The following is a 72089-nucleotide window of genomic DNA, read 5'->3' as shown; positions in this document are numbered from 1 at the left end:
TTTTATCATATAGTTCAAATTTTTCTCTAATGTCTTACATGATTCCTTCTTTGACAAATTGTATTCTTAGAAATATATTGCTTAATTTCTAACCATTTTTGACCCTCTAATTATTGGTCCATTTTTAATTCTTGCTTAATTCCATTGTGATTAAAAAGCTTACTTAGTAAGAAATTTTAGTCCTGTGGAATTTGTTAGAATTTACCTTATGCTAAGTCTCTTGTCAATTTTATAATTATTCCATGTGAATTTCAGATTAAAGGATATTTTGAACTTCATGGGTGCAGTATTCTATATTTATCAGGATTTCAATTACATTAATAATATTTTCAAATTTATCAATTTGTTTCATTTGTTTTTAAATAATTTATTTTTTAACTGCAGTAAAATATACATAACACAAAAATCACTTTAATCATGTTAAGTGAACACTTCTGGGACATTAAGTACATTGACAATGCTACGTGACTTTCACCACTCTCTGTTTATTTACTAATTTTTATTATCCCAGGCCAAAGATAATATTCACTTAGCAATTACTCATTTCCCATTCTCCCTTTCCTTAGTCCATCACTCTACTCCATATCCCTAAGAATTTGCTTATTCTACATATTTCATAAAAGACATCATAAGATATTTGTTCTTCCTTGTCTGTATTTTTTCACTCAATATTATGTCCTCAAGTTTCATTATTCTGTGGCATGTATCAGCACTTCACTTATTTTGATGGGTAAATAATAGTCCCTCCATTGGGTATATCACTGTGAGGACCCAGAACCACCCCCTCCTCCATTTTCATTGCACACAGCTGCCTACATGATGAGAACAGATGTTAAAGGTCAGAAAAATCCCTCAGGGGGAAAAATGTATCATAGACATTAAAATTCCCCTCCCCTGATCACTGTTAATATCAAAATCTTGTGAGACCCTGTTGAAACTCCATTGTCACAACCTATGGACCTAAGCTTATATAAGCCACCCCCTTTGAGATTCCTCTCTCATTCTGTGCAGTTCACATTCCATGGCCAGCTGCAACTGTGAAACCATCTCCTGTCTATAAGTCCCAATTAAACACATGTCCACTTCCATGCCTGGCATGATTTTAGGTCTTAGGCCTAAGCTGTGTTGGAAAAATTGGTATGCTAGCCAGGAGGCCAAAAAACCACTGCCTTAGTGGGCATGGGTCCTGGGAAGGGAGAATCTGTGGGGGCAATTCTAGATTAGCCTGTATCATCTACATGGGGAGGGTTGAATGAATGGTGACTGCCACAAAAGTATGGGAATACTCTAGAAACTCCAGCAGGGCTGCTAACTATTTTGCAATGGAGAGCAGGACAATTAAATTTGAGTAAGAAGAAAAGGGACTGCCAAAGAGCAGCAGCCATAGCATGGCCCCTTTTAGGAGCTTTGCATATAGCTACTGAGGCAGAACAAGTGGTGAAAGCTACCATTTAGAAAATAAAGTAAAACTAGAAAGAGATTGCATCTTGCCCAGGCAGAAATGAAGGACTCTAACTGATCACCTGCTCTGAGTGGACAATCATTTAAAGACTCTGGCATGCAGATATGCCTGATTCAAAGGTTGTTAAGTTGCCTCTGACTCAAATCCAGGGGATTCTAGCTACTCCAGAATGGGATCCCAAAGTATGGGACCTCATAGACTCCTCCTCAGAAGAGGAAGGGGAGAAAGAATGGGAGATGGAGGAAGATGAGCCCTGACAGGTGCACCCCCTAATACAACAGAAATGAAAAGTATCACAAGAGCAACACCCTGGGGCTCAGCAATTTCAACCTCCTGGACAGAGATTACACATTACTACAAGAGACTATACTGCTGCAGAATTGGACAATTTGAGGCAATGTTATAGAAAAAACTAAGGAGTCCTGACCCAGTTGGCTTCTGAGGTTTTGAGACACTGGAGCAGAGGGAGTAGTGCTTTCTGGGGTAGAGATGAGTAAATTGGCATCTATTACCACCCACCCTCTGCTATGACAACACTTGTATGTTACCTCAGCCAATGCAAGAACCATCTCCTTTTGGTATGGCTAAATGACATGTGTAAAGCTTAGTGAAGGGAATATACCACACCATATTCCCCACTGGTAAACTATGGAGGAGCTACCAGATATTTTAAGGGGATAGGGAATGAAACATGTCATTTATGCCATAGCTTTCATAGGTCCTGACACTGCAACTTTTACCACAGGAATGAAAAACACGGTATTGCATACTGCCCCCAACCATAACTATGGGCCTCTCATGTCTATATTAAATCTGCTAGTAGGACAGCCCATTTCCTTTGCTGCTCAGGCCATAGCTAGCCTCAGAGAGGTGGAGAGGCTGCAGAGAAGGGAGCAGGAGTAAGGGCAATGGGAAAGGCTCCCTGTTAGTATCCCAGAAGCAGATGTGGGCAGATCACATTACTTCAGATGCAGAAATAGAAACTACAGATAAGCAACCTAATGCAGTGTTAGTAAAACCATGGAGCAGGCTGCCTAAGGACCAAAGGTTTACTAAAGTGAATTCCCAAGTCTCTGAGAGAGAAAGGAAGTCAGAGCCTTTTGCCTCCCCAGGGGACATGTGGCAAACCCCTTTCCCTCTTCAGTAGGGGGGGACAAGATCCCTGGGTGTGAACAATAGCTAGGGACCACTGGGATTGGAGGCCATATCTAGAATTAACTATTTATTTGTCCCTGTTCTGATTTACTAATGCTGCCATTTTGCAAAACACCAGAAATGGATTGGCTTTTATAAAGAAGGCTCATTTGGTTATAAAGTTGCAGACTTAAGGTACTAAAGTGTCCAAGGTAGGGCATCAACAATAGGGTAACTTCACTGGAGAAAAGCCACTGGCATCTGGAAAATCTCTGTTAGCTGGGAAGGCACATGGCTGGTGTCTGCTTGCTCCCAGTCACAATATCACAGAAACTTAAATTATTTCCATAATAATAGGAAAGTACAAGATCTTATCAAAGTCAGTTACAGTGTAGTCTTGTCCTAAAGCAAAATTCCCCTCTGGCTGTGGACCTGTGAAGCTTAGAACAAGTTATCTGCTGCCAATGTACAAAGGAGGGACAGTCATAGGATAAACATTCCCATTGCCATAAGGAGAAACTGAAAGGAAAACAGGGTTCAGAGGACCAAAACAATTCCTAAAACCCCAAGGCACACTCCATTAGATTTCAAAGTCTGAGAGTCGTTTATCAAATGATGTTTTTCCCTTGGAGCCTGAGAGAGCAGGAGTCCAATGCTTTCCAAAGGCTTATGTGGCAATCTTTTTCTCTCCAAATGCTGTGGTGAGTGGTCCAACATATCCATGCATTGGGGAGATCATCTTCTCCACCCTACCCTCCTCAAACATCAGGGTGGCACCTGGACTCTCTTTCATTTCCAGGGCACACACTCAACCCCTTTAGAACAGTGGGATGGTGGCCAGGCTCTCTAATCCCTAGGAAATGTGCTCCATCCTCTCTGAGGCCTGGGGTTGCAGCACTCTTCCTGAGCATCCAGCCGGTAGGCATGCCCTCTGCCTCTGGGGCAGACTCATCCTTTCCACATGCTTGGGCCACTCTGCTCTCCCTGGCTGAGACCTCATGACTCCAGACTTCAACCTCCATGGCTCTGTCTTTGAAGAAGTATTTTCCTTCAATTTGTCCCTTCGCTTCCCCTCCAGTCCATAGAGGCAGTGGTTCTGTTTATACAGATCTTGCAAAAATTTTGTAGGCTTTGCATGCAGTTCACAAAGGTCAAAGCCATCAGACAATAGGACTTTCCACAAGTCCTTTCTGGATAGCTCCATTTCCAATCCTGACTTGTACTGAAATGGTGGTTGTATTCCATGTTTGGTTAAGTCCTCAAGTGGGGCTGTGGCTTCTGGGGTCTCACTTTTTGGAAGCCTGGAATGTTTCAAACTATCAGTTTCTGGTTCCTTTGTACACATGAGTTCATTTCTCAGCTTATTTCTACCATATTGCATTTTACTATAAGTTGCAAAGAGAAGCCAGGCTACATCCCCCACAGGTAGTCTTGAGATCTCCTCAGCTAAGTATTCCAGCTCATCACTTTCAAATTCTGCCTTCCATCCAAGACCAGGACACAGTTTTGCCAAATTCTCTGCCACTTTGAAACAAGGATCACCTTTGTTCCAGTTGGCAATGACAATCATCATTTCTGTTTAAGGCCTCACCAGAAGTGTCTTCAGAGTCCATATTTCTACCAACAGTCTCTTCAAAGTAATCTCATCCTTTTCTATCAAGCTCCTCACAATTCTTCCAGAATCTTTCCCTTCTCCATTGTGAGGTTGATATTTACAAACTCAGCAGCACCCCACTTCTCTGGTCCCAAAATCTGTTCTGGTTTGCTAATGCAGCCATTTTGCAAAACACCATAAATGGATTGTCTTTTATAAAGGGGTTTATTTGTTTATAAAGTTGCAATCTTAAGGCCCTAAAGTGTCCAAGGTAAGGCATTAACAATAGGGTACCTTTACTGGAGAAAGGCCATTGGTATCTGGAAAACCTCTGTTAGCTTGGAAGGCACATGACTGGTGTCTGCTTGCTCCCAGGCTTTATTTCAAAATGGTGTCCTCCAAAATGTCAGCATCAGCTTTCAACAGCCATCTGCAAAATGTCTCTCTAAGCTGCAGCAACCCTGAGTTCCTTCTGTTTGAGCTCTTTTATGGCTCAGGTAAACAAATCAATACCCATGCTGAATGGGCAGGGCCACACCTCCATGGAAATAATGTAATCAGAGTTACCACCCACAATTTTCTGGGTCACATCTGCATAGAAACAACCTAATCCAAAGATTCCAACCTATTCAACACTAATACAACTGCCCCCAAAAGATTCCATTAAAGAACATGGCATTTGGGGGGGACATAATACATCCAAAACAGCACAGTCCCTGTGCCGGTTTGAATGTATTGTGTCCCCCAAATGCCATTATCTTTGTGGTCTTGTGGAACAGACATTTTGGTGCTGGTTAGATTTGCTTGGAATGTGCCCCACCCAGCTGTGGGTGGTGACTTTGGTGGGATACTCCCATGGAGGCGTGACCCCACCCATTCAGGGTGGGCCTTGATCAGTGGAGCCATATAAAACATGCTGACTCAAAGAGACTGAACGGAGTGCAGCTGGGAGTGATGTTTTGAAGAGAAGCAAGCTTGCTAGAGAGGAACATCCCAGGAGAAAGCCATTTTGAAACCAGAACTTTGGAGCAGACGCCAGCCACGTGCCTTCCCAGATAACAGAGGTTTTCCGGACGCCATTGGCCATCCTCCAGTGAAGGTACTAGATTACTGATGTATTACCTTGGACACTTTATGGCCTTAAGACTGTAGCTGTATAGCCAAATAAACCCCCTTTTTATAAAAGCCAATCCATCTCTGGTGTTTTGCATTCCGCAGCATTAGCAAACTAGAACAGTCCCCTACTAACCAACAGCAAGTCTTAAGGCTAGTAGACACAGGAGCTGAATGAACTCTGATTTATGGAAATGTAGCCTGATTTAATAGACCCATGCTGCCCATAGATGGCTATGGGGGAAAAAAAATCAGATCCAAATGGCATAATTTGATCTAGCAAATTGGGAGATCCCCTCCCCCCACCCCAAGTATATACAGTATGTTTCTCTTATACTGGAATACTTTTTGGGAAATGATATTCTACAGGATGCTATGTTGCAGACTCTACAGGAGAATTCTGCCTCTGATTTAGAATGAGTAAAGCAGTCTTAAAGTTGCAGGCAAAATGGTCCCCTGTGAAAGTGCCCTCATCCCAGAGAGTTGTAGCTACAGAACAACATAAACCTCTGAGTAGGCACCAAGAAAAGCCACTATCAAAGAGTTGGAGCAGGTGGAGATAATATTACCCACCCATAGCCCTTCTAATAGTACTGTATGGCCAGTATGAAAGGCTGATGTAACATGTCCCATGAAAAAAGGTTATTGGGAGTTAAAGAAGGTAATACTGCTATTGTATGCTGCAGTCACAAACATTGCTGGTTCATTACAAGAAATTAGTACCCAATTGCATCAATATCATTTTGTATTTGATCTTGCTAATTCTTTCTTTAGTAACTCCCTAGAGAAATCAAGCCAGTTAGCATTTGTCTTCACTTGGGGAGGCCAACAATGGGCTTTCACTGTGATTCCAGAAGGCTATGTGCATGGCCCAGTCATCTGCCATGGTCTGGTGTCAAAGGATTTGGCTAAATGAAAAAGTCCAAGTGTGACTCTATTTCATGATATTGATGATGTCATGTTAACCAGTAATTCCTTTTCTGAATTAAAAGATGCCTCAGGCTCATTGCTGTCTCACCTTGGGAGTCAGAGATGGGCAGTCAATTATGACAAATTGCAAGGCCTTGGTTCCTCTATCAAATTCTTCAGTGTTGTATGGTCAGGTAAGATAAAAACTATATCTTCTGCTGTGATGTTTTCCATGCTACAACCGCCAAAAAAAGCTAATGGTTTTCTTGGGGTCGTTGGGGTATTGGAGACTATTTTTCTTCCTTACTTAGCCCAAATGTTAAAACCTTTGTATGTTTTAAGTAGGAAAGGCCATTCTTGGGAATGGGATGCCTCCCAACAGGCTGCATTTGAAAAGGTTAAAAGGGCAATGGCACAGGCACAAGTACTGCAGAGTGTAGGTCTAGACCTGCCCTGTCAATTGGACATAGTCAGCACTGATATTGGCTTTTGGGTGGGGTCTGTAGCAGAGGCAACATTCTAAACAAATGCCTATTGGCTTTTGGTCACAATTATGGAAAGCAGTGGAAATGAGAAACAGCCCCCTGGAAAAGCAATTATGTGCTGCATATAATGCCTTACTGAAAGTGGAGGAACTGACCCAGTCACCTTGAAAACAGTCATCCCTAATCAGGGGTGGATAAACAACATGGCTTCTAAGCCACACTCTGGCAGTGCCCAACTAAGCACACTGACCAAATTGAAAGCCTGCCTGCTGCAGCATAGCATGTTCAATACCAGCCCTCTAAGTGCAGAAATGCTCAAGATTCTTGGACCAGTGTTCTATAAAGAATGCTCAACAGCTCAAGACACAGCACCTGAAATAGCTGTTGAAATGCCTACTATTGATAGCATAGGCAACTTCCCTGAATAAGCTTGATATGCTGATGGATCTGCTAGTGGGCAGCTTCCCTCATGGACAGCTATGGCAGTGCAGCCCAGTACTGACACTATCTGATGGGAGGATGATGCTATCCAAAGCAGTCAATGAGTGGAGTTAAGAGCAATGTGGATGGTAACAGTGCATGAACCAGGAGACAAACTGTTGTACCAACAACTGGCTGTTTACAAAGGCCTCACTACCTGGATGGCAACCTGGAAGCAGGAACAATGGTCAATCAGAGGTCACCCCTTCTGGGGAGAAGAATTGTGGAAAGACATCTGGGATGCCTGCCAGCAATGAAAGGTAACCATATATCATGTCCCTACCCACACTCCCAACATGTTACCTGGGAATGTGGAAGCAGATGCATTCACACAGGTTCAGAGCAGCAAAGCTGAAACTAGGGAAGCAGAATAGCTTTACTGGAAAAGCAGACACCAAGGATATCAAGCCCTGTGGTGTCAGTCTCAACAGTTACAATTGCCAATCATGTGCCAGCATCTAGTGGGCATCTCTAGAGAGTGCCCTCTGTGCTCCTTGCATCAACCATGTAGGCTACCACATCAGGTGGGACACTTTGGCTAGTCACAAATCCCAGTGACCCAGTGGTAAGTGGACTGCATCACTCCCCTTCTACTCTTGAAAGGGGTAAGATATGCTTTTACTGCAGTGGACATGGATACAGGACTCTTGTTAGGTTTCTTGGTGAGGAAGGCAAAGCACAGGGCCACCATGCACTGTTTGGAAATAATGAGAGCCCCGTATGGTGTACCTATACAGGTAGACAGTGATTGGTGGACTCCTTTCACTGGACATATGACCCAAGCATGGGCTATGGACTATGATGTAATGTGGACTTTCAATCTACTTTATAATCCCACAGGTGCAGGCATCATTGAAAAATGAATGGTTTGCTAAAGGAATAACTAAAAGATAATAAAAGGTCCTTGCAGCAGTGGACTAAAAGTTCTATCAGGCCTTAGCTGGCTTGAATGCAATGCTGCAGGCTACTTCACCTGCCCCTGTTGAAATGCTAATGGCGGGAACAATACAACAATTGAGAATACAGGCTAAAGGGCCAATCTGCCTTACACAGCCTAAGTGAGGAAATAGCAATACCTTGTTTCCTGTGCCTCAGACCATACAAAACAGGGAAAACAAGGTCCTTTGGACTTGGTACTGGCCTATGCAGCCATGGTGGTTAGGAATTCTAAGCCCCTGGAGAATATGAGTTACCCAAAATCTCACTTGTCCTCAATTTATTCAAAAAAAAAAATGCCTGTCAAAATCTTTATCAACAAATCAGGGCCTTCTATTCCCTTATGCATGACTATGTGGACCCCTATTATGCCCAGATTAACAGTTGATATAATGGTAGAGGTCTCTCAAGATTTGCAAGGGGAGAATATCTGGTATTTAAAATCTCCCCATAATGTTCCTCTGCCTGGTACCTTGTTGTCAACCAATGGAACTCTAGCATGTTTATTGTTACATCAGCAGGAATTACCCCATTTTGTTCCCCATAAACATCTCTCTTTTTGCCCACAATGCCCTAGCAAACAGCTTTCTGCAGTGGGCTTCAGCAATAACTCATGCCCACAGTTGAACCCAATGTTGGGTTTACATGGACTTGCCATCTTCAGGTGCCACCTGCCTTCCTTGGACTGTGACCCCTGTGAATTGGACTGTATGGAACAACCTGCTGCCCTGGAAGAAGTCAATGTATCAGAAAATCTGGAAAAAAACTTCTCATTTAAGAATAAAATCCACCTACTGTCCTATAATGAAACCAGGGTTACATCTCCTCCCTTATATAGGAACAGGTCAACAAGCCCTGATCTGTATTGGGGTATGCTGTATATGATGATTTAGGGTGGTGACAGCAGAAGCTGTAGTAGTAGGCCATGTAGCCCCTGTCTGTATGGAATAGCTTAATGGAATTTGTGACATCGGGTGGCTAACTCCAGAATTGTGTAATTTTACTAAACTACAAAACAGTTTTTCCACAGGTAAAATGTCTCCAACCAACATGGACCATATCTTTCCCTTAAGGGAGGGCTGTGGACCTGTGGGTAATATGGTTGGCCCTAGTTGCACTATATTTGGACAGGACATAGTACATGGTGACAGCCCTATATCCCTGCTACCTTATATGACCCTTTATCCTGTACTCCTAGCAGTTGAGAGATGGTTAAAGCTAGATATAGAATAAAATGCACTCCCTGGTGGTATTATCCTTTAGCCATTCTGGCCCCAGGTGGAGCTGTAATAGTTACTGAAAAACATGTGGCAACTTTTGCCAATCACACTGCCCAAGCCCTTAATGATTCCAAAATGGTTATATCCTTGCTAAATGGAGAAACCACACATCTCAGGAAAGTAGTTTTACAAAATTGATTGACCTTATATATCCCCAGTGCAGCACAGGGCATCACCTGTGCCTTAATTAATTTGCAGTGCTGCAAATATATTCCTCATCATTTGCACAATGTTTCACAAGCTTTAAGTCATAAGCAAGAGCACATACACAATATTGATCAACTGTCAGTAGACTCCTTGTCTACTGACAAAGAGTTTAACTCCCTTTCTTGGCCATGGCAGGATCTCTTTGTGGGGTTGTTATCTCTGTGTGGGGAACTTCTATTGTTCTGCTCTCTCCTATACTGTTGTGGAATATGGATGCAATGTCCATCCTATGGTCAATGTAGTCTGCTGTATGGGGGTGGATTTTGAGGACCCAGGGACCTGTTCCCTCCTCCATTTTCACTGCATGCAGCCACCTACTTGATGGGGACAGACATTAAATATCAAAAAAAAACCTTGGAGGGGTGGAAAGAATGCGTAATCAGAGCATTAACTCTCCCCTCCCCGATCGCTCTTAATACTGAAATCTCATGAGAACCTGCTGAAACTCTGTTGTCACACCCTATGAACTTAAGTCTTTATAAGCCACCCCCTTTGGCACTCTTTCTTTCTGTGCAAGTCACTTTCCACAGCCAATGACAAGCATGAAATTATCTCCTGCCTGTAAGTCCTAATTAAACCCAAGTCCACTCCCATGCTTGGTGTGTTCTTCAGTCTTAGGGCTAAGCTGGGTTGGAACAACCACATTTTCTTTATCCATTTATCTGTTGGTTATTTTGAATATTGCTGTGATGAACACTGGTGTACAAACATCTGTCTGAGTCTCTGCTTGCAGTTTGCTTGGGTATGTATCTAGGAGTTGAATTTCCAGGTTATATGATAATTCTATAATTAGCTCTCTGAGGAACCACCAAACTGCTTTCCACAGTAGCTGCGTCATTCTAAGTTGCAACCGGTAATGCATGAGGGTTCCTATTTCTATACATCCTCAGCAACACTTGTTATTTTCAGTTTTAAATACTAGCCACCCTAAATGAGTGTGAAATAGTATCTGATTGCAAAGACTAATAAATTTTACTCCAATTTAGGAAGAACGATCAAGGTAAAAGAAAACAGAGAAGGCCAATTTACTAATAACAGAAATGAAATGGGAGCAAAACCATAGATTGTACATGTAGTAAAATAATAATATGATTCTATAAAAAAAAGATTGTTACATTTCAAAAGCCAAAAGATGGAAAGAACCCAAGTGTCCATCAACAGATGAATGGATAAACAAAATCTGGTATATACATACAATGGAATATTATTTAGCAGTGAGAAAGAATGAAGTTCTGATACAGGTGACAATACACATGCTTCCTGAAGACATCATGTTGACTGAAATAGCCCAAATGCAGAAGGACAAATATTGTATGATCTCATTGATATGATATAATCAAAAAAATCAAATTCGTAGAGTCAGAAAATCAGACACAATTTACCAGAGCCTGGGGTATGGGTCAGGAACAGATAGTTAAGGCTTAATTGGTACAGTACTTCTGTTTAGGGTGACAGTAAAATTGTAATGGATGGTGATGATGGTAGCACATTGCTGAGAATGTAATTAACAACACTGAATTATATATTTAAATGTGGTTTAAAGAGAATGTGCTAGTAAAATAAAAAAATTTTAAATTATAAGACTGTACAATACAGTGAACCCATATGTAAACTATGGACTATAATTAATGGTACAATTATAATTATATTGTTTCATCAATTGTAACAAAGTTACCATACTAATGCAAAATATTAATAATGCATGGGGGTATATGGGAACTCTGAATTTTCTACATAACTTCTGTAAACCTAAAACTACTCTAATGAAAATAATTATTTAGAAAACTCTAGAAGGTAGAAGAATCAGACATGTGATTTTAAGAATGATGAATAGTTTAAAGAAAAGCAGACGATAAGGCAATTTCACATGGAGACAAGGCACTAATGAGTAGGAAGATTTGGAAAAAATAGGTCATATTGAAATCAAAATGAAATAATTGAGTTAAAAATGAAATGATATAGGTTAAAGAGCTGTCTGACACATTTGAGAAGATAATGAGTTGACAGTAAAATACTTTTCAACAAATTATTCAAAACAGTGTAAGAAGAGAAAAGAATATAAATATGAAAGAGTTCACATGACACTGTAGGTACAAGAAGTGCTAACATATGTTTGACTGGATATCCAAAAGTAAATACCTAGAAAAAGGTCAATAATTATATAAGAGTAAAGGGCCCCTAATTCAAAATTATTAGAGGGCACCAATTTGCAGTTTTAGAAAATCAAGTAAATATTAAAGAAGTTAAAGAAAAAGAAATCCATGAGTAGACTTATGTGGAATAATGTAAAACTTACCTGGTGTTTGCTACAGTTCTTGGGGAAGGAACCTTGATTTTTTGGAATTTCCCCTGATAGTAGTGTCTTTTGTTTTTCATGGTGGGCCCAAGACCACACCTGATTCATATGCTAAGCAGAGCATAGGGAGGGGCCAGCCAATCTTCAATCTTAGGGTGGGGGGGTGGCCACACCAGGAAGACCAGTCAGGTGATTAGGGGATTGGAGCTTTGAGCCAAGTCATGTTAGCCCATCTCCTTGACCCCTGGCAGAGGAGGGGAAATGCTGATTGCATTCATCCAAATTGACATTGATTCTATCAATCATGCCTATGGAATGAGACCCCATATAAACTCAGTACACTTTAAATCCTGATGAGCTTTCATGATTGGTAAGATTTATCTCTATGCTGGGAGAGTGAGGCATTCTGACTCCATGCAGAGAGGACATGGAAGCTTGCATTTGACACCCTTCTAGATATTGCCTTATGCTTTTCTTCTTTTGACTTTTTCTTTTTGTATTCTTTTATAACAATAAAGCAATAATTTTCAGTATAGCACTTTCAGTGAAATCTGTGAGTTGTTCTAGAAAATTACCAAACTACCTACCTACAAAATAATTGTTAATTAAGAAGATAAAGGATTAGACTTATGGTTGGGAAGCCTATCAATCACCCATTAATCAAGATATCAAAGAAAATATCAACAATAACAATGACAAAAAGAAATAGTATGATACCTGATAGGAGTCAATGAAAAAGCAGCATTGTTTCTATTACATACCTGCCAAAAGTTAATAAATTGAATCTAATCAACCCCCCAAATTGTAGCAAGTTGGTTAGAAGTATGGTAGCCCAGGCCCCTGAGCTTGTGAATGGTGCCTGAAGAACAAACTTAAAGAGGGATGCCTTTACCCCTTGGAATCTGCCTAACTCAGGGTACTTAGAGTCAGAGTGGATTGGATTGAATTATTGGTACATTTGCAGTTGGTGACAGAAGCTGTTGTGGAAGCTGTAGAATTTTTCCAAATCTTTATAACATATCATAGTGAAAATGCTGAAGAAAAAAGGAAGACCTTCAGGGAAGACAGAAAGTCAAGAAAGGTTAGTTACAAAAGGAGAAGAATTTTCAACAGAAATTTTGCCATACAAAAATAATTCAATTATGTCCTCAAAATATTGAGAGAATAACTTCTGTCAATTTAGAGTTGAACATGAAGAAAAATAATTATTTCTGAATCAGGGTTTAAAGACATTTTAGTAAAAAATATAACTAAGTGAATTAGTTCTTCAAAAACACAATAAAATTAGGTAAAATATAAGCCACAAATTGAAAGACAATATATGCAGGCAGAAATGCTAGCTTGTGCTTTGAGTAAAAAAAAACTTCCTGTTAAACCACAAAGAATTGATAAATAACGTACTTAAAATGGGCTATTTTCACAATGCAAGAAATATATATAGATAAGTTTCAGCTTCATTACTAGTTCAGAAAATGCAATTAACATCGCCAGGAAGAAAGTCATTTCAGAGAACTGAAATATGCATCCACTCTCATAATCAGCCAGAAGAGATGAAAAATATAAAAACATGTTCTTGATTTTAATTGGAGAGAGAATAAATTTGGAAGAATTACCATACCAGAAAACAGTAAAGAATAGTGGGCCAGGGAAGTGAGTTTGGCATTTGGGAATTTTCCTTTGGGAACCCCTCAGAAGCAATGCCTGAGAAACAGGGGAAGTGATCAGTGTTTCTGGCTGCTCCATAGGTCCAGTGATGCAGGGACTGGAGTACAGGGCCAAGCAGAGTTACCTTGGTGAACATCTCTAGCTCTGAGTTGAGAACCTATAGTAGGCAGACTCACAGGTTCAGCTTCAAATCATTCCAACATGAGTACAGGTCAACATGATCCTACGAGCTCCAGAAGCATGGAATAAATAAAACTTAAATATCTCCAGAGGAAGTATGATCATTTTAGGCCACAGCATATATAAAAGAAATCTAAATAAAATGGAAATGTTTGTGTGTGTGTGTGTGTTGTCCATTGTGTGCATGCACACACTTCTGTCCACTGCAAGGGCTTGGAAATAGTGATCCCAGTATCAATGAGCACGTGAGCACATGTAACATCCAATTTATGCCTCTGAATTACCATTCTTCACTGTCAATAACCAAGACTCCTTGCAGAAATGGTCAACTTCAGGATTATTGAATGGAAGTACAAGATGAGCCTGAAACACTTTGTGATGCCAGGAAGTAAAGGAGTCCTCAAAAAACGATGGGAACATGTCAGAAAGACACAGAAAGAAACTTGAAGGAATCTGCAGTGGCCAGATTTAAAGCAATATGAGCACCAAATTAAATAGCAGTAGTAATGAAGAAAATTGGAAACCATAAGTTTAAGGAGATATAATGCAAAATAAATAGCAGTAGTAAAGAGGAAAATTGGAAACCATGAGTTTAAGGAGATATAATGTATTTTCATAAAAAAGTTGAAAGCCCAATGATGGTTGAGATATTTACATAGTATTCAAACTACCTACTCAAAAAATAATTGTTAATTAAGAAGATAAAGGATTTGACTTATGGTTGGGAAGCCTATCAATCACCTATTAATCAAGATATCAAAGAAAATATCAATAACAATGACAATAAGAAATAGTATGATACCTCACAGGAGTCAATGGAAAAGCAGCATCACTTCTATGACATACCTGCCAAAAGTTAATAAATAGTATCTAATCAGGTAGGCATATCAGACCAGCACAAAGTGAGAGATCTTATTTATAATCACTGGAAAGTAATTCCAAACATTCATGAAAATTAAGGGAGGAATGAGAAACTATTCCAAAAGACTGTTTCAAATTAGGGAAACTAAAGATTCATGCCAATTAAATGAAACATGCAATTCTGAACTGTATCCTTTTTCTTATAAAGGGCAATTTTGAAACAACTGGTAAAAATCGATAAGATTTGAGAATTAGGAGTATGTAATGTATTAATTATGTCCTTACTGATGGTTGCATTGTGGTTATGTAGTGAATCTTCTGTTGTAGACATTACACACTACTTACATTGGGAAAGAGTCTGGACATTATATGGTTCAGGAAAAAATGTATCTTGCTCTGTATGTGTCAGTTTTCTTCAAGGTAAGATTGTTTCAAAATAAAAATAAACAGGAACCATTTAAGTATTGCTTCTCAGTTATTTGAGTGGGTGATAATCAAATTAATGGAGTCCTAATGTATTTCCTAAAGGAAGCAAGAGAAAGATTCCTCTTTAGCATAATTTCTTTTATCAATGTGTTTAATCATATATTGTAGGGGTAGTGAACTATCTGAAATTCTTATTGGCGTCTCAAGTAGAGTTTAAATCATTTCTATTTCTCTTTTGGGATAATGCCCCTTCAGTTTTGTATTTAAAGAACTTCACCATGTCATTTTTTTTTAATAATTGGACCTCCCACACACCAATCTCCAGAGGAGATTTCTTTTACCTTTTTTTTGAATAATCCTCTAGAGTCTCTTATGAGAACAATGATAAAACTGTAGTTTTTGTTAGTGTACAACTGGAAGCACAGAAACTCTTTGTTACAAATCACCTGAGAGCTATTCTAAAGTTTTCTCTTAAAGGATCACATTTCCTTTTAGAATTTTTTTATGGATGAGGATATTTTCTAAATTTACTATTTAAGGATGAAATGAATAAAAATCTTTTGTGGTGTGAAAAAGCTTCTAATTGAATTTTCTGCAATATCTGATTTGTGTGATTTTATTTATTTAGAATGAAATTGGGAAACATTAACAGCAGTATATAATTTCCAGATTGCCTCTCTGCTTTGAATCTTTCTCCAAAAACACACTGAAATTAAATTTTGCATTCAACTAATTAAATATTTTGTGATATTATAAAAGTAATAATAATATTAACCATTTATTTGATTCTTGTTTCAAGAAAATGCTCTTAAGAGAGAAAAGATAACAATATACACTGCATTTGGTAAGTTACTTGTAGTTTATAAATATCTGCATCATAATAAAGGCAATTCTGCAAGTACAAGTCAGGTGATTACCACTGACATCTGGGTTGTCATATATTTTCTATCTTTATAGAGATGCAGTTCTCAACACTCCCTGATTATACAGGAATGAGTATAAAGCATATCATGACAACTTTTTTTATTATATACAACTTTACTCTTTCAAGAAATTTTGAAGTCTAAAAATAGTACGCATCTATTAAGATACCAGCATCTAAACTTGCCACCCAGACATATGAAATTAGCAAAAATTCTTTACTCCTAGAGAGTTTCTTTCCCATTGGGAGTAGAGTAAAATTGGGGGATGAAGAGATGACACTACAGATACCCATATTTCATAAATAAATGCTTTATAAGTCAAGTCATAGAACAAAAATCACAATAAATCTCTGACTTCTGATATTGAGATTTACCTAACCAAAACTTCAAACAAATAGAACATCTATGTGTTTTCCAAAGCTATGGAGAAATACAAGGAAATATTAGCTATAAAATATTGTCAAAAAAGAAAAAAAACACTTGAAAATAGGAGCACCTTAGATGTTGTTCAATAGTTATGATTCAAAATAGAAACAAATTTTATAGGAAAATTGATGTTTTTTTGTACATTAAATAAAGGGTGTAAAAAGAGAAATTCAGAGAAAATTAATAAAAGTTTTCTTTGTAGGAGTGAAAGAAATTTTTATTATTTGTATAGGACACATAAATCGTTAACCCAATGGAACCAATAAAAATGAATAAGGTAAGTATTTTAGATATCCTACATTTAAAAATCTTACGGGAACAGAAAATTAATTTTAACATTAAATCCATGAATGTCTGGATAGCATTGCCACATTTTTCAAATGAAGACAAAAGCTCTCTCTCCCACCACAGTCCTAAATATAAGGAAATAGACTAATTGGACATAATGCACCCAATCATGCAAATTTTGCAAAAATAAGTAAATAAAATAATGGGCCTGGTCACCTGCAAAGAAAAAGTCCTAGTTATAGGTTTAAGAACAATGAATTTGAGTGTCAAAATAAGATAATTACGACCATAAGTTCTATTCAATAGCACTTCTGTATGAGTTGACTAACAAAGGGATTTCATTAGATTCTTACTCCCAGTTTTCAAATTCACCCTGGTAATTAGATTAAGACAATTACTTAATGTGGTCTGCCCAACCAGTTAGAAATAATACTTAAGAGTTTAAAAATATGAATCCAAATTCGATCCAAAGAACATATCAGAAAATAATTGTTTCATTTTGTTTTTCCTAGAGCTACATTTCTGCTCCACATTCATTGAGACTTGGGACAATATTAGCTGTATTTTGAAGAGTTTTCCAAATTATGAATTTAAATCCAACTGACTATGAGAAGACTGATGTACCAGGGCAAAGAAAAGCAATAGAGGTAGTAAGAAAAAAAACAATGAAACACTCATTGAAGTAAAGTAATTAATGGTATATAAAGAAGATATCGTTTATCATTAGAGAAAAGGTGTAACTAAATATTTCTATGTGTTCTATAGATTTTTATGAGGTAAAGATTTTTGGCATGGCAAAATTGTTTAGTTGCTATAACAATTTTTTTCAATAGTTTATTAAAATTCACAGAAAGCATATTTCAAATATACTTATTTTCTCTCCATTTAGAATGCTTAAATGGAATTCACATCATTTAGAAATGATTGGCTGTAACTTAAATTATGTTTCCAGTTGAAATGGGGAAAAGAAACTAAGAACTTCATAGTTTTACAAAGGTAACTTTGGCTTAAATGGAACAGTGAATTAGCAGATGTCTATGTTGATCGAGTCTGTAATTTTAAGTATCAAACTCCTTGTGAAACTGAATAAACTATTTACACTTGTTTAAATTTCTGAATATGTTCTTTTTTATGTTTGTAGTTTTAAATATCCTATTTCTGATTTTGGAGTCATTTTCCTTTGTTGATTCAATAGGACTCAAAACCGAAATGCAGAACCAGTCAAGAGAGATAGAATTCATTCTCCTGGGACTGACAGATGACCCACAGCTGCAAATTGTAATTTTTATTTTTCTCTTTGTCAACTACATGTTGAGCATGATGGGAAATGTATCCATTCTCCTCCTTACCCTTCTGGACCCCCGCCTCAAGACTCCAATGTACTTCTTTCTCCAAAATTTCTCCTTCTTGGAAATCTCATTGACAACAGTCTGTATTCCCAGGTTCCTTATAACCATAGTGACTAAAAACAAAATCATTTCCTACAATGCTTGTGCATCTCAATTATTCTTTTTCCTCCTGTTAGGAGTTACAGAATTTTACCTTCTGGCTGCCATGTCCTATGACCGCTATGTGGCCATCTGCAAACCCCTGCATTACCCAGTGATCATGAGCAGTAAAGTGTGCCACCAACTTGTACTCAGTTCATGGACAGCTGGCTTTCTGATTACCTTCTCACCACTGGTCATGGGACTGCAACTGGAATTCTGTGCTTCCAAAGTAATTGATCATTTCATATGTGACACATCACCTGTCCTGCAGATTTCTTGCACAGACACACATTTGCTAGAATTGATTTCATTTGCTTTAGCAGTTGTAACACTTGTGGTCACATTGCTGTTGGTGATTCTTTCCTACACATATATTATCAAGACCATTGTTAAAATCTCTTCTGCTCAGAAAAGAACAAAGGCCTTTTCCACCTGCACTTCCCACATGATTGTAGTCTCCTTGACTTATGGCAGCTGTATCTTCATTTACATAAAGCCATCAGCAAAGGAAAGAGTGACTTTATCCAAATGTGTAGCTGTTATCTATACTTCTGTTGCCCCTTCTTTAAACCCCTTCATTTATGCTCTAAGGAACCAGCAAGTGAAACAAGCCTTCAAGGATACAGTCCAAAAGATTTTTATTTTTTTCAAAAACTGAGGAAAAAATTAAATTTTAAAACCTTGAGTAAACACTGAAAATCTCATTTCACAAATTTACTTAAGCTATCCTTCAATTAGTTAACTTTCTCATACCACTGAACAAATATTATAATTCACTCTTTTCTTCTCTTTTTGATTAAAACCCCTTTCTGTGTAATAGTAGGACCACTCCATTAAAGTTTCATTGAAAATTTAAAATATGTTTTGTCCCCTCAACACAGTACCCCTCATTCTTTAGGGGCCAGGATGAGTGTGGGAAGGTATTTTAATTAAATGCTAATATATTTTGTGGAAATTTATATGGCTAAATGCAATCACTTAATTATTTGCTTCCACATTTATTTGTTATTCAGAAAAATTTGGCCTGAATGAGTTTATATATTTAATACAACTCCCCCAAGTAAATATTGTTTGGAGATGGCATAATTGCATACCTAAAAAAATCCAAAAGAATTCAAGACTACATTATTGGAGTGAATAAGTGTGTCTTGGAAGGTTTCCGTGGATTAAAGTCAATATATAAAACTCAGGTTGTATTTATTACTATACCCTTGAAAATAAAATTATGATGATGTTAAAATATGTAATTTACAGCAGCATAAAATGGAACCATTGAGAATTGTTCTATTAATTCATGTACTAGACATTTGTAGAGAAAACATTGCAATATTTTTGAAAAGAATTAGAGAAGACAAATCAATGAGGGGATATATTTACTGATTGGAAATCTCCTTAATACAAAGATGTGAACTCTCTTCCAAACAGATCTATGAATTCAGTGAAATTCAAATCAAAATTACTTTTGTTGTTCTTCATGCTTTTGAAGTAATTGATGGTCTAATTATTTAATTAAAATGAAAATGTAATTAAAAAACAACAATCAAAATAAAACAATTGAAAAAACAAAAATAGCCATTGTAAGGCACTTTTAACCAAAAAAAACACAAACCAACAAACAAACAAACAAACAAAAAAAGCTGTAGTCCTACAAGCATATAATAAAGCTATACTATTTTAAATAATGTTGCAAATGTTTAAAAGGATAAACTTTTAGTAAGGAAAAGGAATATTAGGTCCATAAACAGACACAACTATGTGGTCAACATGTTTATAACAAATGTGACACTTTAGGTGGAGGGAAAATATGATCTTTTCAAAACTACTTAGTTATTTAGATATGTATAAGGACAAAATGTTTTGCTAATCCTAACCTCCCATTATACAAAAAATAATGTTAATATAGATTAAAATGCCAAATGCAAAAGGTAAGGTAGTGAAGGTCTCAGAGAAAGCTTCAAACAAGGTCTTTGTTGCTAGCAGAACTCCTTTATGCCAAGAAAAATGTTACCAGAGCTCCCTTCCAGGTTCTCTGTCTTGTCACAAGAAGGAATTCAAGGATGAGACAAATAAGTATAAGCAAAGTTTATTGAGGAAAGTGAAAGTACAAACTCTAAGGGAAGAGTGCAGGCTGTGCTCTTGAGAGAGTCACATCACACATGGTTTGGCACAAGGGCTTTCTAACAAATCAAATGAAGGGAGGTGGGGTTTGAGATATTGGTACATTGTGATTGGTGAGTAATCCAATTAATTAATATAAATATGTTATTGTGATTGGCTGTCTAAACATTCTTGTGATTGGTTAATAAACATGTAAATTAAGGTCTGTAAGTAAGCTAGGCTGAATACACATTCAAATTAAGGGTTATGAACAGGTTATTGTGATTGGTTCATGCTGCATGGTTAAACAGTGTATCCTACCTTGTTCAACCTCTTCTGGTTTCAGATGGCTGACTGTTCACACCAGATGCCCACCCCCCTGCACCAAGTACAGAGGTGCATCAGAGCTTGCAAGATGTTTTTCCTTGTCTAACCTACCTCATTTGTGATCTTGGAAGTGGACATAATTTCTTAAACTACACAGTCAGCACCTATTGAGTTTTTTTTAGAAAACATTTTATATTAAAATGTATTTAAATCAAGAACTTATCTTCAGCAATGGACACCAAACAGAAATTGAAAGTACCCCATAGAGCTAGGGAATATATTTTCAAAATATATATCTGAAAAATATCTATGATTGAAATTCAAAATATACAGAGAACTCATGGTTAAAAAGATAAGTGGAGATTTGTCCATTTGAAATTTGGGCAAAAACTTTGACATGTCATGTAAGAGATTATAAATATGACAAATAAGGATTCAAATGCTTTCCAATTTCCCAAGTCATCAGAGAATTGCAAATTAAGCCACATGTGAAACAACTACACAGTCACCATAATTGTTAAAAATGATACAAAGAGAAGGCAAGGCAAGATGGCAGAGTAGTGAGGTGTGGATTTTAGTTACTCCTCTGGGGCAGTTGGTAGAAAGCGAGGAACTGCATGAACCTGCACAGAGGAATTTGAGTTTGGAGATACTACATACAACACTCACAAACATGTGGAGCAGCTGAGATCAGTGAAATCTATAAGTTCTCATGAGCAGGGGTCCCATGCCCCTCCATGCAAAGCACAATCCACAGGGAAGAGGGGCTGCCTATGCTGGGAAACAGGAGAGATAACCCTAGTTGCAGCACTGATTAACAAACTCAGACTGCTGAACAAAAACCCAACCATAGATAATCTGAGAACAGATGCCAGAGAATCTGGGAGCAGTCAGCCTGGCAGAGAGGAGATAGAGCTAGCAAAAGCAGAAAAAAACAAGCAATAAATAAATAAATAAATAAAACAGGGACTTTTGGATTTCAGGTGAACATAATACAAAAAGGGCAGGGCTCAAATAGAATCAGGCACGTATCCAAATCCAGGGGGCCAGGCACATATGCAAATCCAAGGGGCCAGGGCCCCTCTCTGAAAAGCCAATTTCTCTGCTTTCATGATTGTTCCTTAATCATCCTGAACTCCTTGTCTTTTAGCATTTCAATAGCCCATTAAAACAGCAAGGACTGTAAATAATCCATACTGGGGCCTTCATTTTCTTTTTTCAAATCTTTTCCCTTCTTTTTAAAATAATTATTCTAAGAAGCCCATTACAGAAAGCCTCAAGGACTTGCAATTTGGGGCAAGCCAAGAGCAGAGCTAAGGTATCTCTGAGAGACAAAGCAATAAGTCTAGTGATAGAGAAAATTTGCTAAAAAGCATAATTTCCCAAGAAAAGGGTGGTGTGGCCCAGCTCTAGTGGCAGCCCTCCTTAGGGGAACTCAGAACTCTGGGGCTGGAGTTCAGAAATCAGCTTCAGTTAGCCACACCTCCAACAGGATCAGAGTCACCAGGAGAGCTAAAAACACTCCAACTCCTTACACTGGTGGGGGAGCTGTTGGCTGGCAAGCAACACCTGCTGGACACCATAGGAAAAGCACTGAGTCTAGAGGCCTCACAGGAGGGTCTCATTCTCAAGGAAACTCCATATACTCCTCCTGATACCTGGGCCTCTCTGGATTGGGAAAACCTGACTGGGGTTGACCATATCTGAGAAGATCCTCACACAAAAAGGCTACATAGAGGCAGGGCAAGAAGCAGAAAAACAAGAGGTGAAAAACTCTGATAAACTAAATAGAACCTAAGTTAGAGGCCTAGAGTAAGCTGAACTAAACACTAAAGGTTAAAGAACAAAGTCAACCAACAAGAAAACCCCAGGTAAAAGAGAGAAAATGAGCTCCAGAATGAACTAGACAAGAAAGTCAGATGCCTAGACAGCTCAAGATAACAAGCCATACTAGGAAACATGAAAATATGGACCAGCCAAAGGAACAAATTAATAGTTCAACCAAGATATAGGAGTTGGGACAACTAATGCTGAATCAATTTAATGCACAGAAAGAAGAACTAATTAAAGATGTTCAAACAAATCTCATAAATCAATTCAAAAATCAAGTCAATGATCTGAGGGAAGATATAGCAAAAGGGATGAAGGATATAAGGATGACCATAAAGAAGAATTCACAAACTTGAAAATGCAAATAGTAGAACTTATGGGAATGAAGGGCATAATGAGGAGATGAAAAAGACAATCAAGGGATACAACAGTAGCTTTGAACAGGCAGAAGAAAGGATCAGTGAATTGGAGACCAGACCAGACATTTGAGTTCATACACACAGAAGAACAGATGGTGAAAAGAATGGAAAAATATGAGCAGGGTCTTAGGGAGCTGAGTGACAACATGAAGTGCACTAATATGTGTTATGGGTGTCCCAGAGGAAGAAGAGGGGATAAGAGGCATAAAGAATAATAGAAGAAATAATCACTGAAAATATCTTAACTCTTATGAAAGACAGAAATTAGAGATTCAAGAAGTAGAACACAACCCAAACAGAATAGACCCCAATAGATCTACTCCAAGACATTTACTGATCAGATTGTCCAGTGTCAAAGACAGAGAGTTTTGAAAGCCATGAAAGAAAAGCAATCAATTGCAGACAAGGGAAGCTTGATAAGGCTATGTACAGATTTCTCAGCAGAAACCATGGAGGCAAGAAGACAGTGGTATGATATGTTTAAGATACTGAAAGAGATGAACTGCCAACTAAAAATTCTATACCTGGCAAAACTGTCTTTCAAAAATAAGGAAGAGATTAAAATATTTCCTGACAAACAGAAACTGACAGAACTTGTGAATAAGAGACTGGTGCTATAAGAAATACTAAAGGGAGTGCTACAGGCTGATAGAAAAATACAGGAGAAAGAAAGGTTTGGAGAAGAGTGTAGAAATGAAGATTATCTGGAAGGGTAAAAAGAGAGACAGGAACAAACTAAGACGTGACATATAAAATCCAAAAAGCAAAATGGTAGAAGAAATTACTGCCCTTACAGTAATAACACTAAGCATTAATGGATCAAAGTCTCCAATATAAAGGCACAGACTGGCAGAATGGATTTAAAAACAGGACCCATCTATATGCTGTCTACAAGAAACTCACATTAGACAGAAGGACAAAAATAGGCTGAAAGTGAAACACTGGAAAAAGATACGTCATGCAAACAGCAGTCAGAAAAAAGCTGGAGTAACTATATTAATATCAGACAAAATAGACTTCAAAAGTAAAACAATTAAAAGAGACAAGAAGGACACTACATATTAAGAAAAGGGTTGATTCATCAAGAAAACATAACAATCATAAATATTTATGCACAAAGCCAGAGTGACCCAAAATCCATTAGGCAAACACTGAGACAACTGAAAGGAGAAGTAGATAACTCCACAATAATAGATGGAGACTTCAATACACTGCTCTCATCAATGGATAGAACATCTATACAGAGGATCAATAAGGAAATGGAGATGTTGATTTGAAAGATAAGTGAACTAGACTTGAGAGACATCTATAGAACACTACAAACCACAACAGCAAGATACACATTTTTCTTAAGGGTTCATGGAACATTCTCTAGGATACGCCACATGTTGAGTCACAAAGCAAGTCTCAACAAATTCAAAAATATTGATATTATAGAAAACACTTTCTTGGATAGTAATGGAATGAAGTTGGAAATAAATAACTGGTGGAATATTCTAAAATTCACAAGGATCTGGAGACTAAACAACACACTCTTAGAAAACCAGTGGGTAAAGGAAGGAATTACAGGAGAAATTAGTAAATATTTCAAGGCAAATGACAATGAAAACACAACATATCAAAACTTATGGGATACAGCAAAGGCAGTGCTGAGAGGGAAATTCATTGCCCTAAATGTCTATATTAAAAGAGAAAAGAGAGCAAAAATTGAGAAATTAGCTGTCCACCAGGAGGACTAGAGAACAGCAAACTAACCCCAAAGAAAACAGAAGGAAAGAAACAATAAAGATTAAAGCAGAAATAAATGAACTGAGAAAAGGAAAACAATACAGAGAATATGCAAAACCAGAAGGTGTTTCTTTGAGAAAATCAACAGAATTTATTGACCCTTAGCTAGGCTAATAAGAGAGAGAAGGAGAGAGAGAGCAGATGCAAATAAATTCAATCAGAAAGGGAAAGGAAACATAACTACAGACCCTGCAGAAATAAAGGAGATAATGAGAAGATACTATGAGCAATTATATGCTAATAAAATAGATGACTTACATAAAATAGACAAATTCCTAGAAAAGCATACACAATGAGCATTGACCCAAGAAGAAATAGACAACCTCAACAAACCAATCACAAGTAAAGAGAACCAATCCATCATCAAAAAGCTCCCAAAGAAGAGAAGCCCAGGACCAGATGGCTTCACATGTGAATTCTACCAAGCATTCAAGAAAGAATTAATATCAAACCTGCTCAAACTCTTCAAAAAAATTGAAGAGGAGTTAAAGCTATCCAACTCATTCTATGAAGCCAACATCACCTTAATACCAAAATCAAAGACTCTACAAAAAAAGAAAATTATACACTGATCTCTTTAATGAATATAGATGCAATAATCCTCAACAAAATACTCACAAATTGAATCCAGCAGCACATTAAAAAAATTATACACCATGACCAAGTGGGCTTTATTCCAGGTATGCAAGCTGGTTCAACACAAGAAAATCAATTAATGTAATACACCACATCAATAAATCAAAGCAGAAGAACCATATGATCATCTTGATCAATGTAGAAAAGGCATTTGACAAAATTCAACATCCTTTCTTGATGAACATTTTAAACAATATGAATAGAAGGGAATTTTCTCAATATGAGGAAGACAATATATGAAAAACCCACAGCTAACCTCATACTCAATGGGGAGAGACTGAAAGTTTTACCTCTAAGATCAGGAAGAAGACATGGATGCCCACTGTCACCATTGTTGTTCAATATTGTGCTGGAAGTTCCAGCTAGAACAATTAGGCAAGAATAAGGAATAAAAGGCATCCAAATTGGAAAGGAAGAAGTAGAACTTTCACTGTTTGTAGATGACATGGTTCTATATGTTGAAAATCCTGAAAAACCTACAGCAAAGCTATTAGAGCTAATCAATGAATACAGAAAAGTGGCAGGGCACAAGATCAACATGCAAAAATCTGTAGTGTTCTTTTACACAAGTAGTGTGCAAAAAGAGGAAGAAATTTTAAAAATCCATTTATAATAGCAACCAAAAGAATCAAATATTTAGGAATAAACTTAACAAAGGCCACAAAAGACCTATACAAAGAAAACTGCAAGGAACTGCTAAAAGAAATCAAACAGGACCTGAAAAAAAAAAAATGGAAAAATATACCGTGTTCATGGATTGGAAGCCTAAATATAATTAAGATGTTGTAATGATTAAATTCATATGTTAACCTGGCCAGGTGATCATACCTAGGTGTGTGGTCCAGCCACCACTGGCCTAACCATAGCTGCAAGGATGTTTGTGGCTGGTTAATAAACCAACAGGCTGGTTTTTTAAATAATCAGTCTATTGGCTGCAGCTATGACTGATGAGAGAACACAGTCAGCTGAATTTAATTGAATCAGTTGAAGACTTTTAAGCAAGACAGATAGAGCACCTTCATTTCTTTGGTTGACCAGTGAGGCATTTCCTGAGGATTTCATCAAAGTTGCCAGCTCGTTTCCTGAGGAGGTCATCAAACAGATTCATCAAAGTTGCCAGTTTGTTGCCTGAGGAGTTCATTGAACATCTTCATTGGAGTTGCCAGTTTGCTGCCTGCTTTATGGTATTTGGACTCATGCATACCCCTAGTTGCATGAGATGCTGTTATAAATCTTATATTTATAGATATCTCTTATTGATTCTGTTTTTCTAGAGAAACCTAACTAATACAACCTGCTACCAGGAGTGGTTCTTGAGAAACAGAACCTTAAAATGGGCTTTTACAATTTGTTTTCTACTCTGATTGGATCCAGAGGCACTAATGACTCCATTTCCAATAATCAAGATGACACTGACAGTCCATGGCATGAGTTGTCAGAGGGGATACACAAAATAGCACCATTTGACCCTCCTAATCATACTCTTGAATGAAGCAAGGCTCTGGGTGACAGTGTTTTTAACACCTTCACAGAGTTTTGCAGAGTTAAGAAATATAATGTTGGCTGGTTGCTCTTAGATACACTGGATAAAGTTATACGAGAAAGGATGATCAAAGTCTTCAAATTTGAAACTTAGGTGCTGTATGACAGATGTAAAAGTTTCTATGTGTACCCTGAAAGAAAATCTTATTTCCTCTGGCCTCAGACTTGAAATTTCTGAAAACCAGACCCAAAGTCTCATTTTGTGAGTAACAGATTTGCAACATAAAACTAAAATCTCAACCTTGCAGGTTGTCTGCTGTTAAAGGAATTGATTGGAAAGAATGAGATCCTGAAACTTGGGATGGGGACATATGGATTGATAATAATGGCAGTGAGGACTGATTCTGCTGAGTCTTTGTTAGATATACCTGTAGTGGTCTGCCCTGAGGAAACAGCTTCCCCACCTCCAGTCTGCTCTAAGGAGCCTGCCATCAAACCTCTACCTAAAGAGATTAACCCTTCAGTGCCTGCTAATCCTGTAATCATCTCCACTGAGGAAGCAGCCCTCACTCCTCTGTCTGGAGAGATTAATCTTGTTTTATGAGATGAAAATGCAACAGAATATCCTGAGGTAAATGGCTTGAGGGATACTTCTAATTCTTTTCATGACCCATTCCCACCACCAGTCTTTGCTTCAAGACCTATAACTAGACTAAAGTCCCTACAGATCCCAAAGGGTAAGGTAGAAGACGTGACCCATGAGGAAGCACACTATACTCCAAAAGAACTGTATGAGTTTTACAACTTATATAGACAGAAACCAGGGAAATATGTATGGGAATGGATATTAAGGGTGTGGGAAAATGGTGGAAGGAATATAAGGTTGGATCAGGCTGAATTTACTAATATGGGCCCACTAAGCAGAGATTCTGCATTCAGTGTTGTAGCTCAAGGGGTAGAAACAGGATTGGCACCACTCACTATCACTCTTAGTGATCCATTAAGTAAATTTTTGCTTCCTGTCCCTGCAAGCTTAAGCTCTGCTGGTCTACAAGTCTTTGTTCCGAAAGAAGGAGGGCTTCCACCAGGAAACACAATAATCTCACTGAACTGTAAGTTAAGACTGCCACCTGGCCATTGGGCTTCTTATGCCTCTGAATCAACAGGCAAGGAAGGGGATTACTGTACTGGCTTGGATGATTGATCCTGATTATTAAGGGGAAATAGCACTGCAGCTACACAATGGAGGTAAAGAAGAGTTTTCCTGGAATACAGGAGATCCCCTAGAGACTTTCTTGGTATTACCATGCCCTGTGATTAAAGTCAATGGAAAACTGCAACACTCCAATCCAGGCAGGACTACCAATGGCCAAGAAACTTCAGGAATGAAGATTTGGGTCACCACACCAGGCAAAGAACCATGGCCAACTGAAGTGTTGTCTGGAACCTGGAATGGGTAGTGGAAGAAGATAGTGATAAATATGAACTACAGCCATATGACCAGTTACAGAAATGAAGACTATGATGGCATGAATATTTCCTCCTAGTTTTGTTATGAGTATGTTTGTATTTTGTCTGTAAAGCAAATATCCTTGCTTTCTTCTCTGCCTTAACCCCTTATCATATGACATAAGCTGTACTGTTCATTTTGTGTTATTTAAGCTAAAGGAAATCAATATTAAGAATTAATGTCACCAAAGGACTTGCACCCTATTTTTGGAGAGATTCAGTGTGTTTTCAGTTGTACACTGGACAACACAGTATTGTTAGGTGAAATATATGTCTGTTGTTGTTCTCTACTTAGAGATAAAAGATGGTTGTTGGTGATGTAAGTAACTGCCAAGTTGACAAGGGGTGGAGAGTGATGGTTAGGTTCATGTGTCAACTTGGCCAGGTGATGATACCCAGGTGTCTGGTCAAGCAAGCACTGGCCTAACTATTGCTGCAAGAATGACTATGGCTGGTTAATAAATCAACATGCTGGCTTATTAAATCATCAGTAAATTGGCTGCAGCTATAACTGATGATGTCAACAAAGGGCATGTCTTCCAAAATGAGAGAATGCAGTCAGCTGGATTGAATTCAATCAGTGGAAGACTTTTAAGTGAGACAGATAGAGGACCTTCACTTCTTCTTTGGCTAACTAGCAAAGCATTTCCTGAAGAGTTCATTGAAGTTGCCCATTCATTTCCTGAGGAGTTCATCGAACATCTTCATTGGAGTTGTCAGTTTACTGCCTGCCCTACAGAATTTGGACTCATCCATATATACAGTTGCATGAGACACTGCGAAAAACCTTGTATTTATAGATATCACTTGTTGATTCTGTTTCCCTAGAGTACCCTAACTAATATAGATGTCAAGTCTAACTAAAATGATTTATAGATTCAATGCAATACCAATTAAAATCCCAACAACTTACTTTGCAGAAATAGAAAAACCAATAACCAAATTAATTTGGAAGGGCAAGGTGTCCTGAATAGTCAAAAATATCTTGAGAAAGAGAAACAAAGTGGGAGGTCTCACGCTACCTGGCTTTGAAGCATATTACAAAGCTACAGTGCTCAAAACAGCATGGTACTGGCCTAAAGACAGAGATACCCACCAATAGAATCAAATTGAGTGTTCAGAAATAGACACTTGCATCTACAGACAATTGATCTTTGATAAGGCAGTCAAGTCGAAGTAACTGGGACAGAGCAGCCTCTTCAATAAACGATGTTTGGAGAACTGGATATCCATTTCCAAAACAATGATAGAGGACCCCTATCTCACAGCTTATACAAACATTAACTCAAAATGGATCAAAGACCTAAACATTAGTGCTAAGACCATGAAACTCTTAGAAGAAAATGTACGGCAATACATTAAAGATCTTGTGATAGGAGGTAGTTTCCTAGACCTTACACCCAAAGTGTGAGCAACCAAAGAACAAATAGACAAATGGAATCTTCTCAAAATCAAACACTTTTGTACATTAAAGGACTTTGTTAGAAAAGTAAAAAGTCAGCCTACACAATGGGTGACAATATTTCAAAACCACATAACAGATAAGGGTTTAATATCTCAAATATATAAAGGATCCTACAATTCAACAACAGAAAGACAAACAACCCAATTAAAAAATGGGCAAAAGCCAAGGGCAGACAGTTTTCTGAAGAGGAAATACAAATGGCTCAAAAGCATAAGAACAAATGCTTGACTTCACTGGCTGTTAGGGAAATGCAAATCAAAAGCACAATGAGATATCATCTCACACCTACCATAATGGCCATTATCCAAAAACAGAAAATTACAAGCACTGGAGTGGGTGTGGGGAAAGAGGCACACTTATTCATTGTTGATGGGAATGTAGAATGATGCAACCAATCTGGAAGGTAGTGTGGAGGTTCCTCAGGAAGCTAAGTATAGATTTGCCATATGACCTAGCTATTCCATTGCTAGGTATATACTCAAAGGAACAGAAAGTTAAGGCAAAAATGGACATTTATAAACTGATGTTTATTTTGGCATTATTCATGATTGCCAAGAGATGGAAACAGCCCAAATGTCCATCAATTGATGAGTGGATAAACAAACTGTGGTATATGCACATGATGAAATAGTATGCAGTTGTAAGACAAAACAAAGTCATGGGACTTATAATAATGTGGATGAACTTTGAGGACCTTATGTTGAGTGAAGTTAGCCAGAAACAAAAGGACAAATACCATACGGTCTCACTAATCTGACCTAACATTAATGAGCAAACTTTGAGAGATAAAAGCTGATAACACAGGCTATAAGGAGATAGAAATAGGGTAGAGATCAGGCATTTGATGCTGAATTACTACAAAATGTTCAGCAGGATTGATTGTATAGATGCAGAAATAGATAGCATAATACTGTGTGATGGTAGCACAATATTGTAAGTACTCTGAACAAAGATATCTGTGAGTAAAGCTGAAAGAGTTGGGATAGGGAAATGCATGACACCAGAGGCAAAGATAGATGATAAAGACTGGGACTGTATAACCTGGCAAAAGCTGGAGTGGCCAATGACTGTTACTAAGTGTACAAATATAAAAATGTTTTTACATGTGGGAAAACAAATGAATGTCAACCATGCAGAGTATTGAAAAAAGGATGATATTTGGGGAAAAAAACATAATCAAAGCAAGATGGACTCTATGGTCAATAGTAACATTGTAATATGCTTCCATTAACAAAGGCAATATACCAAAGCTAAATGTGTATTAGAGGGGATTATAGGGCAGGGATATGGGATTCTTGGTAGTGGTATTGTTTTCTGTCCTTACTATTGTATTGTATGACATTTTATTTTTCTTTTTACTATCTTTTTATTATTCACCAAAAAAATCCCTTTTCATTCTTAAAAAAAATGGTACAAAAATATATCTAATACCATGTAGTTATAACTACTTGTGGACCATCAAGGAATGTCATACATTGTTGGTTAATATGGCAATTGGTATACCAACTATGAAAAATTGGTAGTGTCTATTAAATCTGATTATACACATATACTTTCTCACCTTGTTTCCATTTCTATGTTTTTACCTAATAGAAAAATACAATATCTTAACACAAAAGAAATATTTATAGTTTCATTTCTTTCTATAACAAAAAAAAAATTGGAAACTATCCAAATTCCCCACATCAGTCAAACAAATAATTTGGGATATATTAAAAAACTGGAACATTTTACAAGAATAAGAATGAAAAAGGTACAATATATGCAATTATACGGAGGAACCTCATACATAAAAATGGATGTAGAAAAGCTGTATTAAGAAATGCAGGCAGATTACGCTAATTGAAATAGTAAATGCAGTGTTAAAATCAGGCTAATGTGATAGGGTCTAATGTTTGGAAAAAGGCAGGAGAAAGGTTTCTAGGATATTAATAGTCTGTTTCTGGATCTTGATATTGCCAGTGTTTGTCCTTATGACTTTATGAAGCTTCTCTCAGTGTTTTAGTCATTAAGAGTTCATAGATCTCTATTAAATAATCTTATATGTAAATTGATGTATTTGGTTCATTTAAAATAACTACTAATACATTTGGGGCATACACACCTTCTTACTCTTTTTCTACTTCAACCATCGGTTATATACTATTTTCTTTCTCCTCTCTTGTCTTCTTTTTGAATAATTCCTGTTGTTTATTGTTCAATTTTATATTTTAATGCTTGCCAAAAATATCACACAACATATCTTAAGCCAATTGTTTTTTAATGTAAATTATTACTATTACCAATTCTTTGATAATGCTATAATTTTAGCACAATTTCATTACTCTCCATTTCTGCATTTCCACCTGAGAATCTTTTCATTCTGGCTGTAAAATTCTGTTTAGCCTATGTGTTTTATTATGTTTGCTGATAATAGATGCTCTCAGTTTTTATTCTGCATAATGTCATCTTTTACCTTCATTTTTGATGCTTTTGAGGTTCTAGGTAGGTAACTGAATAGTCCCATATTAATTGATTCATAGTTAAAAACCTTCCCACAAAAAAGCTAGATATAAATGATTTCACTTGTGAATTCTACCAAATTTTTTTATTAAAATTAATACCAATTATATGCACATTATTGCAAAAAATTGAAAAGAAAGGAATACTTCTCAATTCATTCTATGAGGCCAGCATTAACACTGATGCCAAAACTAGACGAAGGCATTAAAAAGAAAATAAAAGTACAGACCAATATCCTTCATGAATATATATACACAAATTCTAAACAGTATTTATCAAATTGCATCTAAGAATACATAGAAAAGATAATACATCATGACAAAGGGTTTCTTTGGTGAATACCTTGTTGGATTAACACCAGAAAACAAATCTATTTAATTCACTGCATTAAAATACATGAAAAATTGATCATTTAAATTACAGACACAGAGAAATCATTTGATATAATTCAATACCCGTCACTGAGGAAAATTCAGAGAAAACTAGGAATAGAAGGAAAATGCTCAACTTGATGAAGGAGGGACATCTAGCAATAAACTATAGCTCATATCACTGTTCAGTGCTGAAATAAAACGTATCCATAATTGAAAATGAAATTGTCTTTATTCACAGACATTATCATCAATATAGAAAATCCAGTGGTATCTACGAAAATGTCATTGGAACCAATAATGAGTTCATCAAGTTTTTGGGATAAGGAGATCAATGCAAAAATTAATTTTATTTCTATATTCTATCGATGAAAAGTAGAAATCAATTTTTAAATGCCATTTTCAATAAAGTAAGAAAAGAAAACTTGAAATGTCTGGGGAAAAAAATCACAAAAGATATGGAAGAGCTGGATACTGAAAACCACAAATTTCTGTGAGACATTAAGAAGATCTAAATAAATGAAGTAATATCATAAATTCATGGATCAGAAGACTTAATATTTTTCAGATGTCAGTTCTCCTGAAATATCTAGAGATTAATTGCAATCTCCATCAGACTACCTGAAGGCTTTTTTTTTTTAGAAAAATTGACAATCTGGTTCTTAAATTCACACAGAAAATCAAAGGACCTAGAATAGGCAAAACACCATTGGAAAAGAACAAGTTTCAAAGCCTAAAAACACCTCAATTTAATACTTAAAGAAAGTTAATCAACACAGAGCAGTATTGTCCCAAGTAGACAGATGAATGGAAGAGAATAAATACCAGATATAGATCACATTTATGTAGCTAACTGATGTTTTTTCGACAAAGATTCAAAGGCATATCAGGGAAGTAAGGATAATTTTTACAAGGAGTTGCTCTGATGTGTTTCTTTTAAGAGAAATGTGTTTGGGCTATCTTTCAACTCTGAATTCCTATAGTACACTCGAAGCTTCCTTAAGAATATACAGCAGAAAGGCATTTCAATTCAAATTCAAACACTAGTAACATGCTTTTGCACTTGCTTTTAATGACTTTCTGTTTTAGGTCATGATAAAGTAATACTTTAAAGGGAACTGTATTTAATAACATTTTAGAGAAAGTTCCCAAGATATTATATGTAACAATCCCTTTTACTAAATTCAGGTATACTTTTTCATAACAATACAATTCAGATATTTCAAATATTTGATTTACCCTGCACAGGCTGGTAAGTCACAAATCAGATGCACCACTAGAGATTTTTCCATATTCCAAAATGAAGCATGCAGTTATAAACAACCAAACCCATTACAATAGATTATTCAAACAATATCTCAGAATTAAATCCCTCAATTTAAGAGAATCTCTTTGCATTATTCATGCCTACTGTGCCAGTTTAAATGTATTGTGTCCCCCCAAACACCATTATCTTTGATGTAATCTTGCGTGGGCAGACCTATCAGTGTTAATTAGATTGTAATTCTTCGAGTGTTTCCATGGAGATGCACCCCAACCAACTGTGGGTTGATGAGATATTTCCATGGACATGTGGCACCACCCATTCAGGGTGGGCCTTGATCAGTGGAGCCATATAAATGAGCTGACAAACGGAATAAACTCAGTGCAGCTGTGAGTGACATTTTGAAGAGGAGCTAGAGCCAAGAGGGACACTCAGAAGAATGCGCAGGAGCTGAGAGAGTAGCTGCAGATGAGAGACAGTTTGAAGATGACCATTGAAAGCAGACTTTTGCTAAGAGAGGACAAATACCCCAAGAGCAACTAAGAGTGACATTTTTGAGGAACTGCAGCCTAGAGAGGAATGTCCTGGGAAAAAGCCATTCTGAACCCAGAACTTTGGAGCAGACACCAGCCACATGCCTTTCCAGCTAACAGAGGTTTTCCAAACACCATTGGCCATCCTCCAGTGAAGGTACCCGATTGCTGATGTGTTACCTTGGACACTTTATGGCCTTAAGACTGTAACTGTGTAACCAAATAAACTCCCTTTTATAAAAGCCAATCCATCTCTGGTGTTTTGTATTCCTGCAGCATTAGCAAACTAGAACACCTACTATAGACCTCCTAATTATATTTTTTAGTGAAAGTAAGAGAAATTTCTCCTTGGAGAAAAGAATTCCAGCAGATTTCCCATATTGACTTATGACTGGGAAGCTACTGATACTCTTGCTACATGTTTCCTACGTTAAAAAAAAAATTAAACAATGTCATTTGGGATACAGTTCCTTCAAGTTGTTTTTTTTCCTAAATGATTTAGAGAAATTGATTTTTTTTGTAAATAATTAACACAATCAGAATACCTGTGTCTAGGGAAATTTTTTTTCTATTATTTTGTTTAGCAATTTTAGTAAATTCCCTTGTGTATTTGTTGAGCAAAAAGATAAAACTGTACCTTAATTAGAATCATGGGATATATTTAATTTCTATAAAGGTATGTTTTTCTAAGTTTTGATCTTTGCTATAAAACTTCTAGTTAAAGATTAAGAAAAAATTAAGAAAATTTAACCTAGCTGGAAAGAATGATAGCGATACAATAGGCTTCTTTTTACTCAGATTTTGTTTTATGTAGCGAAGGGGAATGAAGTGAAAGAGGGAAATTATTTGAAAACTAAATAATTGTCACAATTCATTTTTTACTTAAATACTTCTGAGGATAGCATTGGTATATAACTTATTTTTAATAATTGAATAATGTCCTGAAATTATTATAATCACTCCTAATTTAGTTTGCCCATATATTCTATGATGCAGCATAATAGAAAAATGAATCCTAAAATATCCTGTGAAAGGTAAGTCAGTTTGTAATTTTAACTTACCTATTTCTGAATAAGAAGTTATAGGAGAAATTGGAAGCCAAAGTCAGGGAATTATGTTTTCCCTTAAATTGTCCCAATTGATCTATTCCTTTTGATGGTGAAAAAAATATTCTTATCCAGTTTTAGAAAAGAATGCATAAAATGTAAGTATAAAATCATGAGTATTTATTTTTTAATATACAAATGACTCTAGTTCATTTTCTTTTCCATCTCAAAGACTCAGACTTGTGGTAGATGAATAATAGAGGGAAATTTAGAGAGCTGCTATCTTTAGATTTTAAGGAAATCTAATTTTAGAGCTTCAGGCATTGTGGTTAACAGAACATTATTAGCTTATTTCTAAAAGTTCACTATCAAATCAGGAGTAGAGTAAAAGTAGGAGTCCTACAGAGGACAAGGGCAGATGTACATAATAATAAATGCTTGTGAATACTTAATAAGTCCTGTGATAACTTAGCTATATACATTGATCCATGGCTTCATTTGAGGAATATATTTAAAAATCATAGCTGCTTATCCTGTTTTAAACAAACATGTTAATACCCAGTTTGAGATTAAAGACAATTAATGTGTTTACCAAACTAAGAAGATTGTGATTAGTAAAAAATTAGGATGAAACTATAAAAAGACAATTTCTTTTCTAGTTATATTTAGTTCATCACATCATGAAAATTCACATGCAGTGTATAAAAAATGTAGATTTACATTTCATTACAATATGAGAAAAATGACTACATGAAAAAACTCCAGGGATAATAAAAACATAAATATTTTGTCCTGAAATGCAAGAAGCAATATGTTATTCATGAAATACATATATATCTAAAGACTGGGGGATAATAATCCAATACATTGAGCAATTCTAGAGATCCAGTACCTTTTTTAAGAATATTTGGGAAAAAAGACTAAAATCAAGTTGTCTAGAAAATCAGAGAGCTTACTTGAACAATTTTAATGGATAAGGGAAAATAACTTAATGTGGCATTTTTTTTTCCATTATGGCTTATATGAAAGAAAGAGGAAAAAAGAAAATAAAAGTAAGACTTTTGAATATTGCCTGACAATCCTGAAAATTGGATAAGACCAATAAGCTTTGTTTATATACAAAGAAAATGATTAAAGAAAAACAAATTATAAGTACTAACTATGGAAAATTGCTACAGCATTATTTAGTGACAAGAACTGCAACTAGTTCTTTATAACATGTATTTCAAACTAAAACTTTTGTTCCCTTAAGGTAATTTGCACAACCATAAAAAAATCATATAAGACCATTATTAATGTAATAAGCTAAAAAAGAAGATAAACCATAGAGATCAATGTTTTGATTTCTATTTGTGTTTTGTGTGTTTCATTTCCTAAGTCATACAGATTTGAGCCATTATTAATAATATACTGTGAAGTTTTCAAAGTACTGTATATAAAAGCCATTGGAAAAGCAACAAGTGCATGGAGTTAGGATGAAAAAGCAAACAGATGTAGTTAGGAAAACTGAATCAAAGTGACTCATACAAAAGTAAGAAAAGGAAATGTGAAATGAAAATTGGAGAAAAGTAAATAGAATCAACAAATTATTTTATAAACCACTAAATTCAGAAATCAGAACACAGGATATATTTAAATACTCCATTGGGTATTTCTTTGCAAGATGGGTGGTAGATCAATTACTGAGCAAAATTTCAAATGACTGATACACTCCCTGCTCAGTGTTAAATAGAATTTATTGAAGTCTAGACAAGGGAACAATCTGTCAACATTCTTATAAAGACAGATGATGAATTGGGGGACACGTTCATTTTGATAAACTCTAAATTGATTCGTGAAAATATTTGCACATAGGTGAATTTGAAAATATAGGTCTTTCCATGGTTGAGAAAGTAAATAAAATAGTTCATTTTGTAATACTTGTTTTTATTTTCTTTAGATTTGATAGGACAAAAAGGAAATGAAGAACCAATCAATGGAGATAGAGTTTATTCTGCTTGGACTGACAGAAGACCCTCCGCTGCAAATTGTAATTTTCCTCTTTTTCCTTCTCAACTATGTGTTAAGCCTGATGGGGAACTTCATCATCATCCTGCTCACGCTGCTGGATCCACGCCTCAAGACTCCAATGTATTTCTTCCTCAGAAATTTCTCCTTCTTAGAAATTTCATTCACAACAGTTGGCATTCCACGGTTCTTGATAACCATTCTGACTGGAGACAAAACAATTTCCTATAATAGTTGTGCAACTCAATTATTCTTTTTTCTTTTATTAGGAGTTACAGAATTTTACCTTCTGGCTGCCATGTCTTACGACCGCTATGTGGCCATCTGCAAACCGCTGCATTACCCAATCATCATGAACAGTAAAGTCTGCTACCAACTTGTACTCAGCTCTTGGGTAACGGGATTCCTAATCATCTTTCCCCCTTTGGTTTTGGGACTGAAATTGAATTTCTGTGCCTCCAGAACTATTGACCACTTCCTATGTGACTCTTCTCCTATCCTCCAGATCTCTTGCACAGACACTCGTGTCATTGAATTGATGGCTTTTGTCTTAGCCGTGATAACACTTGTGGTCACGTTGTTGTTAGTGGTCCTCTCCTACACGTACATCATCAAAACCATTCTAAAATTCCCTTCCACTCAACAACAAGCAAAGGCCTTCTCCACCTGTTCCTCACACATGGTTGTCGTCTCTATTACTTATGGGAGTTGTATTTTTATGTACATGAAACCATCAGCAAAGGAAAGGGTGACTTTAACAAAAGGTGTAGCTGTGCTCAATACCTCCGTTGCTCCTTTACTGAATCCCTTCATTTATACCCTAAGGAACCAGCAGGTGAAAGAAGCCCTTAGTGGCATGCTTCAAAGATTTTGCTGTTTTCACAAGAGTGAGTAAAAATTTTGGCCTAAATAACATGTTATTGAATGAGATAACTGAATCTAGGCTCCTTTTGCATTAGGCAGACAGACATCACTTCTCAAATCTCACTCCTCCATGTTCGCCTTTCTGAGTAGGTCTTCCTATTCATTAGTAGTGAACTGGCTTCTCCAACACAGAATTCTAAATTACACCTTTGCATAGAAATATACCTTCTCATAAATGATTCACCTTTATATACTGAATGCCTTTTAAGAATGAAATCTGTTAGATACCCTCAATTATTTAGGTCATTGGATATTTTAAATAATTATTACATAATTATTTAAACACATAGCTTTAATTGCCAAGTGTCTTTTGCTACTTGTGTCTGCAGTTAAAAAGTGTACATTACTAAAATGGTGTCAGAGGCACAGAAACTGATAATTATTATATTATATAATTAATATTTATGATAGAAAGGGGGAAGAAAATATGGTTAATTTTAAAGATCAAAGAGCCTCCCAAGAGGGCCATCACTTATGCTGAACCTAGAATAAGAAAAAGGAAAAAAAAACTTCGAGGGAATTGTAATCAGGGGTATAAAATATGCAAAGGAATAAGAAATCTATCTCAATGAATATGGTATTTGCAAACACTGTCAATTTTGCTTTCTGTAGTAACTCCAGGCTTTTAATAGAACTCCAGGCTTTTATTGTAATTGCTTTAATTGCTTTATATTCTCTTAAGTCTACAAATGATGTTACCCATGACATAAATTCAAGGTATAATTTATTTATATCTGGTTTGTGGGATGTTTCCATATATATGAAACAATTTGCAAACTGCAAATTTCCTAATCCTGCACTTTGCCATTTTATTTACGTTTATCAGTGTATACCTTGCATACAATAGCATGCCATCATTTTAAAACAATGCATTTTGAACAAATATATACAACCATTTAACAATTTAAGGAAAATTCTCACCTTTCCAAATAGTTTCTTTTTCCTTTTCCCACCCATTTCTACCTTTGCCATTAGACCCAGGCACTCTCCGATGTTGTTTCAGTCACTATAGATTACTTTTTCCTTCTCTGGAATTTCTTATAAAGTGAATCACATAGCATGAATTATATGTATGGCTTCTCTTGCTCAACTCAATGTTTTTGAGGTCCACCAATGTTATTGCACACATCTATACCTCATTCTTTTCCAGTGATATGATTTAGAAAAATTTCCGGTGTCTTTTTTTTTTTTTAACAAAGCCAGTTTTCCTTGTTTATCCCAATGCTTTAGTTGCCTTTTCCTCCGAGAAATCTCTCCAGGACACTCAGTAATTCACTCTGTACAGAGTAAAAACTGAGTACATTCTGCATTCTGAATGAAAATCCCTGAATTCTTCTATCTTCCTATAATGCACTTTTGAAATAAATTATCTGTCTAAGTGGTATTAGTTGGAAGTGGTTATTTCTCTTACGTACTGGTGACTCTATTCCTCCCTCAAGGCAGGGAGGGATTTTCCTAGGCAGAGTTTTAAGCAATTTAGGGATTGTCCCTAGTGGAAAAGGATATATGTGCAGGAACAACTTTCACATCTCAAGGCCACAACTGGGACCCAACCTGACTGATTCTATACTCAGTTTTATGCAACAAACTCCAAGACTCAACTTCTTTTCTATTATGTACTAGTAACTCATATATTTTAGATTTTCACCCATAAAAAAATTGCCATAGTACAGTCTTTCATCTCCATCCTCCATCTCCATCTATCTTTGGTAACCTCGTCATGAATAAGTCTATTTGGTCTTGTATCACTCAGGGTTCAGTCAGGAAACCAAACTGCTCAAAGTGCTCTGGGAATTATGGGTATAGTATAGGAATTAGAGCTTTTAAGATTGCTGGAAGAGCTGTGGGAGCAAAATCAGTAAAGTGGCTGCAAAATATTTGAGCCCCATAAAGAAGTATGGGGAAACTAATATCAAACCTCCCAGGTTGAAGTCTTGAAGAAAATGTTTCAGAAAAGATTAGAGGAAAAGGCAGAGACTGACAGTAATTTCTGAGAAAGTTCCTGCCAATAGTCTTAGCAGTGAAGTGGACAGTGCTAAAAGACTTGCTGAGTCTGTGAATCTCATCTCTGCTCAACAGTTTGGTTAAAACATCCCTGTAGAGTAATAGCTACTGTTTCTCTTCCAGTTTCCACATTTTACACAAAGTCCCCTCATTGGCAAACTGAAAATTGGAACCATATAGTGAAGGGCTCTCTGCACTTAGAGTACAGCTAAGAACATCATGATACTACTGAGTTGACGACAGGCAATTTACTGAAGATTCATTGAAAATAACCAAAGGCAGGGTCTCAGAAGTTGCAAATATGGCACCACTGGCCCTGTCAAAAGAATGATGTCAGTATTATGAACAGGATTAGAAGAAATGATTTTTGCTCCTTCTTGTTTGACTTACTCCCATTGTACATGACACTCTTTGAAGTTCCTGGATGACATAAATGCTTAATTCTAGAAATTCATTCATGCACTGGAAAGCCCAGTTCTACAGGAAATAGAAACTAAGTTTCTGATTGAGGGAAGAATTGGGTGAACATATATTAAAGTTAGGGCAATTAGTTATTTCACTAGAAAGAAATTTAGTTTTGCCATAAATCAAGAACAGGTCCAGATAGTAAAGGCTCAACATTTATGCCCTAGGGAGAAGAAGACCTCTATTAGGAAGTGCTCTTGGATAAATTATTTTGAATCAACAAATCCCAAACCCCTGAAAAGAATGAAAAATATTCATTCATTCATTCATTACCTCAGCAAACAATTACAAGGCTCTTAGAACTTGCAGTTTTAAAAGTGAGAAGGGCCTATATGCTCTTTGATATTAATATTTCAAGTCCAATGATCAGAGAAAGAGAGAGATATCCTTCTATTCCTTACTACAGAAGATATACATCTGAATTTGAAACTGTAACAGAAAACCTGAAGAGTTTTAGAGTCAGCAACATTTTCCTTTATAAACTTTCCTTTATTTCAGAATACTTACAACATTATAGCTGCTAAAACCCATTAACCATGAGGAATTGAAGTTTCAAATAGTAAAACTCTAGAGGTCCTTTTCAGTTTAGTTGGTCATTCTGCTAAGCCTAAGTGAACTCGACATTCTAGGACAGAGATTTGTGTTTGCCCTATGTCTTCACAAACTCTAGGCAGACTTCCTAATTATCTACAGAGTTATCATAAAACACATTTAAAGAGTGTGACCATTGTTCATAGTTAAAACGGTTCATTTAGGGTTGCCATTTCCATGATCCAAACAATGATCCTGTTTTTAAGGGCATAATAGGCTTCAACATGAAGCTATCAAAAGAAAAGGAAAGAGAATGATGGGAGTAGATCACTGGAAAAAATATTCTTTAAGAGTCTGAGAGGATTCTGAGAATCATTCAATGAAAATAAGGATCATTACTTTAGTAATAAACAAAAGTAGCTATGGATTTGAAAACCAAGTGAGAGTTCTCTGTTGCACTAACAACCTACAGACAATGCATAGGATATCAGAATCTAAATATAATCACCAAGAACATGAGCCAGATGCATTTAATGCAGTTTACGAAAAGGTAGAAGTATTAACCTTATTGTCATGAACAAAGGAGTAGGGTAGGGAAGAGATGTAGTTCTACCATCTCCCTGATGCCAAGTTAATGGAAGGAATACTTGTGTAAAGAAAATGTATTGTTCGTGGCTGGATGCTTGCTGAAGTATTGAATTTGCAGACCCATGCTAGTGCTGACAAAGTGGAGGAGACTGTGCATTATTTCCTTGGGTCAGAAAAATGTAATGCAATTATCCTAGGTGGAAAAGGAACTGGGAACAGACAAAGACTTGACTTGAGAAACAAACCTTGTGTCATGATTTCTATATTGACACTATGTTGACTTATTTTATAAGTAAATTTGAAAAAAAAAAACACTTGGGGTCAAATAGACAAAAGTCATATTTATTATATGTAGTATTTATTCACCAAGATAATTCATTTTGTGTTAATACACTTTTTCAAACTTTATTGAGGTAGGGTATACTATGAATTGCATTTATATACAGGGTATAATGTAATAAACTTTGATAAGTATATAAAATTGTTCACATTTCCTAATGATTATATAAAACTAAAACCATAATCACAATCAAGGTAATCAACGTGCCTATCACCACCAAGATTTTCCTTTTGAAACTTTGCAACCTCCTCTTAACACCCCTCTGCCTCCCTTCTTCAGCAACCACTTATTTGATTTTTAAAAGATTGGTTAGCAATTTCTAGAATATTATATGAAGGGAATAATAGAGTATTACTTTTCCTGTACTTCTTTTACTCAGCCCAATTATTTTAATATTCACCAATGTTATTACCTTATATATAGTTCATTTTCTTTCATTGCTAACTAGTAGTCACTCTTATCAACATATCACAGCTTGTTTATTCATTCACCTGGTGATGGGCAGTAAGGTCCTGCCAGCTTTTGGCTATTACCTATAAAGCTGTTATGGACATTTGACTTTAAGCCAAATGTCACATGGTGGTCATATGCTATTCTTTTTCTTGGTAAAATAACTAGAAGTGCAGTGGCTGAATTATATGGTATGTATATTTTTAACTTTTAAAAAATTGCCAAACTATTTTCCAAAGTGGTTGTAGAATTTTACAATCTCACCTGTAGTTTATGTGAGTTTCAGTTCTCTGCATCTGTGCCAAAACTTGGTATGGTAATATTTTTATTTTTAACTTTATACATGGTATATAGTGTATCCCATAATAATTAATGATTTGATCACCTTTTTTAATGTTTATTTGCTGTTTTTATATTTTTTCTTGTAAACTATATAATTTTTACCATTTTTTATGTTGGCTGTTTGCTTTTCATTAATTATTTTTAACATTTCTTATGTTTTATAGAAAAATCTTTTTTCAAGGTGTGTGATTTGTGAATATTTTCCCCAGTCTGATGCTTGTTCTTTCACTCATTTATCAATGTCTTTTAAAGAGCAGATGTTCAGAATTTTCATAGTGTTCAACTTATTTTTCTTTTGTGGAACATGGTTTACTTAATCCAAGGTAACAAAGATTTTCTCTTATGTTTTCTACATAATTTTTATGATTTTAGATTTCAAACTTGCATCAGTGATCCATTTTGAGTTAAATTTTGTATGGGGTATGGGTCACAGATGAAAGTTTTGCCTATGAATAGTCAATTTTTTCAGCACTCTTTGTTGAAAATACAGTCACCTGGAATAAAGAATTATTAGGCCCCAAATCTTAATAGCATTGAGGTTGAGAAACTGTGAACTAAATAGCCCATCTTTTACCCCAATGAAAGCATTTACAAGCTCACATAAGAATCGGACCTGTAGAGCCCTTAGGGTCTTGCTACATACTTGCTGTTAATGCTTTCCTTTCCATAATCATGATATTGTACAATGATCTTTCCATCTCAAAACTGAATATTAGCTATAAAAAAACTTTACACTTGGAAACTGCAGTAAGATTTAACAGTGAATTTTAAAACACATCTTTAATTTTCAGGGTATAAATTTGACCCTGTAGTTGAAACAGAATCATAATTACTTGCTATCAAGGCCATGCAAAAACTAAACAGTAATGAATTGAACACAAATTAGAACTTAATATTGCATTGTGGGAAATAATATTTTTCTGACTTTTCTATAATACTTTAAATCACATTTTGAATAAATACAGGTTGTAGCGACATCTTTGATGGCAACGCATAATTTAAATCAATTTTATTTACAATAGAGTCTTAGAAATGTGATAATAACAGTAACAATGAAGATGAAAATGGTGAAAAAAATGAAGATATTCTGGTTTTCCTTGCAATGAAACTGCTAAACCACTGACTGTGCACGGTCTGAGGAAAGTAACCTAGGATCAGGCCTAGGTTTCCTCAGGGGAAAAATGAATACATGAAATGGCATCGTCATATTGAAAATCAAATGATGCTATAACTTTACAGTTTAAAGGCATAAATCAGGCCTTCATAAAATGAAGAAGAGATTTTTATAAGCAATGAAGGATAAATACAGATAAAAAAATAAGGCTGTTTCAGATTTATGTGTTTACTTCCTTTAGGCAAATCCAACTTGTTAAAGATAGGGATTGAACCTCTCACAACCTATGGAGTGAGCAAGATATTTAATAAATGCATATCAGTGTAATTAACAAATGACAGGAAGCACACTACATTTATAGGGCACATTTTCAGCTAAGTCTTGGTCACTGTGTACTAAAGTGACTAGGGGAGATGATATATAAAATTTGGATTAAAGAATTGAAGCAAGTGAGTTTACTGCAGCAAGGTAGAATTCTTCAACAAGAATAGAATATAAGGTTGGAACTGAGCTAAAAGCTTCTTTGAAAGAATCTCATGCATGAGATAACTGATGAGCTACATAAACAGAATCAGAACAAATGTGAATTTCTTTTGTTTTTATTTTACAGTTGTAATTTGTATCATATATTTAAAATCATTTATTTGAAAAATACACCATCTTTTGTAGGACATCTCTGAAGACTTCTTTGACCTGCTGGTTCCTCAGAGTGTAAATGAATGGATTTAGTAAAGGGGCCACTGAGGTATAGAGCAAAGCTACACCTTTGGACACAGTCACTCTTTCTTTTGCAGATGGTTTGATATACATGAAGATACAGCTACCATAAGTCAAGGAGACAACAATCATATGGGAAGTACAGGTGGAAAAAGCTTTGGTTCTTTGCTGTGCAGAGAGGAATTTCAGAATAGTCTTAATGATGTAAGTGTAAGAGAGAATCACCAACACCATAGTGACCACAAGTGTCACCACAGCTAAGATAAAAGACATCAATTCTAGGACCTGTGTATCTGTGCAGGATATCTGCAGGATAGGAGAAGTTTCACACATAAAGTGGTCAATGACTCTGGAAGCACAGAAATCCAATTTCAGTCCCATGACCAATGGGGGAAAGATGATTAGGAATCCAGTTACCCAAGAGCTGAGTACAAGTTGGTAGCACACTTTGCTGTTCATGATGATTGGGTAATGCAGTGGTTTGCAGATGGCCACATAGCGGTCATAGGACATGGCAGCCAGAAGGTAAAATTCTGTAACTCCCAGTAAAAGGATAAAAAATAATTGAGCTGCACAATTATTATAAGAAATGGTTTTGTCTCTAGTCGCAATGGTCATCAGGAATCTGGGAATGCACACTGTTGTGAATATGATTTCCAAAAAGGAGAAATTTCTGAGAAAGAAATACATTGGGGTCTTGAGACGGGGATCCAACAGGGTGAGAAGGATAATAGTTAAATTCCCCATCAGGCTCAATGTGTAGCTGAGAAAGACAAACAAGAAAATCACAATTTGCAGTTGTGGGTCATCTGTCAGACCTACCAGAATGAACTGTATTTCCATTGACTGGTTCTTCATTTCTCTTTTGTGACCCTTATCAAATCTATATTGAAAAAAGAGAACAAGATGATAAATATCTACACACACACAAACACACACACACACACATTTACCTAAAACAGAGAGTGACATATATTCTCAAACATACCCATTTTTAAATGGTTTATCCAGTTTGAAATAGCAGGTGACATAAATACATGCCACTGGTCAACTCAAAATCCCTCCCAAATCCTTAGTTCTTTTTATAATGGTCCTCAAAATTTTTTTCCCTATGCCTATATATTTTTTTGCCAGTGTGCATTTTAGCCAATAATTTCCAAATGGACATTACTCTTCATGTAGATTCTAAATAGAAGCACACAATTATTTAAAACATTTTTTCAATTTATGTTTACAGAAAATTGATTTGAATAAAATTTTTTTACCTATAAACCATTAAGGTTTCATTTTTGATACTTTGTTCAAAATTAATCTCCATAGAATTTCCTCATTTATCATACTTCTTGACATCTTTTCCCGTATTATTTTCATTGCAACTCAGTCCTTTGTTCATAAAAAGTTGTTAATTTATTTTAATTCACACAGGATAAAAACATTTTAGCCTTTCATAGCAATTAATTAAATTATTTCTGCATATATCTAACATAAATGTTAGCTTATTTTTATTTATTTATTCATTAAGTACCTTTAAAACTTAGTATAATATTTTCAAGAAATAATAGAGGATATTCCAAATCAAAATAATTAGAAAAGAAATTTAACTGTGGTTAAATTCAAACCAAATCTAAGAAAAAATAAGTAATTCTATTTTATCTGTTCTCCTTTTTCTATCAGATTCAGGTTATTTTTAATGCCAGGTTTCATTATTTTTATTATAGCTATGCAAATGGCACTAAGTTGTTTTGTCCTCTTAGAATGCTGGTTAGAGTGATTTTTCAAAACCAAGGTTTAGGGTGGTATTATAATTCTTGTACTGGTCAATGACTGAGACACTGTTGGATTTCAATTGTTAAATATCCTAATTTCAATAGATTTTTGAATATTCTCATCACTGAGCGTATACCATTTACTATTCCTATTTTTCTTGATTATCAATATGCAAATAGTTGTTTTCCAGAATATAGGACAATTAATAAAAAGCAAAACATGACAGAAACAAAAAAAGCTAAAATATTTTAATATAACATATTTTATCTTTTCAATTAAACTTTTCGAAATTTATTCCCATAAGTGTCTATGTAATTTTGGTACCTTTCACTTCCTCAATATTCTTTAAAAAACTACTGAATATCCAAGAAATAACACTAATCTTATCCTTTCTCTATAAAAGAATTCTCTGTACCCTATATAGTGGACATGTCAGTCATATTTCTTATATGCATTATCTGTGGACTTTTAAACGGAATGGCTGGTTAAGTAAATTTTCCGAAAAATCAAACATTCTGTTTATCTTTATTCTTTTGCATTTCCCCTTGTTAATATTGCTACCCTTTACTTGTATTATTTTTTATCATTTGGGAAAAAAACACTAATTTTAATGCATATATTAGTGACCAGTTTTAATGTTTTTAATAATTACTAAACACTTGCAGCCATCAGAAGCAAGTTGTCCTAAGCTTCTGTTGTACAAATATATAAATATATATTTCAACACTTGTTATCTCAAGACTTCCATTTTGTTCTCTTCCTGATCTGAAAAGGAGTTTTCTAGGAGTTAGTCAACCAATTTCTGTTACAATGTGGGTTTAACAGTCTGTCCTAGAGCGATGTTATCTCAATTCCAGAGAAAAGTTGCTTATTATTTTGCCCCATCAGTTAACCCAGTGCAGCAGCTAGTTCATAAAGAAGGTCAAAGAAAGTGAAACATAAATGCAGTAATATATAAATAAAATACATTGTAATACTTACTGTATGCATCACTTTAAAATTGCTCTCCATTAAAAAGATTTATAAAAATTTAAAGTCAGTAGTTGAATTAAACTCCCTGGATTTGATTTCCTGGTCATCTACTTTGAAATCTGATTTTAAAGTAAAGTTAAAATTATAGTTGACTTACCTTCTTGGCATCTATTGTATTTATTCTTCCCCTTTTTGTGCATAGAAGAGATGTGTACTAACATAATTGATGGTGTCATTCACTTTGAAGACCAAATTTTATTATTACAATAGGGGTATTTATTAGCAATGATTTTTATGGGAAGAGGCAATGTATTCATATGGTTCTTCTGTATAGATTTTCCACTTCCCTCACATCCTTATTCACTCTAAAGTTGGGACTCAGGTCCATAATTTTAAAGGACAGCTATCTTCCATGCCAGATAGTTTCCATTTTATGAAATTTTATTCTTAGTTATCTCCATGAAATGTGTTGTAACTGTGACTGCTCTCATTCAAAACCTAAATATAGATATATACATCTAAAATAAGACAAAATGTTGGAAACAAACAAAAAAATCATCTGATAAAGGGTAAGCAGCTCTTCCTAGTAAAGAAATATGACAATTCCAATTGTACACTTTCCAAATGCTACAATTTTATCATTTTTCACTTAGTGCACACTCAAGGGAGTCTATTGAAATAAAACAAATAAAATGTTTGCTCAGGGACCACTGCTAAAAAAGCACTAATTATTTGCAATAAAATACACCACTGTTAACCACTTTTTTAAAAAGCTGTAGTGAAAGTATCCCAGAGGAGTAACATAAATGACTTAGAGAAGTCAGTGAATTGTGTAACAGTAACATTAGGAGTTTCCATCGGGGGCAACATGAATATCCCATCTGATTTGCACCAACAAGAAACATTGCATTGCTTCAAATGAGCAATAGAATCTATTTTAGACTTTATTGTAAATCATTTTAAAGTGAGACTTTGAATGGTTTATTGGTGGAAATTTTTATTCTTCAGATGTACTGAGTCTTACGTGTTAAATAAATTTTTATGTTAATGTCCTCAATTGTCAACAACATCAATCCATTTGTTTGGTGGATAGATACACAAATTTGTGAAATATACATACAGTGGAATAGTTCTTGACAGTAAAATGGAATAAACTACTGATAAATGAAAAACACAAATGAGTCTTAAAAACATTTTGTCCAGTTTAAGAAGACAGATACAAAAGACTAATTGATTCCATTTATATATTTCTGGAAAAAAAAATAAAAACTGAACTACAGGAACTGAAATTTTATAAACTGTTCCAAGAGTTGAAGGTGAAGAGAAGGGACTGACTACAAAGTGTGATGAGGGAACTTTTTAGAGCAATGGAAACATTTTATATCTTGATTGCTTGCCAAAACTCATAATTTATATATCCTGAAATTATATACTTAAATTATACCTCAATAATCTGTCTATTAATATTTTTGGATGTAATTTTCCCCTTTAGAGTATGTGGCTGATAAGATTATTTATATCTGTGCTGCCCATGCAGTAGCCACTAGCCATAAGTGGTTGTATAAATTCAAATTAAAAATATTTAAAATTAAATAATCAGTTCCCCATTTGCACCAGCCTCAATTTAAGTGTTCAGCAAATACTTGTGGGCAGTGGCTGCTTTATTGGACAAGACAGCTATTTCCATCCCTACAGTAAGTTCCACTGAGAGTACCAATTTGATAATTGATTTTAGCTTTTGTCTTTTCTAATATATACATTTAATACTATAAACTTCCTCTAACCACAGCTTTATCAAGCATCCCATAATTTTGATAAGCTTCATTTTTGTTTTCATCTAGTTCAAATTTTTCTGTAACATCCCATGTGATTTCCTTATTTGATCAATTGTCTACTTAGAAATATATTACTGAATTTCTAACCATTTAGTAACTTTCTACTTATTTGGTTGTTATTACTTCTTGCTTAATTCCATTGTAATTAAAGAACATACTCAGAATTTCATCCCGTGGAATTTAGTGGAATTTATCTTATGCTCTGTTTATAATCAATTTTGTAAATATTCCATGTGAACTTGAGAATAATGGGCATTTTGAACTTGGTGGATTTTGTCTTCTATATTTTTAAGGATTTCAATTTTATTAATTGTATTTTCAAATTTATCAATTTGTTTCTCTGCTTGTTTTTTTCAAATGATTTATATTTAGTTTTAGTAAATTATATATAACATGAAAATAATTTTAAATATTTTACATGGATATTTCTTTGCTATTAATACAGTGACAATACTGTGTAACTTTCACCATTACCTGTTTCCTGATTATTTTCATCATCTCTGAACAAAACTTATATTCATTTACCATTTTATCATTCCCTTTCTCCCAGCCTTTGTAGCCATCATTATACTCTTTGTCTCTAAGAATTTGCTTATTCTAAATACTTCATATAAGAAAAATCATGAAATATTTGCCTTTTTGTGTCTGGCTTATTTCATTCAACATGATATTCCTAAGATTCATCCATGTTGTAGCATGTGCCTACACTTCACTTATTTTGATGACTGAGTAATATCCATTGTATGGGTATACTACATTTTCTTTATCCGTTCATATTTTGATGGACCCTTGGATCTAAATGTTGACTCTGTGCTTCCAACATTGTTGATCATTTCTTCCGTGAGACTACTCCCTCCTGCAGATCTTCTGCTGAGAAACAAGGCCCATTGAGACACTGGGATTCATCTCAGCTTCAATGACACTCTTGTTCACTTTGGTAATGGTGATAATATCATACACCTACACTGCATTGATGATCCTAAAAATCCTTCAACTAATCAGAGGAGAAAGGAATTTTCCACATGTTCTTCCCACATGATTGGTATCTCCCTCTCTTTTGGCAGCTGCATCTTCCTGTATGTTAAATGCTTAGACAATTTTTTTTCCAAGGGAATTGTGGTGCTCTGTACCTCAGTTGTTTCACTTTTGAACCCTTTCATCTACAGCCCTGAAGAACAAATAGGTGAAGAAAGTATCATGCATGTGATACAAAGAATTGTTTCTTTTTGAAAGAAGGGCAAATCTGGTGAGTTATGGGAGAGAAATTAAACATGGAGTCTGAACTAATATCCACTCATCCGTTAATAAGTTCCAGTACATAGTTTTCTCCTTTTTGCTATTTCTTTGCTATTGGTCTATATCTATCTCCACTGTTTTTGCATGAAAATCCTGCTTTAAAGTAAGTACTGTTCTTACTTTTCCCATTAGAGAATTTTAGTTTTTTAAAATTTCTCTTCCCCTGAATAGCTGATTAAAATGGAGTTAAAAATGTCAGTATATGTTTTAAAGAATTCCAGTTAATCAAGATATAATGAATTGTTTAATTTTCACCATGTTTAATGCATCATATAGTCTAATGTTTATTACATTATTCTATGCTTAATAAATAATAATTTGTGATCTTCTACAACTTAATTAGAATGAATATTCTTATATGATACTATTTTATAACTATCAACTAAATGTGTATATAGCATGAAAAATAACAATAAGTAGGTCCAAAGAAATCATTTCCTTCCCTAGAAATCATTATGCAAGGGAAGAAAAAAGGAATTTAAATTAGAGAAACCTGACAAACACTACCTTAGGTCAAAATCAACAGTGGTAAGTCCTACTGATGCTACATACCCTTGATATGATGTGATAAAAACGGCCGTTTAGCTATATGCTCTGACACCCAAAACACGTAACTCCAGTCTAATCATGAAGAAAATGTCAGTGAAATCCCACTTTGGCATTGTTCTACAACACAGCTAACTGTTACTACTCAAAACTGTCAAGTCATCAAGAAAACAAACTCGAAGAATCATGTCATAGACAAGTGCATCCTGAGGAGACAGAACAATTAAATGTGAAGAAGTAGCCTTAATGTAATTTGGCAGGGTGGTAGGGTGATATTAAGTAAACCCTAAGGAAATCTGAATGAAGTGTGCACTTTAGTTATTGATACTGTATCAATAATGGTTCACTATTTCTAACAAATGCATCATAGTAATGTAAGATTCAATAACAGAAGAATATGGATATGAGGAATACGGAAATACTCTGCCCTATCTTTATAAATTGTCTGTAAATATAAAACTGTCATGAAGTGGAAAATTTATTTAGAAATTATTAATCCAAGGTTAGCCATTAGAATCACTGTTCATCTTTAAAATGACTACCTCTTAAAGAACTCTAACTTAGTTTTAAGTATATTTTGTAGAAAATAGTTATCATTTGTTTTCTCCATGAAGATGGTTACATTTAGGAGTATTTCCACTTTTCACAGAGAGGAAATTTGTAACTTCTTTGTTGATGTTCACAAATCAGAGAGTAAACTGCACTCTTTAAACTGTGTATCCATAATAGAAATTATACTTTCAGTTAAATTGATGTTCTCTCTGAACCAACTGCAGTCTTCTTGGTATATGACTACCAGCATCATTATTTTATTCCCTTGAAAAACCACTTACTGAGATACATGGTCATGCATGTATGTTTCCTACAAGTAAAACCCAAATATTTGAGGAAACAGGTTCTACTCTTAAGGAAAGATTTTTTTATCTTTGAGTTACCATTAAAACAGGGAACTCTGAAAGCAATTTCTCTGTAATGTTTATAAAATGAAGTATAATAGAAAATAATTTATTACAAGGTCATATGGTAGTTCATAAAGTTTTTGTTTCAAATATTTCAAACCTGTTCAAAGAAAACCGCAAAACATTCTGGACTTGGAATAGAATTCTATATCATACTCATTAATATGAAGACTTAATGTCTCAAACATACCAGTTTTTCCTAAATTTATCTATAGAGTCACCAAATCCCAACCAAAATCTTGTAGTGCCTATTTTTGGAAATTTGCATGAGATTCAAAATTAAATACATCAGAAATACATCAGCCAAGAAGAATCAATCCTAACTGAAGAAGAACAAAACACTACTAGATTTCATGACTTATTTCAAAGCACTATAATTAAGAAACTGCGAAACTGGCACAAAAGTAGACATATGGACAAATGGGACAAAGGGAATAAAACAAATTATAGATAGATATAGATAGAAAGATAGATACTGCACATACATATCCATACATAAATTTTCAACTGATTTTTGACAAAGTGATACCACATTTCAGTGAGAAAATGATGATCTTTGTCAGAAAATATTAAAGGATGCTGGTTGTTTGGATATACACAGAGAAAGGAAATAGGTCTTGACCTGTACACAATACAATTTTTTCCAGATGGATTGTTGACTAAATATGAAGAGTAAAACATTAAAAGTCATGGAATAAAACACAGCATGACATATTCATGATCTTTGGGTTAATAAATATTTTAAAAATATAATATAAAGGAACTAATCAAAAAGAAAAATAATTTATAAGTTGGACTTTATTGAACTAACAGACATGAGTAATAGTGAAAAGGAAAACTCATATGAGGAGATATAAATCTGCACACAAAGAGATCACATATAACAAAGAGATCCCATATAAAGAAGTTTCATTTTGTTTTGTTTTTTTGAAGGGTTAAAGCCCATCCCACACTGATCTCACCTGAACCTCTTTGTCCTTTATGGGTTTGCTCCCCTGCTTACCTAACCTTCTGCCCATTCACTGCTCTGTCACATTTGGGACTCTGAGAATCTTCTTTTAGTTTGGCATGAAATCGATTTAGAGGTTTCACTTCTTCAGGGGTTTCCTGCTCTAGGGACACTCCTTTTGCTTGCTCTTAAATCTTCATATTTTCAAACCAGGATTCTTCACCAGAGGTCTTCCAGGGTATTCCATTTCCTTCCCCTAGTAACTTTGGATATCAGCAAGGCTACCATTGATGACCACCTCTGAGAGGAGTCTCCTGAGTCAGTAACAAAATCAGCAGATGTGGGCCAGAAAGCTGTAATTAGTAAAAGAGATTCTTGTTCCCTCATCCCCAAGGCATGAGAAGCAGCAGCCACCAGAGAGAGTTTTTAATGTCCCTTTCTTTATTGCCTGTATTCCTTAACTTTCTCCTTTCCTCAGGGAGGTAACTGTGGCACAGAGAGAGAGCCCAAGGCAAGAAAGTCAGTGTTAACCTGGGAGCCATTCAGCTGAGGAGGAGTATATGGGATTCTTTTCATGGCTCTAGAGCCTCTGGTTGTGTCTAGAATTGAGCAAAGCAGCTACCTAATGATATATGCACATTTACATCTTAATGTAAATGTACCTCTTAAGCTGCTGCATCACATCCACACTCGCTTGGTGAATGCTATAATCTAGCTCCTGTCTGTGTTGCTTAAACTAAACACAGGCCACTCAATCTTAATGCCAAAATTAAAGATTGACCACTCAAATAATAGGGCAAATCCCCAAAAATCAACTTCTCGTGTTGTAAACATAAGAAAAGATGATGAGGAGCAAAACACAAGAATGAATTGTGTGCCTACTGAAGAACAAAATAGATGTTAGTTTTACCCACATATTTTCAATCACTTATTCATTATAATGTTTTGTATACATCAATTAGATGTGAGAAGATGGATGTGGCAGTGTTTGATGAAAAGGAAAATGAATAAAAATAGGTCCAAAAATCTCCTTTATGTCTACAGATTGTAGTACTTTGTTTTTTTTTTTTTTTAAGAAACATCTTTATGTCTTTATTGGTGAGCAGTCTGCTCATGTCCTTTGGGTTTTGTTGATTTTTCTTCCAGTATCAAAATAACAACCTAAAATTTCCCCCTTTAACCACATATAGATAGATAAAATTATATGGATGATCTTAGTGAATAGCTTATGAAGAAATTGCAAAAATCAATAAGAAGACACACAATTCTATTACTCGACCAAGGTGGTGAATTCTTTTGCCTGGTGAGCTCAAATGACAAATTCCTGAGACACTGGAGTTTCAAAGAGAGAAAGTGTTCTATTGTTAGGCATGAAGAAGGAAAATAGATGGCCTATCAGTCCAAAATCTATCTTCCTGAACTGCAGTAATTCTGATGGTTTTATAGTATCAGAAGATGGGCAGATTTTAGGATGATGAGTACAATGGCCCCAGATGATGTAATTAGAAGTGATTTAATTATTGAGCATATGCAGATTGATTACCTGCTTAGTAACAGAATGTATGTAAGAAAATGGCAGCCTTAATATGATGATGGGCATAATTTTTAGTATTATAATGAGGTGTACGTGACTTGTAGGTTAAAGTCCAAGCCACTGCACTTTTCAGGTGGGCCCATTTTGGTCAGATCCAGCTTCAGTTAACACGATAACTTTGTACTTGGGATGGGTTAGTTCTGGGCTGACCCAGGAACCTTCATTAACAAACATTAGGGGCTGTTTTTAGTGACCATAGGGCTTTAAATTTGAAAAATTGGATAAATGGTTTCAAATGAAGGTTAGTAACAAGGTTTTTACACTCTCAAGGGCACAAGATAAAGGCTATGCAATCATTATCAGAGATCAAGGCAGCTGGATTACAGTTCAGTTTTCAGGTATCTCCTTCTGTCTACTCTAATATACCAGAAGGTAAAAAGGAATATTTATATAATGATTGAGTAATCATAGTCAGCCCTTACATCCTAACTTCTTGGTTACAATTCAATAGAAAAAGGTACAGGAATTTCTAAAATAGCTATATTCAAATATTCACAGAATATGAGCAATTGGCCAAAATAATTACTCATCAGGGAAATGGAATGTATAATGCTATGAACACCCATAAGAATGATTGAAACTGAAAAATCATGAGCATTGTGGAAGATTGCAGAGTAGGAAGCTCTAGAATTCACTCCTTCCATCAGAACAACTATTAAACAGGCAGGAACTTTCTGAAATACATGTGCTAAAACTCCAGAGGCCCAAAGAACAGGGCACAACATGTTGGAAACAAAAGAAGGATTTTACTGGTAAATCACAGTAAAAAAACAATAAATTGCTCTTTCAGGAGGGAGGTTGCCAGTGCCCATCCTGCCCTCTTGTAGTGTGTTGCTGGGGGATTGAGTTCCTTCTTAGCTCACAGGTGACAGAAAGGGACATAATATTCCTATTCCCCAAGACTGGCATGGGCCTAGGTGATCACTGTTCTTTGCTTTTGATTAGTGAGTTTGGATGGCTGGGAGACCAGCTCTGAGGATGGCCACTGTTGCAAAACATGCTGGAAAAAGTGGTGGTGAAGGAGACTTAAAGATGCTATGCTTCCTCAGGGCTGCGGAGGATAGTTAGTTGAAGGGCCGCATTTGCTGGGCAGGTCAAGAAAAAGCTTTGGAGAGCCATGGAAGGAGTTTCTGGTGCCCTTCCTGACCCCCTCCCTGAGGCACTTAGGAGTTGGTCTGTGCCCCCTTCATGGGTCCCTAGTCTTGTTTCCATTGGGAAAAACTGACCTGGGAAACTATTCTCTGGCTTGATCACCCTGCCAGGCAGCTGAGACAACAAAAGGAGTATAAGAAATGTTCTGGTTTTGATATAGTTTTGTCCCCCCAAAAGCCACATTCTTTGATGCAATCTGGTGGAGGCAAACATATTGGAAACTTTTGATTGAGTGTTTCCATGGAGATGTGACTCAATCAGCTGTGGGTGAAACATTTGATTAAATTTTTTCCATGGAGATATGGATCCTGCCCATTCAGGGTGGGTCTTAATTTAACCACTGGAGTCCTATAAAAGAGCTGACAAACAGATGGAGCCCAGAACAGCTGAGAGGGACATTATGGAGAGAAGCTAAGAGCTGACACTGATGCTGACACTTGGAGATGCTTGGAGACATTTGGAGATGCTAACCCAGAGTGCTCCAGAGAAGAAAGAGAGGACCCCAATTCTTATATACACAGGAGCTGAAGAAACTAAGAGACACCCAGAGACATTTTGGAGAAAGCCATTTTGAAACACAACCTGGGAGGAAAGGAAGAGTATACACCATCCACGTGCCTTCCCAGCTGACAGAGGTGTCCCAGGCATCATTGGCCATTCTTCAGTGAAGGTATCATCTTGTTTATGCTTTAGTGTGGACACTTTTATGTCCTCAGAACTGTAAGTTTGTAGCCAAATAAACCCCCTGTATTAAAGCCAATCTATTTCTGGTATTTTGCAAAACAGCAGCGTTAGCAAACCTGAACAAGAAACCAGATAATTGGAGAGTATGGAGCAAAGGTTTACCTGCTTTAAACAACTGGGAGAGATGTCTGTCTCCTGGGAGATAGAGAGGAAATTCAAGCTCCTGTAAATGGGGGTATTGCATGTCAATTAATAAGCACAAGCCCAGCACAGACCCAGGCCCAGAAAGACAGAGAAAACCCTGCACACTGCATTCACCTTGGGCTAGGCATTACTGACTTGGGAAAATCCTCTCCAGTGAACCTTCTTCCCAGAATTTGCCCGGTAACCAAAAGAAGTCAATGAAAGGAGTGTAAAATGCATAATGGTGGACAGTCTAAGACAAAGGCCTGCTGGCTTCAAACAAGCAGGAGAGGGTGATCAGTATTCAGGGAAATAGAGGGGAGAATCAAACTAATGTAAACAGGGCAACTCCAAAACAACAAACAAGAAAAAGACCAGGACAAGACATAGGCCCAGAAAGGCAGGGAAATCCCTGCACACTACCTTTTCCTTGGGCAGACCTTCATGATAGGAAGGCCAAAGCTCAATAAAACACCTATTTTATCACCAGCTGGTTGCAAAATCAAGGAACAGACATCTCAGGGAATAAATCCCACAGTTAACATTTGAAAATATTAATATGTACAGTGTGTAACAGAAGAGTACAAGACAAACACAGAAACAAGCCCATCCAAAGGAAAAGGATAAAAATCCAGAGAACATCTAAAAAGAGACCAGAATGTGGACATAACAAGCAGACATAAAAAATGATCTTAAATTTACACAAGAAAATGAAAAATATGTAAAAGAACTAGAGGATATCAGGTAAATAATGAATTAGCAATATAAGAATTTAGTAAACAGAAATTTTTACAAAGAACCAAATAGAACTACTGGAACTGAAGACCACAACAACTGAAATGAAAAATTCCCAGGAGCAGAGAGATAAAAGAATTATAAAAAAATGAAAACAGCTACAGACATTTCTGGAATGCCATCAAATGTACTAATATATGCATTATGGGATTCCAAGAAGGAGAAGAAAGAAAGAAACAGGAGAAAGGATATTCAAAGAAATAATGAGAGCGAGCTTGCCAAACTTAGTAAAACATGTGACTGTGCAGAACCGAGAAGACCAGGGAATACCAAACAGGATAAATATGAAGAAAAGTACACCCCATCATATATTGATCACACTATTGAATGCCAAGGACAGTGAGAGAGTTCTGAAAGCTGCAAGGATAAAGCAAAGTTTTATTTTAGTTTTAGTTTATTTTTAAGGAATTTTTTTATTGTGAACTTTAACATACATACATAATAACGATAACTTTCAAAGTACAATTTAACAAGTAGTCAGCAAATTTCAAAGAATGTTATGGGTTACAGTTCCAAAATTTCAATCATTTCCAATATTTTAAAATATAACATATATTCAGAAAGGTGTTAATTTTTGAAGTACAACACAACAAGCAGTTATATAGTAATTTTAAAAAATGTTGGGGGTTAAAATTCCACAGTTTCAATTCTTTTCTTATTGTGAAATATAGGATATATACAGAAAAGTGATAACTTTCAAAGTACAATTAAAATAATAGCTATAGAGAAAATTTAAAAGAATATTATAGGTTACAGTTCCACCATTTAAGTTATTTCCTTCTAGCTGCTCTAATAACCTCACATCTGAGAGATGTATATATACAAAGTTTCAGTATTCATAATTCTTTGTTAAATCTTATCTTGTCTGTTGCTACCCTTCCTATCATTTAATCACTTTCTTGATCTTCTGGAGTGTCTCAGCAGTGACCACCCTAACTTGTCCAATTGAAAGTATGTGTCAACATTATGGAGAAGGGGGCTGCATCTGGTTGATGTTCTTAAAGAGGCTGTTGCCTCTGGGTGTTAGAACTTATCTAGCATAGGAACACTGCAGTGGATTTAAATTTCTGAGAGATAAAACTTAGTAAATATTTTACAGAATCTCAGATAGGTATCTAGGTACTTTGGAACTAATGTTGGTAAGGGTATGGCATACTGTGGCCATTTGGGGATATCTAGATGGGGCTTGCACAAGAGAAGCCTCCAGGATAGCTTCTTGACTTTATTTGAGATCTCTTAGTCACTGTAACTTTATTTTGTTACCATTCTTTTCTCTCTTTTGGTCAAGAAGGCATTTTTAATCCCTCAATGCCAGGGTCAGACTCATTTCTGGCAGTAGTGTCCTATGTTGCCAGGGATATTCATTTGCCTGGGAGTCATGTCCCATGTGTGTGTGGGGGGGAGGTAAATGAATTTATTTGTGGAGTTGGGCTTACAGAGAGAAAGGCCATATCTGAGCAACAAAAGATGTTCTCTGGAGGTGCCTCTTAGGCATAATTACAGGAAGGCTTAGCCTCCCATTTACAGCCCTAAGTTTTACAAGAGCAAGCCTCAAGTTCAAGGGCCTGATTTATCAATTAGGGGGTTCCTAACTTCACATACATGCATTCTGTCCCAGGATAAACAGTTTCTCATATATCTTCACTTAGTTGTACAATCATCATCACTCTCAACTTTAAACAATTATCATAACATAAAACATCACAGAATTCTTATCAGCTGCTAACTATCCATCCCAAGTATTAGTATAGTGTTGGTAAGATAGTCCTATTAAAAATAGTCTATATTGTTTAATGTGTGGTTGTGCCAGTTTGTACTTATGTTCCCAGAAAAAGTCATATGCTTTAGTACAATCTTGTAGGGGCAGAGGTAATAGTGTTGATTAGGTTGGATCTTTCTGATTGTTTCCATGGAGATGTGACCCACCCAACTGTGAGTGACATCTTTGATTAGGTGTGACCTGTTGATTGAATGTTTCCATGGAAATGTGGCCCTATCCATTCAGAGTGGGTCTTGATTAGTTCACTGGAGTCCTATAAAAAGAGCTCACAAACAGAGGGACCTCAGAGCAACTGAGAGTGACATTTTAAAGAGGGCCTGTAGCTAAGAGAGGATAAAACACCCTAAGAGCAACATTTTGGAGAAAGCCATTTTGAAGCACAACATGGGAGCCAGCTGATGCCAGCCATGTACCTTCTGAACTAACAGAGGTTTTCTGGATGCCAATGGCCATCCTTCAGTGAAGGTACCCTATTGTTGATGCCTTACCTTGGACACTTTATGACCTTAAGACTGTAACTTTGTAATCAAATAAATTCCCTTTATATAAGTCAATCTATTTCTGGTGTTTTGCAAAATGGCAGCATTAGCAAACTGGAATAGTGGTTTTTCCATATACCACTCTGTTAACTCTTTGTATTAGTGCTGTACTTTATAAGCGTATCATGCTAACACTTATTTATATTTGTAGTTCTACTCTGTGGGTTGCATGCCTTTAAACAACCACTTTCAAACATGTTCACCTTAAATGTGGCACTAATACATATAATCCCATTAATGAACCATAGTCGCACCTGTCCATTCCCATACAATTAAGTTCACCCTCATTATCATGTCTATACATATTAGATTAACATTATCACTTCACTAGCTTCTGTCTATCTCATTAGGGAAATTCAAATCAAGAATATTATATATATATATATATATCTATATAGATATATATATATAGATATATATAGATATGTCCCTATATTCTACATTATAAGACACTTATTTTACATTTTTCACAGAATTCTCATTAGTGGTAACATACAATATCTCTCCTTTTGTGTCTGGCTTATTTCACTCAGAATTATGTCTTCAAATTCATCCATGTTGTCATATATCTCAAGAACTCATTTCTTCTGATTGCTGCATGGTATTCCATCATATACCCACTCATCTGTTGAAGAACACTTGGATTGTTTCCATTTCTTGGCAATTGTGAACAATGTCACTATGAACATTGGTGTGCAAATATCTGTTTGTGTCACTGCTTTCAGATCTTAATGGTATATACCCAGAAGTGAATTTGCCAGATTGTAGGGTGATTCAATATCTAGTTTTCTGAAGAACCACCAAACTGTCTTCCACAGTGGCTGTGCCATTATACCTTCCCACCAGCAATAAATAAGAGTTCCAATTTCTCCACATCCTCTCCAGCATTTGTAGTTTCCTGTTTGCTTAATGGCAGCCATTATTATTGGTGTGAGATGATATCTCTTTTTGGTCTTGATTTGCATTTCATGAATAGCTAGTGAAGATGAAATGTTTTTCATGTGTTTTTTAGCCACTTGTATTTTCTATTCAGAGAAACATCTTTTCATATATTTTGCCCATTTTATAATTGGCTTGTTTCTACCATTGTCATTGAATTGTAGGATTTCTTTATATATGCAAGATATCTTTATATATGCAAAATTTTTTCTCCCATGGCATTGGCTGCCTCTTGACCATTTTGGCAAATTCCTTTAAGGTACAGAAGCTTTTGAATTTGAGGTGTTCTCATTTACCTGTTTTTTCTTTTGCTGCATCTGCTTTGGATGTAAGGTCTAAGAAGCTACCTCCTAACACTAGGTCTTGAAGATGTCTCCCTATATTATTTTCTAGGAGTTTTATGGTACTATCTGTTATATTGAGGTCTTTGATCTACTTTGAGTTAATTATTGCTTAGGTGTGAAGTAGGGTTCCTTTTTCATTCTTTTGGTGGAACCCTGTTCTCCCAACCTCATTTGTTGAAGAGAATGTTCTGCACCAGTTCAGAAGATTTGGGAATTTTATCAAAAATTAGTCAACCATAGATCTGGGGTATATTTATGAACCCTTGATTTCATTCCATTGAGCAATATGTCTATGTTTGTGCCAATACCATGCTGTTTTGACTACCGTGGCTTTATAGTAGGCTTCAAAATCAGGAAGTGTAAGTCTTCCTACTTTGTTTTACTTTTCTGAATGTTTTTAGCAATTCAAGGTATCTTTCCCTTCCAAATAAATTTGATAACCATCTTTTTCAAGTCTGCAAAGATTTTGGAATTTTGATTGGATTTGCATTGAATTTGTAGTTCAGTTTGGGTAGAATTGATATCTTGAAGATGTTTAGCTTTCCTATCCATGAACACAGAATATATTTCCATCTCTTTAGGTCTCCTTTTATTTCTTTTCATAAAGTTATGTAATTTTGTGTGTAAAAGTCTTTTATATCCTTAGTTAAGTTTATACCTAGGTACATGACATTTTCAGTTGCTATACTGAATCAAATTTTTTTTTTTTTTTTTGTGAGCGTTTCTTCAGTTAGGTCATTTCTAGTGTATAAGATTACTTACTTTTGCACGTTAATCTTGTATCCCAATACTTTGCTGAATTTGTTTATTAGCTCAAGTAAATATGCCATCTATTTCTCAAAATTTTCCAAATGTACAATCATATCATCTACAAATAATGACAGTTGTACTTCTTCTTTTCCAGTTTGGATGCCTTTTATTTCTTTGTCTTCCTGGATTGCTCTGGGTAGAGCTGCTAGCACAATGTTGAATAATAGTTCTGACAGCTGGCATCTTTGTATTTTTGCTGATCTTAGGGGGAAGGGTATCGGTCTCTCACCATTGAGTATTATGCTGGCTGTGGGTTTTTCAAATATGCCCTTTATCATATTGAGGAAGGTTCCCTCAATTCCTACGTTTTGAAGAGATTTTATCAAAAAAGGATGCTGAATTTTGTCAAATGCTTTTTCAGTGTCTATTGAGATGATCATTTGATTTTTCCCTTTTGATTTGTTAATGTGTTGTATTACATTGATTTTCTTATGTTGAATCACCCTTGAATGCCTGGGATGAAACCCACTTCATTGTGGTGTGTGATTTTTTAAATGTGTCTTTGGATTCAATCTGCAAGTATTTTGTTGAGAATTTTATATCTATATCCATTAGGGAGATTGGCCTGCTCTTTTCCTTTTTTGTCACATCTTTGTCTGTTTTGATATTAGAGTGATGTTAGCTTCATAAAATGAGTTAGGTAGTGTGATGGTTAGGTTCATATGTCAGCTTGGCCAGGTGATGGTACCCAGCTGCTGGTCAAGCAAACACTGGCCTAACCACTGCTGCAAGGATGTTTGTGGCTAGTTAATAAACCAACAAGATGGTTTATTAAATCATCAGTCAATTGGCTGCAGCTGTGACTGATGACTCAACAAAGGGCATGTCTTCCACAATGAGAGAATGCAGTTGGCTGGATTTAATCCAATCAGTTGAAGACTTTCAAGTGAGACAGATAGAGGACCTTCACTTCTTCTTTGGCTGACCAGTGAAACATTTCCTGAGGAGTTCGTTGAAGTTGCCAGTTCATTTCCTGAGGAGTTCATCAAACACATTTGTCAAAGATCCCAGTTCATTCTCTGAGTTCATCAAAGTTGATAGTTTGTTTCCTGAGGAGCTCATCAAATGTCTTCATTGGGGTTGCCAGTTTGCTGACTGCCCTATGGAATTTGGACTTGTGCATACCCACAGTTGTGCAAGTCACTTTTATAAATTTATATTCATAGATATCTTTCATTGATTCTGTTCCCCTAGAGAACCCTAACTAATACAAGTAGTGTTCCATTTTTTTTCAAAAATTTTTATAAGAGTTTAAGCAGGAATGCTGAAAGGTCTTTTTGGAAAGTTCGGTAAAATTCCCCTGTGAAGTCATCAGGCCCTGGGATTTTATTTGCAGGAAGCTTTTTGATGACTGGTTGGATCTCTTTATTTTGATTGGCTTTTGAGGTCTTCTACTTCTTCCTGGGTCATTCTAGGCTGTTCATTTCCAGGAAATTATCCACTTCCTTTAAATTTTCTAGTTTGGTGGTGTCCAGATGTTCATAATATCTTCTTATGACTTTTTAAATTTCTTTGGGATCCCCCAAAGAAATGTCCTCCTTCCCATTTAGATTTTGTTTATTTGGGGCTTCTCTCTTTTTGACTGTCAGTCTAGCTAAGGGTTTGATCTTCTCAAGGAAACAATTTTTAGTTTTATTTATTTTATTTGTTTTGTTCTCCATATCATTTATTTCTACTTTAATACTTGTTATTTATTTTCTTCTACTTGCTTTAGTGTTAATTTGCTGATCATTCTCTAGCTTCTTCAGTTGGAGTGTGTTGTTTATCCTCCACATATTTGTGAATGTTCTGTTTCTTTGATGGTTATTGACTTCTAGTTGCATTCCATTGTGCTCAGAGATTGTGTTTTGAATAATTGCAATCTTAAATTTACTGAGGCTTATTTTGTGCCCCAGCATATGATCTATCCTGGAGAATGTTCCATGAAAACTAGAGAAGAATGTATACCCCTGTAATTTATGATGTAATGCCATATACAAATACATAAAGCCTAATTCATTCACATTTTTTTAGTTTTTCGATTTCCTTGTTTCGTCCTCTTCCGGTTATTTTATCTATAGAGGACAGTGTTGTATTGAAGTATCCCGTGATTATTGTAAAAGTGTCTATTGTTTCCTTCAGTTTTCCCAATGTTATCTCATGTACTTTGGAGCACCTTGATTGAGTGCATTAATATTTATGATTTTTATATCTTCTTGGTGAATTGTCCCTTTTATTAGTATATAGTGTCCTTCTTTGTCTCTTATGGTATCTTTGTAGTTAAAGTCTATTTGATCTGAAATTAGTTTTGCTACCCCTGCTTTCTTTTGGATGTAGCTTGCATGGAATTTTTCTTTCATCCTTTCACTTTCAATCTCTTTGTGTTGCTGAGTCTAATATGAGTCTTTTGTAAAAAGCATATTGATGATTCACACTGCCAATCCATATCTTTTAATTGGGGAGTTTAATCCAGTCATATTCAATGTTATTATTATGAAGGCAGTACTTTGAAACTAAAAAAAAAGAAAAATTAAAACTTTTTTTATAGATTTATTTTGAAATAAATTCAAAGCTACAAGAACAGTTGCAAAAACAATGCAAAACCCATACACAGAACTCCAGCATACTCCGTCCCTCTCCCCCAATACCCTGATCCACCAACTTTAACATCCTGTCACACCACCATTTCTTTCTTTCCCTTCCTCCCTCCCTCCCTATCATCCATCATCTATTGCTCTGTCTTCAGAACATATGACAGCAGGCTGCACACATCCTTGAACAAACAATATAATTCACATGTTCATTTCCCATGAGCAAGAACATTCTTTTATGCATTCCCATTAAGCACAGCTAAGAAATTCAAGAAATTTAACATTGATACAAAGCTTACATTCTATAGTTCCTTTTTTTTCCCCCTTATGTCCCAACCGTGTCCCTTTGAGCCTCCTCTCCTCCATCCTCAGATCCCATCCGGGATCATCCTTGGCATTTAATTGTCATTGCCTATTTAGACTATCTTTTTTTTTTCCTCAATTATGGAAACATATATATAGCCTAAATCTTCCCATTTCAACCCCTTCCTAGCATTCCATTAGTGGGATTAATCACATTTAGAATGTTGTAATGCTATCACCTTCCCACCATCCATTACTGGAAATTTCCCTTCACCCCAAACAGCAACCCTACACTCATTTCTTAACTCCCCATTGCCCCTTCCCCCACTTCTCATAACCCATACTCTACTTTTCATCTCTATGGTCATATTCTCTGATAATTTCTTTGTGTTTACTGTGGGGCTTAAAATTTAAGCTCTTAAATCTATAACAATCTTGTTTTTCTTTGATACCAACTTAACTTCAATAGGATACATAAACTATGTTCCTATTCTCCTCCATTCCCCCACGTTTATGTAGTCCTTGTCAGAATTTGCCTATTGTACATTGAGTCCAAAGCCACTGATTTGTCATTAGAGTTTATGCATTTTATATCCTGTAGGAAGTAAATAATGGAGTTACAAATCAAAAATTATTGACTTCTATTTGTATTCCGTTGCGGCCAGAGAATGTGCTTTGAATATATTCAACTGTTTTTGTTTGTTTGTTTGTTTGTTTGTTTTTTTAATTTATTGAGACTTGTTTTATGTCCCAGCATGTGGTTCTATTCTGGAAAAATATTCATGATCACTAGAGAAAAATGTGCATCCTGGTGATTTGGGATGTAATGTTCTATATATGTCTGTTAAATTTTTCTGTATCTCTCTCTCCTTTCTTTGTTTCTCTTTCAGTAGGGTTCACTTTAGTATCTGAAGTAGGGCAGGTCTTTTATTAGCAAAATCTCTCAGCATTTGTTTGTCTGTGAAAAATTTAAGCTCTCCCTCAAATTTGAAAGAGAGTTTTGCTGGATAAAGTATTCTTCATTGGAAATTTTTCTCTCTCAGAATTTTAAATATGCCATGCCACTGCCTTCTCACCTCCATGCTGGCCGCTGAGTAGTCACTACTTAGTCTTATGTTGTTTCCTTTGTATGTGGTGAATTGCTTTTCTCTTGCTGCTTTCAGAACTTGCTCCTTCTCTTCAGTATTTGACAGTCTGATCAGAATATGTCTTGGAGTGGGTTTATTTGAATTTATTCCATTTGGAGTTTGCTGGGCATTTATGCTTTGTGTATTTATATTGTGTAGAAGGTTTGGGAAGTTTTCCCCAACAATTTCTTTGTATACTCTTTCAAAACCTTTACCCTTCTCTTCCCCTTCTGGGACACCAATGAGTCTTAAATTTGGATGTTTTCTTTTATCTATCATATCCCTGAGATCCTTTTTGATTTTTTTCATTTTTTTTCCCCATTCTTTCTTTTGTTCTTTCATTTTCCATTCTGTGGTCATCAAGGACACTGAGTCATTGTTCAACTTCCTCTAATCTTGTATTGCAAGTATCCAGAGTCTTTTAATTTGGCCAACAGTTTCTTTTATTTCCATAAGATCTTCTATTTTTTTAATCTACTCTTGCAATTTCTTCTTTATGCTCTTCTAGGGTCTTCTTTATGTCATTATATCCTGTGCCATGCTCTTCTTCATGTTCTGTATGTCTTGTGTCATGCTCTCATTGTTTGATTGTAGTCCTTTGATTAATTGTGCCAGGTACTGTGTCTCTTCTGATCTTTTGATTGGGTGTTTGGGTTTGGGTTCTCCATATCATCTGGTTTTATCATATGCTTTAAGATTTTCTGTTGTTTTTGGCCTCTAGGCATTCACTTTACTGATAGGGTTCTTTCTGGATGTAATACCAATACCTAATTTTTCAGATCTACAGCTTGGTGGTGTATATTTTCTCTAAATAGCCAGCAGATGGCATCCACGAGTCACCTATTCCCCTCAAGTCAGTTCTCCCCAACTTTGTCTTTGTGGTGTGTGGGGATCTGATTCTTGTGGGGTTCAATTGGTGCACTAAGTTTGGGTGTGTTATTGGTGCTGTCTGCCCTGAATGTGGGGTGTGTTTCTGGGTGGTTAGGGAGAAAGGGCAGCTTTAATAATCAAACTTCCCAGGAGTTCCCAGAGATTTAAGGCTGTTACAAGAGTCTAAGCCTTCATTTCAGTCTTGCCACAGATTGTCTATGCCGCTGACACACAAGTCCTTAGTATTGATGTAGAGTCCCTGGGATTTCTGAGTGGGTCCCCTTCCTAGCTGTGCTCTTCCAGGACCTCTGCTGAGAGAAGGCTGTGCCACATCACAAGTGCACGCCAGCCTCCAGGGAAGCCCTGAGCTGCTGGGCCCTGCAGGGTTGTTCCCAGCCTGTCATTTCAGAATGCAGACTCCTGGTTTCAACAAATGCAAGGTCCCTGTGGATTTAGCAGACCCTGTCTGGCTGGTGCATCACTGGAACTGGTTTTCTGGGTCACTTTCTGGCTTTTATCTAGTATTTTTCATGGAGGTGATTTTTTTGCCCCGTCTCACCTAGCTGCCATCTTAGGTTCTGTCTCCCTCTATTCTGAAGGAGAGGTTTGTTGGATAAAGAATTCTTGACAGGCAATTTTTTTCTTTCAAATTTTAAATATGTCATACCACTGCCTTCTCACCTCCATATTGCCTGCTGAGTAGTCAGTATTTAGTCTTATGCTGTTTTCCTTATGTGTAGTGAATTACTTCTCTCTTGCTACTTTCAAAACTTTGTACTTCTCTTCAGCATTTGACAGTCTAATTAGAATATGTCTCAAAGCAAGTTTATTTGGAATATTCTATTTGGAGTTCACTGGACATCATTGATTTGCATATTTATATTGTTTAGAAGGGAGAGGAAGTTTTCCCCAACAATATTTTTTAATAATTTTCCAAGCCCTTTACACTTCTCTTCACCTTCTGAAACAGCAATGATTCTTATATTTTTGAGTTTCATGTCCATTCTTTTCCTGAGATCTATTTCAAATTTTTCAATTTTTTTCACCACATGTTCTTTTGTGCTTTCACATTCCATTATGTGTCCTCTACTTTGCTAATTCTTTCCTCTGCCTCTTCAAATATGCTCTTGGGTGTCTTAAGTATATTTTAATTTGATAAACAGTACCTTTATTTCCATAAGACTTGCTATTTTTATTTACTCTTTCAAAGTATTTTTTATGCTTTTCTAGGATCTTCTTCTTGTCCTTTATGTCCATAGCCATCTCATTGCAGTTGTTTTGGAAATTTGTATGTTCTTCCTTGATTAATTGCTCAAAGTTCTGTGTCTCCTCTGGATTTTTAATTTGGTCATTTGGCTAGTCCATATCTTCTGGCTTCTTCATTTGCTTTATAATTTTCACTTATTGTTGGCCTCCTGGCATTTGCTTATCATGATAAGTTTATTTTAGAATATGCAGGATTATTTAAACATTTATAATTTGGCAGAGCTACAGCTTGGTTGAGTGCACTTTCTCTCTCCTACCAGCAGATGGTGCCCTTGAGCTTCCCCTTACCCTCAAGCCAGTTCTCCCCCAATTTTGTCTATTTGCTGGACAGTGTCCAAACTGAGTGGAAATCCAATCGGCACACCAATTTTCCTTGTGCACTTGGGACTGCCAGCCCTGTGGGAGGGGAGTGGGTCTTGCACTGTTCCTTGGGGAGTCCACTCCAGGGTGCAGTGGTCCCAGCAATTCCTAGAGCTTTGAGTGGATGACTCTAGGGCTGCGGAACTGTGCATCTCAACTTCCAGCTCAAATGCACTGCAGTCCCTGTGTATCGTGTGTCCATGGGTCCCTGGGGTTGTGGAGATGCTCCTGTCCCTTCCTTGCAGCAATTTCTTTGCCTCTCAACTGTGCACACTGTGGGCTTCAGTGGAGGAAGAGTGGCTGTGGTCACACATCTGCTGAATCCTGAGTTCCCTCATGGGAGCTCTTGGCCATGGGGCTATGAAAGGTTGTCTCCCCAGCCAACTTTTGAGATTGGTGCACAGGGCCTGGAAACTGTCCCTTTCAGTGCTCTTCTTCTCCAACTGCCAGTGTCAAGCATGGGAGGTCTTGGCTGCAGGGTTGCAAAGGGTTATCACCCCAACAACTGCTGAGAAACACATGTGGTACATGGAAGGCTGCTTCCTTCTATGCTTGTCAGCTGGCTCCAACTGCCTGTCCCCAGCAGCATTCTAGGTTGAACACTCACCCATCCTAAACACAGTCTCTGTATCTCCAGCTACATCTACACTATGTGGTATAGCATCCCTGCCCGGCCACTGGCACCCTAGAACTGATGTTCTGGAGCACTCTCTGTCCTTTATCTAGTGTTTTTCATTGGAGAATTTTGCTCTGACTCTCCTAATCTGCCATCTTCCTGGATGTCCACAAAATTTTATTTACAGTGGAGTCCTGATTAGACTGAATGCTGATATCTCATCAGAAACCAAGGAGACAAGAAGGCAGTGCATTGAAATACTTGAAGTCCTGAAAGCAAATAAATGCCAACCAAGAATTTTGTATATGGAGAGACTTTCTTTCAAAGATACATAGATTAAGACAGTCCCAGAAAACAAAGCTGAGGGAGTTTATCACAACTAGACCTACCATACAATCAATGCGAAAAGGAGTTTGAGTTCTTCAATCTGAAGGGAAAGGACAAGAGACAGTGGTTTAAAGTGGCACAAAGAAATGAAGACCTGCAGTAAAAGTAATCATTTTGGTTATTATAAATGCCTATTTTTTGTGTTGTTTTGCTTTGTATGTATATCCACTTCTTACTTCCTACAGGGACTCAATTTCAAATTCATAAAAAGTAATGATGAAACTATGGTTTGGGACATATAATTTACAGAAATAAAAGTGGTAACAAGTAGAAAAATAAGGTGGGGGACAGAAGGGTATAGGAAAAGTCTATAAGTATGCTATTGAAGTCAAGTTGGTATCAAACCAAATATGATTGTTATATATTTAGTATGTTCAGTTTTTACCTTATGAACACCACAAGGAAAACATATGAAAAATATATCCTAATAGAAAAGAGAAGGTACTCAATATGGTATGACACAAAAAATCAAATAAATATAAAAGTAGGTATTAATGGAAAAATTCAGAGACAGATAATTTATAAGACTTACACAGGCTAAATAGCAAATGGAAGAATAAAGTCCTGCTTTAACAGTTGGGACTTTTTAAATATAAATAGATTAAACTTTCCAGTCAAAGGCAGAGATTGGCAGAATGGGTAAAAAAGCATGGCCCAACTTCAAGAGACTCAGCTTAAATTCAAAGGTACAAGCAGGTTGAAAGTCAAAGGATGGAAAAATATATATCATGCAAGTATTAGCCAAAAGAGAGCTGGGGTAGTTATACTAATATCAGATAAAATAGGCTTCATGTAAAAAAAAAAGTTATGATGGGCAAAGGTGGACATCACATACTGTTTAAGGGGTCAATTCAACAAGATGTAACAGTTATAAATATATAGGCACCTGAAAGCAGAAGTTCAAAATATATGAAGTAAATACTGCCATATTTGAAAGGAGAAAGTGAAGGTTGTATATTAACAGTGATAGATTTTAATTAACCACTTTCAATAATGTATAGAACATCTAGCAAGAAGATCAATAAGGAAATTCAAGAATTGAACAACACTCCACACCAACTAGACTTAACAGACATGCATAGGACAGTTCACCCAACAACAAAAGAATATGTATTATTCTTGAGTTCATGTGGATCATTCTCTAGGATAGAGTCACAAAACAAATCTCAATTCAAAAATATTGAAATAATAAAAAGAACTTCTCTTACCACAACTGAATGAAGCTAGAAATAAATAACTGAAGAAGAAATGGAAAATAAGCAAATATGTAGAAATTAGCAAAATTCTCTCAAATACCAATAGGATAACCATGAAATCAAAAGGGGAATTAGGAAACATCATTAGGCAAGTGAAAATGAAAATACAACATCACAAAACATATGTGATGCAGCAAAGGCAGTGCTGAGAGGGAAATTTATAGGTCTGAATGCTTACATTAAAAAGGAAGAAAGACTTCAAATTAGAGATCTCACTAAAAAAAAATGGAAGAAATAAAAAAGGAAGAGAAAACTTAACCCAAAGTGAGCAGAAGAAAGGAAATAACAAAGATTAGAGCAGAGATAAATGAAATAGAGAACAACAAACAATAGAGAGAATCAACAAAACCAAAGTTGGTTCTTTGAAAATACAAATAAAATTAACAAACTTTTAGCAATATTGGCAAAGAAAAAAAGAGAGAGGATACAAAGAATGAAAATCAGAAATTAAAAGTGGTACCTTACTACCAACCCCAGTGAAATAAAAAGGACTATAGTCGGGTACCTTGAACAACTATATACCAATAAATTAGATAACCTCAATGAAATGGGCAAATTCTTAGTAACACGAAAACTTCCTATGCTGATTCAAGAAGAATAGATGATCTCAATAAACCAATTACTAGTAAACATATTGTGTCATTAATCAAAAACTTCTCAAGAAAGAGATGCCCAGCCTTCACAGGAGAATGTTACCACCTAAAAAAGAAGACAACTCCAATTCTTCTGAAACCCTTTTCAAAAAAATGGACAAGAGAGAACACACACTAATTCATTCTATGAGGCCAACATCACCTTCTTACAAAAGCCAGATAAAGATACTACAAGAAAAAAAAAATTACGGACCATAGTTTGTTTGAATACAGATGTAAAAATCCTCCTTAAAATACTAGCAAACTGAATCCAACACCAAATTTAAAGAATGATACACCATGATCAATTAAGATTTATTCCTGTTAAGCAAGAGAGTTTCAACATAAGAATATCAATTGATGTAAAACACCACATTAATAAAAATAAGAAAAAAGTCACATGATCATCTCAATTGATGGTGAAAAGGCATTTGACAGAATCCAACACCCTTTCTTGATAGAAACACTCAGAACACTAGGAATAGAAGTAAACTTCCTCAACATGATAAAGCACATATATGAAAAGTCCACAGCTATCAGCCTCCTTAAAGGTGAAAGACTGAAAAAAAGCTTTCCCTCTAACATGAGGAGCAAGACAAGGATGTTCATTGTCACTAGTGTTATTCAACATTGTATTGGAAGCCCTTGTGAA

The 72089-nt window shown here is 35.9% G+C and overlaps 3 protein-coding genes across 3 annotated transcripts; 2 read left to right on the top strand and 1 right to left on the bottom strand.

Moving 5' to 3' along the window:
• Positions 1–17862: 17862 nt before the first annotated feature.
• Positions 17863–19003, top strand: LOC119542753 (olfactory receptor 6C6-like). Its single transcript, XM_037847419.1, has 2 exons — positions 17863–18789; positions 18965–19003. The coding sequence occupies exons 1-2, from the start codon at positions 17875–17877 to the stop codon at positions 19001–19003; spliced, it is 954 nt and encodes a 317-aa protein (XP_037703347.1). The 5' UTR covers positions 17863–17874.
• Positions 19004–32067: 13064 nt separating this feature from the next.
• On the top strand, positions 32068–38326 carry LOC119542752 (olfactory receptor 6C6-like). Its single transcript, XM_037847418.1, has 2 exons — positions 32068–32091; positions 37373–38326. Exon 2 carries the CDS (start codon positions 37385–37387, stop codon positions 38324–38326), a length of 942 nt encoding a protein of 313 aa, XP_037703346.1. The 5' UTR covers positions 32068–32091; positions 37373–37384.
• Positions 38327–44825: 6499 nt separating this feature from the next.
• On the bottom strand, positions 44826–45764 carry LOC119541819 (olfactory receptor 6C6). Its single transcript, XM_037846097.1, has one exon. It carries the CDS (start codon positions 45762–45764, stop codon positions 44826–44828), a length of 939 nt encoding a protein of 312 aa, XP_037702025.1.
• Positions 45765–72089: the final 26325 nt, after the last annotated feature.

Source organism: Choloepus didactylus, chromosome 8 (assembly GCF_015220235.1).
Source record: "Choloepus didactylus isolate mChoDid1 chromosome 8, mChoDid1.pri, whole genome shotgun sequence".
Classification (NCBI taxonomy): Eukaryota; Metazoa; Chordata; class Mammalia; order Pilosa; family Megalonychidae; genus Choloepus; species Choloepus didactylus.
The sequence above is the reverse complement of the archived record's forward strand: the minus strand, read 5'-3'. Positions and strand labels throughout refer to the sequence as shown.

Excerpts from the sequence above, each read along its gene's own strand:
- LOC119542753 (XM_037847419.1), top strand. The coding sequence starts at position 17,875 with ATGCAGAACCAGTCAAGAGAGATAGAATTCATTCTCCTGGGACTGACA. Across the intron at positions 18,790-18,964 it reads TCAAGGATACAGTCCAAAAG|CTGTGTAATAGTAGGACCAC; the intron begins ATTTTTATTTTT and ends TAAAACCCCTTT.
- LOC119542752 (XM_037847418.1), top strand. The coding sequence starts at position 37,385 with ATGAAGAACCAATCAATGGAGATAGAGTTTATTCTGCTTGGACTGACA.
- LOC119541819 (XM_037846097.1), bottom strand. The coding sequence starts at position 45,764 with ATGAAGAACCAGTCAATGGAAATACAGTTCATTCTGGTAGGTCTGACA.